Below are 71363 nucleotides of genomic sequence, written 5' to 3'. Positions count from 1 at the left end.
CATGTGTCTGTTACTATGGTGCGGCCTATTTACCACACACCAGGGCTCATCATGATATGGGCATGTGTATGTTACTATGGTGCGGCCTATTTACCACACACCAGGGATCATCATGATATGGGCATGTGTCTGTTACTATGGTGCAGCCTATTTACCACACACCAGGGGTCATCATGATATGGGCATGTGTCTGTTACTATGGTGCGGCCTATTTACCACACACCAGGGGTCATCATGATATGGGCATGTGTCTGTTACTATGGTGCAGCCTATTTACCACACACCAGGGGTCATCATGATATGGGCATGTGTCTGTTACTATGGTGCGGCCTATTTACCACACACCAGGGGTCATCATGATATGGGCATGTGTCTGTTACTATGGTGCAGCCTATTTACCACACACCAGGGGTCATCATGATATGGGCATGTGTCTGTTACTATGGTGAGAGTAGAAACAACTCCAGCTTACCGTGAGTGCTGCAGGGCTAGGATTGCTCGTGATCCGCCAGGTAGGCCAGGCTGTAGTCATGACCTATGACTAAGGACTGCTTTTAATCACCGTCTGAAACGCGTAAGGTGTTTCATGCACTTTTTCCCCTCCTTCTGCTTTTTTATATGTTTTTTCTAAATAAACTTGACTATTTTAAACAATGGATTTTTGGTCTGGCTCCAACCCTCGCTTTGATTACCATTCTCTTACTATGGTGCCAGCCTATTTACCGCATATCAGGGATCATTTGGTATACGTCCAAAGCCAACAAATGCAAATACATGGTGGGATGAAGTGAAAGAATAAGAGGTGACAGAAGTTGGTGACTCCACATCGATGTGACGCCGTCTAAATAACTGGTTATCCAATGAAATATGAGGCTAGAGATTCACGGGAATGCGAAATCCTAAATAAAGGACAGGTTGTGAGGACAATGCAGACACGGCCGTTTATAGGAACAGGCCAATGCTCTTTTCTTATAATTTATGTAAAGTGGGTAAACGTTGTATACATTTCTCTGCACGTTTTGATTTAGAAAACCGTGTGAATGTTCCCAATGCTGGAAATAACTATTAGAAGATTTGGGGGTAACGCAGGTTGTTGTAGTCACTGCTATTATGTTGAATACAGCTGTATTAAGGCTACATTCCCACCATGAGGTTTTGCTCAGTTTTTGATGTTGCTGATTTTTTGCACGGTTTCTGCACCTATTATGTAAATTAGGTTATTTGTGTTTTTGCGCTGTTTTTGATGCGGTGCGTTGCCTCATTTTGGTTTGTAATTCTGTACATAAAGCTGCTCCTTTTTGATAATTCCTGGTATTTGGCTTTAAGAAACGCTTGATACAGTCCTGTGCAGATTACATGCGTTTTTGATGCATTTCTGCAGCATGTGCATTATTTACCTACAGATAACTCTGCACAGAAAACTCGGCATATCCGCAGGAGAAATGAGCACATTGCGGGTTTGAAGCGCACCGCAGACCAGTTTACACGGAGTAAAGAAGCGCAATGGGCAGGACACTTCTATAAATCCATTCACAGCTTAAAACTAAGAAAAGCAATAAGGAATCAACGGGAGAACAAAGCCGAAACCTTACAATAAGCTCGCTCCTTGGTCGCAGCCGAGCGGCTATCCTACGAGTGCCAGGAAGCTGACCCACAAAGGCCAGAGTCAGGTGCGAGTACTGGTGCCAACTCAATGGGTAGAGGTTACAGCAAGTAATCTGATGGGAGCACGGGTTTTGGGGTCCACTTACGAGGATGAAATGCGGAGGAATCCTTTAGACACATCCAGTGATCCTGACATATTGGTGGCAGCAGTCAATTACTTGATGACTTCAAGCACTAAGGACGGGCAGATTCCCTCTGAGGAACACACCAGTCTACAAGACAAACCAGGAGTATATTCTTCTGAAATAGGTGCCAAATCCTCCTGCCCCTTCTGGTTTTTCTTTGGCAAAGACCTGGTAATATGACAACCACCTGGAAGCAGAACAATACAGCTGGTTTGATCCAACTTTGTGATGTCAGAGAAGATTCATTGGGATGGATGAAACCAAAGATATGCTGATTAAGGAGACTAGTGGAGGAGGACGCCAAGCACCAACACAATGTGCGGTCTGATCCGGGGACCTGTTCAGCATCGAGAGCCCGAGCGGTGACTGCGCGTCTCTGGATCATGGTGGCATGGACTCCGGCTTATTCTTCAGCAGATGAGAAAATGCAGATCTTGTTATTATAATAGGACAGAGTCGGTAAAGAGCAGAGTGAAGCGAGCTGAAGAGTGCGAGCAGGAGGACGAGCTGCAGTCAATGACCTGCTGAATGTACAGTTCTCCACCACCGGCCGACAAGTCCAGCAATGCCAGACATGCGAAAAGATGGGGCCTAGACCAGTGTTCCCTCCGGTCCTCACAGCCCCCAAAGATCATGTATTCAGGACTGGATTACACGATGAACAAAGCGATCACTTACAAGCAGCAAACAAGGTCAGACGAGAGTTTACATGGAGGAAAATCCAGCGGGACGACACAGAACCTGAACATCATGTGCCGGTCACAGTGGGATGTGTAGTTCAGCATTCACATCCCAGGAGGTTTATACATGAATTTATAAAATCTTGTACAAACATTGCCCTGGATACTGGATCAAGTATATTTCATTGAATGACACACTATTTTTTTGCAAATGACAAATGTCAACTTGTAACATCTGCGAATCTGGACTTGTTTACCTGCTACTGGGACACTGTTGCCTCGGCGTAAAGCATCCAGCCCAATTATAGGACATTTGGTGCTGCTACCCCCATCGTAAGGCATCTGGCCTCATCCCCAGCGTAAGGCATCTGGCCTCATCCCCAGCGTAAGGCATCTGGCCTCATCCCCAGCGTAAGGCATCTGGCCTCATCCCCAGCGTAAGGCATCTGGCCTCATCCCCAGCGTAAGGCATCTGGCCTCATGCCCAGCGTAAGGCATCTGGCCTCATCCCCAGCGTAAGGCATCTGGCCCCATCCCCAGCGTAAGGCATCTGGCCCCATCCCCAGCGTAAGGCATCTGGCCCCATCCCCAGCGTAAGGCATCTGGCCCCATCCCCAGCGTAAGGCATCTGGCCCCATCCCCAGCGTAAGGCATCTGGCCCCATGCCCAGCGTAAGGCATCTGGCCTCATGCCCAGCGTAAGGCATCTGGCCTCATCCCCAGCGTAAGGCATCTGGCCTCATCCCCAGCGTAAGGCATCTGGCCTCATCCCCAGCGTAAGGCATCTGGCCTCATCCCCAGCGTAAGGCATCTGGCCTCATCCCCAGCGTAAGACATCTGGCCTCATCCCCAGCGTAAGGCATCTGGCCTCATCCCCAGCGTAAGGCATCTGGCCTCATCCCCAGCGTAAGGCATCTGGCCTCATCCCCAGCGTAAGGCATCTGGCCCCATCCCCAGCGTAAGGCATCTGGCCCCATCCCCAGCGTAAGGCATCTGGCCCCATCCCCAGCGTAAGGCATCTGGCCCCATCCCCAGCGTAAGGCATCTGGCCTCATCCCCAGCGTAAGGCATCTGGCCTCATCCCCAGCGTAAGGCATCTGGCCTCATCCCCAGCGTAAGGCATCTGGCCTCATCCCCAGCGTAAGGCATCTGGCCTCATCCCCAGCGTAAGGCATCTGGCCCCATCCCCAGCGTAAGGCATCTGGCCTCATCCCCAGCGTAAGGCATCTGGCCTCATCCCCAGCGTAAGGCATCTGGCCTCATCCCCAGCGTAAGACATCTGGCCTCATCCCCAGCGTAAGGCATCTGGCCTCATCCCCAGCGTAAGGCATCTGGCCTCATCCCCAGCGTAAGGCATCTGGCCTCATCCCCAGCGTAAGACATCTGGCCTCATCCCCAGCGTAAGGCATCTGGCCTCATCCCCAGCGTAAGACATCTGGCCTCATCCCCAGCGTAAGACATCTGGCCTCATCCCCAGCGTAAGACATCTGGCCTCATCCCCAGCGTAAGACATCTGGCCCCACTGCCGCCATTGTAGGACATCCGTCCCTGCTGTAAGACATCGAGTGCTGCTGCTCCCGGTGTAGCACATCTGTCCCTGCTGACCCTGCCATAAGACATCCAGCACCCTGCCCCCTTTGTAGGACATCCGTCACTGCCATAAGACCGACCCCCTGTCCGCATTGTAGGACATCCATCCCTGCTATAAGACATCTGGTGCTGTTGCTTAAGTTGTAAGACATCTGTCCCTGCCGTAAGACATCCAGCCCCCTGCCCGCATTGTAGGACATCCGTCCCTGCTGACCCTGCCGTAAGACATCCAGCCCCCTGCCCGCATTGTAGGACATCCGTCCCTGCTGACCCTGTCGTCAGACATCCAGCCCCCTGCCCGCATTGTAGGACATCCGTCCCTGCTGACCCTGCCGTAAGACATCCAGCCCCCTGCCCGCATTGTAGAACATCCGTCCCTGCTGACCCTGCCGTAAGACTTCCAGCCCCCTGCCCCCCTTTGTTGAACATCCGTACCTGCCATAAGACCAGCCCTCTGCCCGTATTGTAGGACATCCGTCCCGGCGGACCCTGCCATAAGACTTCTGCGCCCTCTGACACCACCATAACACGTCCAGCCTCTCAGTCCCAGCATAAAACATCCGGCCCCGTTTACCCTGCCGTAAAACATCCACCCCTCTGCCCCCATTGTAGGACATCCCTCCCTGCTGACCCTGCTGTAAGACATCCGCCCCCTGCCCCCATTGTAGGACATCCATTCCTTCCATAAGAAATCCAGTCCCCTGCCCCCATTGTAGGACATCCATTCCTGCCATAAGACATCCGGCCCCCTGCCCCCAATGTAAGACATCCGGACCCGGTGCCCCCGTTGTGGGATATCTGCCCCGCCATATGACATCCGGGCCCTCTTACCCCACCGTAAGATATTCAGCCTCTCATTCCTGGCGTAGGACATCCAGCCCTGCTGTAAAACATCCACCCCTCTGCCCCCTGTTGTAGGACATCTGGCCCTGCTGACCCCACCTAAAACATCCAGTCTCTCATCCCCGGACATGGACATAGGACATCCAGCCTCGCTGCTCCAGTTATAGAATATCTGTCCCCACTGTGGAACATACAACCTCTCATCCCCAGTGTAGGACATCCGGCCCCGCTGACCACGCTGTAAGACATCCGCCTCTCATCTCCGGCGTAGCACAGCCTCACTGCTCCCGTTGTAGGATATCCGGCCCTGCCGTAAGTACTAGTTACGTTATCTGTCGAGTCCCTGACGTTGATGTGGAGGTTGCACACCGAGCCTTCATCTTTCCTCATGTGAGCCCCAGGAGAGCGAGTGCCAACACCGCTGGAACTCCACCAGCAGAGGAGGAGACCATAAACCTTATTTTAATGGGGCCAAACATGAGAAATGGGAAGGGGTTGTCCAAACAACTAGTGGACAACCCATTTAAATAAATACTTTTACATATGAAACATTTTCCTAACTACTTTTGTAGTGATGTGGTATGCTTCATCTCGTACAGTCGGTCAGGATTTACAGATGGCAGCTTCCATCTAGCAGTGTCCTAGGATTGTGTGAAGCACAATACAAGCATCCTCCCTGCAGTGTCCACCTACCGAGACGCCTGTTCATGGTCAGCCCCCTCCGCTGAGAGTGCGGTGTGTTCTGTGCGTTCACGATTCCCGGCCATGCGCTACTGCTGCTCGGCCGGGCGCTGCTGCTGCTCGGCCCGGGCCTATATCTTTACATAGGTCATCCTACTGTGGGTCCTCTAGGATGGGTGCACACTGATTGATGGCAGCTGACATCTTTAAAGTCCTGACACCTCAATCCTGCGTGCACTAGATTAAGCTTACTGGATTTGTAAAAAAAGAAGGGAATTTTGTTACTTACCGTAAATTCCTTTTCTTCTAGCTCTTATTGGGAGACCCAGACGATTGGGGTATAGCTACTGCCCTCTGGAGGCCACACAAAGCACTACATTAAAAGTGCAAGGCCCCTCCCCCTCTGGCTATACCCCCCCGTGGTATCATGGGTTCTCCAGTTTTAGTGCCAAAGCAAGAAGGAGGAAGCCAATAACTGGTTTAAACAAATTAACTCCGAATAACATCGGAGAACTGAAAAACCGTTCAACATGAACAACATGTGTACCCGCAAACAACAAAAAAACATCCCGAAGGACAACAGGGCGGGTGCTGGGTCTCCCAATAAGAGCTAGAAGAAAAGGAATTTACGGTAAGTAACAAAATTCCCTTCTTCTTCAGCGCTCTATTGGGAGACCCAGACGATTGGGACGTCCAAAAGCTGTCCCTGGGTGGGTAAATAAATACCTCATGTTAGAGCTGCAAAACAGCCCTCCCCTATGGGGGTGTCACTGCCGCCTGCAGGACTCTTCTACCTAAGCTGGCATCCGCCGAAGCATAGGTATGCACCTGATAATGCTTGGTGAAAGTGTGCAGACTGGACCAGGTAGCTGCCTGGCACACCTGTTGAGCCGAAGCCTGGTGACGTAATGCCCAGGACGCACCCACGGCTCTGGTTGAGTGGGCTTTTAGCCCTGAAGGAACCGGAAGCCCCGCAGAACGGTAGGCTTCGAGAATTGGTTCTTTGATCCATCGAGCCAGGGTGGCTTTAGAAGCCTGCAACCCCTTGCGCGGACCAGCGACAAGGACAAAAAGTGCATCGGAACGGCGTATGGGCGCCGTGCGGGAAATGTAGATTCTGAGTGCTCTCACCAGATCTAGCAAACGTAAGTCCTTTTCATACCGGTGAACCGGATGAGGGCAAAAAGAAGGCAAGGAAATATCCTGATTAAGATGAAAAGAGGATACGACCTTAGGAAGAAACTCCGGAATGGGGCGCAGCACAACCTTGTCCTGGTGGAACACCAGGAAGGGAGCCTTGGATGACAGAGCTGCCAGCTCAGACACTCGCCGAAGCGATGTGATGGCAACAAGAAACGCCACTTTCTGCGACAGCCGAGAAAAGGAAACTTCCTTCAGAGGCTCGAAGGGCGGCTTCTGGAGAGCAACTAGTACCCTGTTCAGATCCCATGGATCTAACGGTCGCTTGTACGGGGGCACAATATGACAGACCCCCTGCAGGAACGTGCGCACCTTAGGAAGACGTGCTAGACGCTTCTGAAAAAACACGGATAGTGCCGAAACTTGCCCTTTAAGGGAGCTGAGCGACAAGCCCTTTTCTAACCCCGATTGCAGGAAAGAAAGAAACTTGGGTAATGCAAATGGCCAGGGAGACACTCCCTGGGCCGAGCACCAGGATAAGAAAATCTTCCACGTTCTGTGGTAGATCTTAGCAGAGTTCGACTTTCTAGCTTGTCTCATTGTGGCAATCACTCCTTGAGATAATCCTGCAGATGCTAGGATCCAGGACTCAATGGCCACACAGTCAGGTTCAGGGCCGCAGAATTCTGATGGAAAAACGGCCCTTGGGACAGTAAGTCTGGTCGGTCTGGCAGTGACCACGGTCGACCGATCGTGAGATGCCACAGATCCGGATACCACGACCTCCTCGGCCAGTTTGGAGCGACGAGTATGATGCGGCTGCACTCGGATCTGATCTTGCGTAGCACTCTGGGCAAGAGCGCCAGAGGCGGAAACACGTAAGGGAGCTGAAACTGCGACCAATCTTGAACCAAGGCGTCTGCCGCCAGAGCTCTTTGATCGCGCGACCTCGCCATGAATGCCGGGACCTTGTTGTTGTGCCGGGATGCCATTAGGTCGACGTCCGGCACTCCCCAGCGGCGACAGATTTCCTGAAACACGTCCGGGTGAAGGGACCATTCCCCTGCGTCCATGCCCTGGCGACTGAGGAAGTCTGCTTCCCAGTTTTCTACGCCTGGGATGTGAACCGCGGATATGGTGGATGCTCTGTCCTCCACCCACATTAGAATGCGCCGGACTTCTTGGAAGGCTTGCCGACTGCGCGTCCCTCCTTGGTGGTTGATGTATGCCACCGCTGTGGAGTTGTCCGATTGGATTCGGATCTGCTTTCCTTCCAGCCACTGCTGGAAGGCCAGTAGGGCAAGATACACTGCTCTGATTTCCAGAACATTGATCTGAAGGGTGGACTCCTGCGGAGTCCACGTCCCCTGAGCCCTGTGGTGGAGAAACACTGCTCCCCACCCCGACAGACTCGCATCTGTCGTAACTACTGCCCAGGATGGGGGCAGGAAGGATCTTCCCTGAGATAATGAGGTGGGAAGGAGCCACCATTGTAGAGAGTCCTTGGCCGTCTGGGAAAGCGAGACTTTCCTGTCCAGGGACGTTGACTTCCCGTCCCATTGGCGGAGAATGTCCCATTGAAGTGGACGCAGATGAAACTGCGCAAAGGGAACTGCTTCCATGGCTGCCACCATCTTCCCTAGGAAATGCATGAGGCGCCGCAAGGGATGCAACTGGCCCTGCAGAAGAGATTGCACCCCTGTCTGTAGTGACCGCTGCTTGTCCAGCGGAAGCTTCACTATCGCTGCTAGAGTATGAAACTCCATGCCAAGATACGTTAGTGACTGAGTCGGTGATAGGATCGACTTTGGAAAGTTGATGATCCACCCGAAAGACTGTAGAGTCTCCAGCGTAGCATTCAGGCTGAGCTGACATGCCTCCTGAGAGGGAGCTTTGACCAATAAGTCGTCTAGGTAAGGGATCACCGAGTGTCCCTGAGAGTGCAAGACTGCTACCACCGCCGCCATGACCTTGGTGAAGACCCGTGGGGCTGTCGCCAGACCAAATGGAAGAGCTACGAACTGAAAATGGTCGTCTCCTATCACAAAACGTAGAAAACGTTGATGTTCTGTAGCAATTGGCACGTGGAGATAAGCATCTTTGATGTCTATTGAGGCAAGGAAGTCTCCTCTGGACATTGAGGCAATGACAGAGCGGAGGGTTTCCATCCGGAACCTCCTGGCGTGCACATGTTTGTTGAGCCGTTTTAGGTCCAGAACAGGACGGAACGAGCCGTCCTTTTTTGGAACCACAAAGAGATTGGAGTAAAACCCTTGCCCTTGTTCCTGAGGAGGGACTGGGATAACCACTCCTTCCGCTTTTAGGGAATCCACCGCCTGCAGCAGAGCATCTGCTCGGTCTGGATGTGGGGAGGTTCTGAAGAACCGAGCTGGAGGACGAGAATTGAACTCGATTCTGTACCCGCGAGACAAAATGTCCGTCACCCACCGGTCTTTGACCTGTGACGTCCAAATGCCGGAAAAGCGGGAGAGCCTGCCCCCGACCGGCGATGCGGAGGGGGGGGGCTGGAAGTCATGAGGTAGCCGCTTTGGAAGCGGTACCTCCATTTGCTTTCTTGGGGCGTGTGTGAGTCCGCCACGAATCTGAGTTTCTTTGCGTCCTCTGAGTCCCTTTGGACGAGGTAAATGGTGTCTTGCCCGAACCTCGAAAGGACTGAAACCTCTGCTGCCACTTTTTCTGCTGAGGTTTGGATGTTCTGGGTTGTGGTAAAGAGGAGTCTTTACCCTTGGATTGCTTAATGATGTCAGCCAATGGCTCGCCAAACAGTCTATCTCTAGACAAAGGCAAACTGGTTAAACATTTTTTGGAACCAGCATCTGCTTTCCAGTCCTTTAACCACAAGGCTCTGCGCAAAACTACCGAATTGGCGGACGCCATTGAGGTGCGACTGGTAGATTCTAGGACCGCATTGATAGCGTAAGGCTACTTTCACACTTGCGTTGAACGGTATCCGTTGCATTGCGTTGTGTAACGGATGCAACGGATGTGTTGCATATAGTGACACAACGGATGCAACGGATGCTGCAAAACAACGCAATTCGTTTTGATTTTTTTTTTTTTTTTTTCCCCGGTTTTACCAGCGGCAGACTATAGTGAACGATCAGCTGATCGTTCCCTGCAGCCGGCCGCTGGGTGATCAGCTGATTGCTCCCAGTAGCCGGCCGCCGGGTGATCAGCTGATCGCTCCCGGCTGCCGGGTGATCAGCTGATCGCTCCCTGCAGCCGGCTGCCGGGTGATCAGCTGATCGCTCCCGGCTGCCGGGTGATCAGCTGATCGCTCCCTGCAGCCGGCTGCCGGGTGATCAGCTGATCGCTCCCGGCCGCCGGGTGATCAGCTGATCGCTCCCGGCCGCCGGGTGATCAGCTGATCGCTCCCTGCAGCCGGCCGCCGGGTGATCAGCTGATCGCTCCCTGTAGCCGGCCGCCGGGTGATCAGCTGATCGCTCCCGGCCGCCGGGTGATCAGCTGATCGCTCCCTGCAGCCGGCCGCCGGGTGATCAGCTGATCGCTCCCTGCAGCCGGCCGCCGGGTGATCAGCTGATCGCTCCCTGCAGCCGGCCGCCGGGTGATCAGCTGATCGCTCCCTGCAGCCGGCCGCCGGGTGATCAGCTGATCGCTCCCTGCAGCCGGCCGCCGGGTGATCAGCTGATCGCTCCCTGCAGCCGGCCGCCGGGTGATCAGCTGATCGCTCCCTGCAGCCGGCCGCCGGGTGATCAGCTGATCGCTGTCACTTGCCGGCGCCCGGGCATGCCGGCGGGCGGGCGCTCAGCTGAGCGCTGTGACTTGCCGGCGGCCGGGCATGCTGGTGGCCGGTCATTCAGCTGAGCGCTGTCGCTTGCCGGCAGCCGGGCGCTCAGCTGAACGTTCGGCCACCGCGAGCCAAAATAAAGTTTGATTTAAAAAAAAAAAAAAAAAAAAAAAAAAGAGCATGCGCAGTGAAATCCAGAGGATTCCGCTGCTCAAAATAACGTTACATGCTGCGTTGCTCCCGCTGGGCGGAAGCAACGGAGCGTCGCCCAGCGGAAGCAACGCAGCTCCTTTTGGTACAATCCGTCACCCATACAAGTCTATGGGAAACAGCGGAATCCGTTAACGGATTCCGCTGTTTCCCAAAAGGGCGGATTGTAACGGAAGGAAAATAACGCAAGTGTGAAAGTACCCTAAGACGCAAACGCCGACATCTGCGTGGTAAGGTGCGCCACTTGCGGCACTGCTGGATGCATGATAGCATCCACTTTTGCTAAGCCAGCTGAAATAGCCTGGAGTGCCCATACGGCTGCGAATGCCGGAGCAAACGACGCGCCTATAGCTTCATAGACAGATTTTAACCAAAGGTCCATCTGTCTGTCATTGGCATCTTTAAGTGAAGCGCCATCCTCCACTGCAACTATGGATCTAGCTGCAAGTTTGGAAATCGGGGGGTCTACCTTTGGACACTGTGTCCAGCGCTTGACCACCTCAGGGGGGAAAGGGAAACGCGTATCTTTAGATCGTTTAGAGAAACGCCTTTCTGGGTGAGCGTCGTGCTTCTGGATTGATTCTCTGAAGTCAGAGTGATCTAACAAAGCACTCAATTTACGCTTGGGATAAAGGAAACGAAACTTTTCCTGCTCCGCAGCCGCCTCTTCTGCTGAAGGGGCTGGGGGAGAAATATCCAACAGCCTATTGATGGCTGAGATAAGGTCGTTTACCATGGCATCCCCATCCGGGGTATCCAGGTTGAGAGGGGTTCCAGGAGTGGATTCCTGATCACTCTCATCAGACACATCACAGGGAGACTGATTGCGCTGAGACCCTGAGCAGTGTGAAGACGTCGAGGGTCTTTCCCAGCGAGCTCGCTTAGGGTGGCTGGGGCCATCATCTGAGTCATAATCCTCGGCCTGTGAAGCCGGGGACCCCCCTGTGGGCTGGATACATTCCAAGTAAGGGGGACCTGAGGACAGAGGCCTCGCCGTGCCCAGAGACTGAGCCCCATGCATAGATTGCAAGGTCTCAAGAATTTTTGCCATAGATACAGACATATTATCTGCAAAAACTGCAAAGTCCGTCCCTGTCACCGGGGCAGAACTTACAAGCGTCTCAGCCTGGGTCGCTACCTCTCCTGACTCCGGCTGGCGAAGCAGCACCGGGTCGGAGCATTGCACACAATGGGGGTCATCGGAACCTGCTGGTAGATTAGCCCCACATGCAGCACACGCAGTATACACAGCCCTTTTTGCCTTGGCCGCCTTGCGTTTTGAGGATGACATGTTGCTGCTTCCACAGAGCGATCTGGGATATGCAGCCAGAAGCGCACCTCACAGTGCAAGTAATACAATAACTATATATCTGTACCCAGTACACTGATACACAGTGAGGCACTAGAGGGACCAGCACAGAAAAATCGCTTACCGCCCGCTTAAAAAGCGGGTGTGTGGTCGCCAGATAGCCCCTAGTCCAGGTCTCCCAGAGCCTTGCGTCCTTCCTCCAGCCAGGCATGCATGTAATGGCTGCCGGCGTCTCGAGAGAGGAAGGGGGGCGGGCCCTGGGCGTTCCTGGCCAAGAGCGGGAAGCCTGCTTCCCTCTGTGCCAAGTGAGAGGGCTGGAGCATGTAAATCAGGCTCCAGCCCTCGTCGCTGCTAGCGAACAGCGTCTCTCCCCTACCCTGAATGACAGGGTGGGGGCGGGAACGAAACGGAGCTGCCGGCGTCCTGGGCCCAAAAAGCCGGGGACTCAATTTATAACCGCCGCCGCCGTAAAAGCGCGGACGGCGGATCCCCGGCGCACCACAAGTCACAGCAGCGCCGCCCGGTCCAGAGGGGGTCGGCGCTGCGTTCCCAAACACAAACAATCCCCCAGTAATCTGTAGGGACACCAACTCCACGTTGCGGTCCCCGGCGCACTACAACACCCAGCCAGCCCGGAGTGTGTCTGTGCCTGCCGGGGACACAGAGTACCTGTATGATGCAGGGCCTGTCCCTGATCGTACTCCTGCTCCGTCTCCATCAGGTTCTAATGGGTCTGTGGATGGAGCCCGGCATCAGAGCTGAGAGGCCGGCAGGATCCCACTTCCACAGAGCCCTACAAGGGGATGTGGAAGGAAAACAGCATGTCAGGCTCCAGCCCTGTACCAGCAATAGGTACCTCAACCTTACAACACCATCCAGGGGTGAGAAGGGAGCATGCTGGGGACACTATATGTGTCCTCTTTTCTTCCATCCGAAATAGTCAGCAGCTACTGCTGACTAAAATCTGTGGAGCTATGCATGGAATGTCTGACCTCCTTCGCACACAAAGCTAAAACTGGAGAACCCGTGATACCACGGGGGGGTATAGCCAGAGGGGGAGGGGCCTTGCACTTTTAATGTAGTGCTTTGTGTGGCCTCCAGAGGGCAGTAGCTATACCCCAATCGTCTGGGTCTCCCAATAGAGCGCTGAAGAAAAATGTATTTAAAAAATATATTTAAATGTGTATTATTTATTTTAGAATAACTCTCAGAGAACCCCTTTAATCGAGGGGTTCATAAGGTGATAGGCCGGATGAAGCATGGCCGATGCTCTAGAAGCACCATTTCCATCTTCTATTGCTCTCCAGGGACAATCTGAGATCAGAATCTGTACAATGTCCCATCACATCTGCACCATTGGACGATCCCAGCAGCTTGAGGCGGGAGCCTCCGGGACGTCACCAATCGCCATCATTCTCACCATTTCTTACTCTATCCGCCTCGTTGCTTGTGGTCCTTCCAGGCGTCTGTGCTGGATAGTTTTGTGCAGTGGCCGCCGCCACAAGGTGAGGACGATCTTCTGCACTCAGCCCTATAGATTTCCACACGGTGGTGAGTGGGCAGATGTGGAGCAGACTGAGGGCCGGCTCGAGGCCTCAGACCACGGGACATGGATATCAGCAGCAATGAACACAAGGCACTGTGGTAAAACACATGTATTTCTGGGGACTCAATACAAGCTTCCACCTTATCTTAGAGGTATAATATACCAAAAAATAAATAACGCTGTTACCTTAAAATCCCGTAATACAGCAACGTCTACAAGACAAGCCCCCACCACGATGGCCCCAGCAGCCACGAGAAATGAAGTGCTGTACGGACCACCGCCTGGTGGAGGCGTTTATTATAGGCTGGGACCAGCAGACTTCTCTATAGCAGCAAGGAAGATCCCAGGAAAGGATGAGTAGTGTGTAGTGCAGAGGCCGGAGCATATGAGGTCGACCTGTAACTGGCCAACGAATGGAGCAGGCCAATGTAACATGACCTACAAACATGGATCCATTCACGGCCAACGACTGGAGTGGGCCAATACAACCAGAGCTATGGCCAGGGAGCCGGCCCCAACCAACGACTGGAGCGGGCCAATGTAACATGAGCTACAAACATGGATCCAGCCACGGCCAACTGTTGGAGTGGGCCAATACAAGAAGATCTATGGCCAAAGAGCTAGCCCCAACAAACTACTACAGCAGGCCAATGTAACATGAGCTACAACACATGGACCCATCCATGACCAATGACTAGACTGGGTCAATACAACAAGATCTTTGGCCAGGGAGCCAGCCCCAACCAGGGACTGGAGCTAGCCGATGTGATATGAGCTACAAAACATGGACATGGCCAATGACAAGAGCGAGCCTATACAACCAAAGCTATGGCCAAGATCTTGGCCCCCGTCAACGACTGGAGCGGGTCAATGTAACATGAGCTACAACACCTTGATCCAGCCACGGCCAACTATTGCAGTGGGCCAATACAACAAGATCTATTGCCAAAGAGCTAGCCCCAACAAACGGCTGGTGCAGGCCAATGTAACATGAGCTACAACACATGGACCCAGCCATGACCAATGACTGGAGTGGTAAAATACAACCAGAGCTATGGCCAGGGAGCCGGCCCCAACCAACAACTGGAGTTAGTCAATGTAACAGCAGCTACAAAACATAGATCACGGCCTATGACTGGAGTGGGCGTATGCAACCAAAGCTATTGCCAAGGACCTGGCCCCGTCAACGACTGGAGCGGGCCAATGTAACATGAGCTACAGGCATGGCCAATGACTGGAGTGGGCAGATACAACAAGACCTATGTCCAAGGAACTGACATCAACTAATGACTGGAGCAGGCTTATGCAAGCAGACCTATGACCAAGGAGCCAGCTCCCACTGATTGGAGTGGGCCAATACAAACCGAGCTATGGCCAAGGACCTGACACCAAGCAACGATTGGAACGGGTTGACAAAACCAGAGCTATAGCCAAGGAGCCAGCCCCCACCAATGACTGGAGAGGGCCAATACAACCATGGCTATAGCCAAGGACCTGGCACCAACCAATGACTGGAGCAGGCAGATACAACTAGAGCTATGGCCAAGGACCTGGACCCTGCCAATGAGTGAAGCAACCAGAACTAAAGCCAAGGACTGGGCACCGGCCAACGACTGGAGCGGATAAATGCAACCAGAACTATGGCCAAAAGCCAGGCACTGGCCACAACTCGATTGGCCAGATACAACCATCGCTGTGGCCAAAGACCTGGCATAAACTACTACTAAAGCAGGTCGATGTAACATGAACTATGGCCAATAACCAGATCCTGCCAAAGACTAAAGCGGGACAATACAACCAAAGCTGCGGCCAAACAGCTGTCCCCAACCAGTGACTGGAACAAGCAGATAAAACAAGGGCTATGGCCAATGACCCAACACTGGCCAAAGATATAACATGAACTATGGTTAAGGACCTGGCCCCGGCCAATGACTGGATCGGACTGATAAAACCTGAGCTACAATAATGGACCTCACAGTGGCCAATGACTGGATTGGCCCGATGCAACATGGGTAATGGCCAAGGACCCATGACATAACATTAGGTATGGATGAGAATATGGACGTTACACTGACTAGAGGTGAAGGGTCCTGGTTCTAGGACACCTCGTCATGGGTCACCTATCAGGATTCTCAGAACATGGGGTCACACGATGATCAGGACATGAGGACAGGCTCTTGGCACTGAGCAGACACTGACGAGCTCTGAAGGATTGGGCCAGCGTACACCATCTTGATAAATGGATGGTGACTGATGCTACGTTCCATGCTGCGCTCCAGCCTCTGCACCCAGACCCCTGCCACACACCGAGGTCCTAGAGGTCACTGCTGATGAAAATGCAGCAAATAGAACATGCAATATCAGAGTGGGCTGAGCATGACCTTAGTGTGTCCCATCCCCCATATACACCCAGCATCGTCTATGGTGCCCCGCGGGCGTCCTGGCTGCAGAGTAACACAATATTGCACTATGATCATCCAGAGCTTCCAATTCATCCAGGCATCATGGAAAGTGACCCCGAGCCTCAGTCCCGGCCCACCCCCAGCTGTACATATAGAACACGCCATCGGCCTCCGCGTGGGGCGCGGTGTCATGTGACGCTGACTTCCAGCACATGGTCGTCCATACTTGGTATAACTAGGATTTGCTGCCCCGCGCTGCTGTTACTGACTTGCCCAGCGTGGAATGGCTGCAGACGCGGCATTGGAAGTCCTTTCTGTTCTGCCGTGCCACTCAGGGGGCCTGGAGATAGGGACGTGCTCTGAGATCGCCCACTAGGGGCTTCACACGGGTCCTCCATAGACACAGAGTCATTCTCGATCCAGCTGTCTGCAGAAACAGAAGATCAGACCATTAATCAAAAGCGGACAAGAGCAGGAAATCCCTGGGCAGGAGCCACGTGCAGTGTCCCAACCTTCAGAGCTGCATTCAGTAAATGCTGCGAAGTGCTGTGTTACAGCAGCGCCCGAGGAGAGGAAGCCCCAACAAGTCTCCTCGTCCAGGCCGAGCATCTACCACCGCACTGCACAGAACGATAGGATGACAGTAAGGACAACTCACCGGCATCCACCTGCTGTGAGTGCGAGTGATGGGGCAGGTACCGGAACAGCTGCACATCGGGGTAGGGCAGGTATCCAGCAAAGAGGGGCATCACCTCCATCCGAACCGTATGGCACGCACCATGCTTCACCGGCATCAGGACCACGCCAGAGCTCCTCCCGCACACCGCCCAGTTACTTCCACCGTCAACCACTGCAAAACACAAGCGTTATTAATACAGAAGCCCCAGCAAGGACCCCCGCCCCTGCAGAATGCCCAAACCCTCCAGACCCCGCCCCTGCAGAATGCCCAAAAGATGCAGACCACCAAAACAGGATCCCCAAAAGATGCAGACCCCTGCCACTGCAGAGGCATCAGAGGATGTCTCCCCCCCTCCTCATGCACCCCGCCACCCCCCGCAGGATATCCTGAAGATCCCTACACCGCCCCAACAGCAGGGACCTCAGAGGATCTCCCTACACTGCAGGACCCAAGAAAGATCCAGACCCCCTCACTGCAAGGACCTCAGAGGATTCCCTGCTATTCCCCTCAGGGGACAATCCCCTCCCCACCCTAATACAATCTTCATGCGCTCTCCCTCCACACAAACGCCTTTGTGAATCCTGATACCACTCACTGTCCTTAATACAGGACCCCCAAACAATGAACACGGCCTGAACCCATGAAGCCCCCCACTGCTGGGACCCCAGACACCATCCTTACCCTGGTAGAAGAGCTGAGTGCTGGTGTACCCCTCGCAGTCCGTCAGCGTCTCCTCCTTGTCGGACTCCACAGGGTCACACAGTCGGGTGATACAAACCTCCAGGGAACACAGGGACCCCATCTTACAGAAGTCTGCCTCTGCTTGGGGGGAGATTTCTGCACGCACAGTGTACAGGGTCTGCTGGGGAGAAGATTGAGTGTTACAGCCAGGAAGTATGTGCCCCCTCCCAGCATGGCCGCCCCAGGATCCACACACTGGGGTCTCTCAGACACTCGCTGAACAGATAGGGAAACTGGGGATGGGTCAAGGGCAGAGAGCGTGATCCCTCCTGTGGTTACAGATCTCCCAGAAGCCCACACTATATACACAACACCTGCCGCTCCGGTCCAGGACCCCACACTGTGTACACAACACCCGCCTCTCCAGGCCAGAAACCCACGCTGTGTACACAATACACGCCTCTCCGGGCCAGACCCTCACACTATGTGTGTGGTGCCCCTGAGGCTTCAGTCGCCACAGGGTACTGCATCTCCCTTAAGATGTAGTACTCATACCAGGTAAGGAGAGGTTAATCGCTGGTGTTAGACATTCACAAACAGTTCGGTACCTTCCCACTGGGGGGGATGGCCATCACGAAGCATGGGACTTTCCCGGTCACTAGGACAATCACCTGGGGGCACCACTTGGGAAAAAGGAAAGGAGCATCTTCATACATAGTCAGTTAGCCCCGGGCACAGCTTGGGATGAGAGACACACCTGAGACATTGGTCCAATCTTCTTCTACCTCCAGCTCTGGGAGCACCATAGGACCCGCGGCTTGGAGCCTACAGCTCAGCCCGGGTTCTCTACAGCTACCGGGGATTCCAGGGTCTGCGGAGAGTGCAGGAAACACCCGCCGCCTGTTCCACATTCCACCTACACCGGGATTCGAGGAACCCTGACCAGAAAGGACTCACAGTGGGAACACCGGCAGTGACCTCGAATTGCTCTTGATTGGCTAGGGCCCAGCACGGCGGTGATCGGTATCTCCCGGGCGAACTGTAACTGTGAGTAAATAAACCTGAAAACCGCAGAGACTGTGTCCACCTGTCCTTGCCAGCGCCGTCGCCCCACGCTTCGGCGCCAGCCATTACTACTCCCCTCGTCATCCTCCCCGGGACCCGCTCCACCTGTGGGGAGCAGAAACATCTTAGCTGCTACAACCGTCCGCCCCGGAGGACAGCGACAGCAGCAGCGGCGGCGGCTAATTCCCTGGCCGCGTACCGCAGATGGCGTCACGAGACAAATCATTTCCACCATCACTATCCCCCCCCCCCCACCTCCTTTTATTGTACACCTCGGGGCCATGAAACCGGGCAAGGGCCACCTGTGACATCCCCAGACCCGACATCACCAAGCCTGGTGACGAGTAAAATTAACACCTTGCCCCGTGGGTGCTACATGTGCACAACACCCGCCTCTCCGGGCCAGAACCCCACACTATATACACAACACCCTCCTCTCTGGGCCAGAACCCCACGCTATATACACAACACCCGCCTCTCTGGGCCAGAACCCCACGCTGTGTGTACACAACACCCGCCTCTCTGGGCCAGAACCCCACGCTGTGTGTACACAGCACCCACTGCTCCAGGCCACTCACATAGAAGTGCTCCAGGTGGAAGAAGTAGGTGAAGGGGTGGAGGTTGTCTGAGGACTCTGCAGGAGGCAACGGAAAGAAGCCGACCGAAAAGCTGCACGGGACAGATGAGGACAGAGCTTGGCGCCACGTCACCTCCCACACGAAGAACAGACACTGCTGACTCTGGAGATCCTGCGGGAAAAGCCACAGAGGATCAGCCACCAAGAGGGCGGTAAACGGGCGGGGGGGAGGAGAGGAAGGGGGTGGCGAGGAGAGGAAGAATAGAAGGGTCACGAAGGAGGAGAGAGCACAGCGAGAGCGCACAGCGAGAGCGCACAGCGAGAGAGCACAGCGAGAGCGAGAGAGCACAGCGAGAGCGAGAGAGCACAGCGAGAGCGAGAGCACAGCGAGAGCGAGAGAGCACAGCGAGAGCGAGAGCACAGCGAGAGCGAGAGAGCACAGCGAGAGAGCACAGCGAGAGCGAGAGCGAGCAGAGAGCGAGCAGAGCGAGAGCGAGAGAGAGCAGAGCGAGAGCGAGAGAGCAGAGCGAGAGAGAGCAGAGCGAGAGCGAGCAGAGCGAGAGCGAGAGAGCAGAGCGAGAGAGCAGAGCGAGAGAGCAGAGCGAGAGAGAGCAGAGCGAGAGCGCAGAGCGAGAGAGAGCAGAGCGAGAGCGCAGAGCGAGAGCGAGAGAGCAGAGCGAGAGAGCAGAGCGAGAGAGCAGAGCGAGAGAGCAGAGCGAGAGAGCAGAGCGAGAGCGAGAGAGCAGAGCGAGAGCGAGAGCGAGCAGAGCGAGAGCGAGCAGAGCGAGCAGAGCACAGCGAGAGCGAGAGAGCACAGCGAGAGCGAGAGAGCACAGCGAGAGCGAGAGAGCACAGCGAGAGCGAGAGAGCACAGCGAGAGCGAGAGAGCACAGCGAGAGCGAGAGAGCACAGCGAGAGCGAGAGAGCACAGCGAGAGCGAGAGAGCACAGCGAGAGCGAGAGAGCACAGCGAGAGCGAGAGAGCACAGCGAGAGCGAGAGAGCACAGCGAGAGCGAGAGAGCACAGCGAGAGCGAGAGAGCACAGCGAGAGCGAGAGAGCACAGCGAGAGCGAGAGAGCACAGCGAGAGCGAGAGAGCACAGCGAGAGCGAGAGAGCACAGCGAGAGCGAGAGAGCACAGCGAGAGCGAGAGAGCACAGCGAGAGAGCACAGCGAGAGCGAGAGAGCACAGCGAGAGAGCACAGCGAGAGAGCACAGCGAGAGCGAGAGAGCACAGCGAGAGAGCACAGCGAGAGACCACAGCGAGAGCGAGAGACCACAGCGAGAGCGAGAGACCACAGCGAGAGCGAGAGAGCACAGCGAGAGAGCGAGAGAGCACAGCGAGAGAGCACAGCGAGAGCGCGAGAGAGCACAGCGAGAGAGCACAGCGAGAGCGAGAGAGAGCAGAGCGAGAGAGAGCAGAGCGAGAGCGAGAGAGAGCAGAGCGAGAGCGAGAGAGAGCAGAGCGAGAGCGAGAGAGAGCAGAGCGAGAGCGAGAGAGAGCAGAGCGAGAGCGAGAGAGAGCAGAGCGAGAGCGAGAGCGAGCAGAGCGAGAGCGAGAGCGAGCAGAGCGAGAGCGAGAGCGAGAGAGAGCAGAGCGAGAGAGAGCGGAGCGAGAGCAGAGCGAGAGAGAGCAGAGCGAGAGAGAGCAGAGCGAGAGAGAGCAGAGCGAGAGAGAGCAGAGCGAGAGAGAGCACAGCGAGAGTGAGAGAGAGCAGAGCGAGAGCGAGAGCGAGCAGAGCGAGAGCGAGAGCGAGCAGAGCGAGAGAGAGCAGAGCGAGAGCGAGAGAGCAGAGCGAGAGCGAGAGAGCAGAGCGAGAGCGAGAGAGCAGAGCGAGAGCGAGAGAGCAGAGCGAGAGAGCAGAGCGAGAGAGCAGAGCGAGAGCGAGAGAGCAGAGCGAGAGCGAGAGAGCAGAGCGAGAGCGAGAGCGCAAAGCGAGAGCGAGAGAGCAGAGCGAGAGCGAGAGAGCAGAGCGAGAGCGAGAGAGCAGAGCGAGAGCGAGAGAGCACAGCGAGAGAGCAGAGCGAGAGCGAGAGAGCAGAGCGAGAGCGAGAGAGCAGAGCGAGAGCGAGAGAGCAGAGCGAGAGCGAGAGAGCAGAGCGAGAGCGAGAGCGCAGAGCGAGAGCGAGAGAGCAGAGCGAGAGCGAGAGAGCAGAGCGAGAGCGAGAGAGCAGAGCGAGAGAGCAGAGCGAGAGCGGCAGAGCGAGAGCGAGCAGAGCGAGAGAGCACAGCGAGAGAGCACAGCGAGAGAGCACAGCGAGAGAGCACAGCGAGAGAGCACAGCGAGAGAGCACAGCGAGAGCGAGAGAGCAGAGCGAGAGCGAGAGAGCAGAGCGAGAGCGAGAGAGCAGAGCGAGAGCGAGAGAGCAGAGCGAGAGCGAGAGAGCAGAGCGAGAGCGAGAGAGCAGAGCGAGAGCGAGAGAGCAGAGCGAGAGCGAGAGAGCAGAGCGAGAGCGAGAGAGCAGAGCGAGAGAGCACAGCGAGAGCGAGAGAGCACAGCGAGAGAGCACAGCGAGAGAGCACAGCGAGAGAGCACAGCGAGAGAGCACAGCGAGAGCGAGAGAGCACAGCGAGAGCGAGAGAGCACAGCGAGAGCGAGAGAGCACAGCGAGAGCGAGAGAGCACAGCGAGAGCGAGAGAGCACAGCGAGAGCGAGAGAGCACAGCGAGAGAGCACAGCGAGAGCGAGAGCGCAGAGCGAGAGCGCAGAGCGAGAGAGAGCAGAGCGAGAGCGAGAGAGCAGAGCGAGAGCGAGAGCGGCAGAGCGAGAGCGAGCGAGAGAGCAGAGCGAGAGAGCAGAGCGAGAGAGCAGAGCGAGAGCGAGAGAGCAGAGCGAGAGCGAGAGAGCAGAGCGAGAGCGAGAGAGCAGAGCGAGAGCGAGAGAGCAGAGCGAGAGCGAGAGAGCAGAGCGAGAGCGAGCAGAGCGAGAGAGCAGAGCGAGAGAGCAGAGCGAGAGAGCAGAGCGAGAGAGCAGAGCGAGAGCGAGAGAGCAGAGCGAGAGAGCACAGCGAGAGAGCACAGCGAGAGAGCAGAGCGAGAGCGAGAGAGCAGAGCGAGAGCGAGAGAGCAGAGCGAGAGCGAGAGAGCAGAGCGAGAGCGAGAGAGCAGAGCGAGAGCGAGAGAGCAGAGCGAGAGCGAGAGAGCAGAGCGAGAGCGAGAGAGCAGAGCGAGAGCGAGAGAGCAGAGCGAGAGCGAGAGAGCAGAGCGAGAGAGCAGAGCGAGAGCGAGAGAGCAGAGCGAGAGCGAGAGAGCAGAGCGAGAGCAAGAGAGCACAGCGAGAGCAAGAGAGCACAGCGAGAGCAAGAGAGCACAGCGAGAGCAAGAGAGCACAGCGAGAGCAAGAGAGCACAGTGAGAGCAAGGGTAAACAGAAAACATGCTGAGAACGCACCTGTCTCTCCACTGTGTGGAGCGGGTGGAACTGCAGGTCTTGGGTGGAGCGGAGGCAACTATCAGACAACTGGAAATTAAAGTCACACGTGTTTTCCAGACAGACCTGGATGTACTTCCTGTGAAGAGAAAGAAGGGAATTTTGTTACTTACCGTAAATTCCTTTTCTTCTAGCTCTTATTGGGAGACCCAGACGATTGGGGTATAGCTACTGCCCTCTGGAGGCCACACAAAGCACTACATTAAAAGTGCAAGGCCCCTCCCCCTCTGGCTATACCCCCCCCGTGGTATCACGGGTTCTCCAGTTTTAGTGCCAAAGCAAGAAGGAGGAAGCCAATAACTGGTTTAAACAAATTAACTCCGAATAACATCGGAGAACTGAAAAACCGTTCAACATGAACAACATGTGTACCCGCAAACAACAAAAAAACATCCCGAAGGACAACAGGGCGGGTGCTGGGTCTCCCAATAAGAGCTAGAAGAAAAGGAATTTACGGTAAGTAACAAAATTCCCTTCTTCTTCAGCGCTCTATTGGGAGACCCAGACGATTGGGACGTCCAAAAGCTGTCCCTGGGTGGGTAAATAAATACCTCATGTTAGAGCTGCAAAACAGCCCTCCCCTACGGGGGTGTCACTGCCGCCTGCAGGACTCTTCTACCTAAGCTGGCATCCGCCGAAGCATAGGTATGCACCTGATAATGCTTGGTGAAAGTGTGCAGACTGGACCAGGTAGCTGCCTGGCACACCTGTTGAGCCGAAGCCTGGTGGCGTAATGCCCAGGACGCACCCACGGCTCTGGTGGAGTGGGCTTTTAGCCCTGAAGGAACCGGAAGCCCCGCAGAACGGTAGGCCTCTAGAATTGGTTCTTTGATCCATCGAGCCAGGGTGGCTTTAGAAGCCTGCAACCCCTTGCGCGGACCAGCGACAAGGACGAAAAGTGCATCGGCACGGCGTATGGGCGCCGTGCGGGAAATGTAGATTCTGAGTGCTCTCACCAGATCTAGCAAACGTAAGGCCTTTTCATACCGGTGAACCGGATGAGGGCAAAAAGAAGGCAAGGAAATATCCTGATTAAGATGAAAAGAGGATACGACCTTAGGAAGAAACTCCGGAATGGGGCGCAGCACAACCTTGTCCTGGTGGAACACCAGGAAGGGAGCCTTAGATGACAGAGCTGCCAGCTCAGACACTCGCCGAAGCGATGTGATCGCAACAAGAAACGCCACTTTCTGCGACAGCCGAGAAAAGGAAACTTCCTTCAGAGGCTCGAAGGGCGGCTTCTGGAGAGCAACTAGTACCCTGTTCAGATCCCATGGATCTAACGGTCGCTTGTACGGGGGCACAATATGACAGACCCCCTGCAGGAACGTGCGCACCTTAGGAAGACGTGCTAGACGCTTCTGAAAAACACGGATAGTGCCGAAACTTGCCCTTTAAGGGAGCTGAGCGACAAGCCCTTTTCTAACCCCGATTGCAGAAAGGAAAGAAACTTGGGCAATGCAAATGGCCAGGGAGACACTCCCTGAGCAGAGCACCAGGACAAGAAAATCTTCCACGTTCTGTGGTAGATCTTAGCCGAATTCGACTTTCTAGCTTGTCTCATTGTGGCAACGACCTCCTGAGATAATCCAGCAGATGCTAGGATCCAGGACTCAATGGCCACACAGTCAGGTTCAGGGCCGCAGAATTCTGATGGAAAAACGGCCCTTGGGACAGTAAGTCTGGTCGGTCTGGCAGTGACCACGGTCGACCGATCGTGAGATGCCACAGATCCGGATACCACGACCTCCTCGGCCAGTCTGGAGCGACGAGTATGACGCGGCTGCACTCGGATCTGATCTTGCGTAGCACTCTGGGCAAGAGCGCCAGAGGCGGAAACACGTATGGGAGCTGAAACTGCGACCAATCTTGAACCAAGGCGTCTGCCGCCAGAGCTCTTTGATCGCGCGACCTCGCCATGAATGCCGGGACCTTGTTGTTGTGCCGAGACGCCATTAGATCGACGTCCGGCACTCCCCAGCGGCGACAGATTTCCTGAAACACGTCCGGGTGAAGGGACCATTCCCCTGCGTCCATGCCCTGGCGACTGAGGAAGTCTGCTTCCCAGTTTTCTACGCCTGGAATGTGAACCGCGGATATGGTGGATGCTCTGTCCTCCACCCACATTAGAATGCGCCGGACTTCTTGGAAGGCTTGCCGACTGCGCGTCCCTCCTTGGTGGTTGATGTATGCCACCGCTGTGGAGTTGTCCGATTGGATTCGGATCTGCTTTCCTTCCAGCCACTGTTGGAAGGCCAGTAGAGCAAGATACACTGCTCTGATCTCCAGAACATTGATCTGAAGGGTGGACTCCTGCGGAGTCCACGTCCCCTGAGCCCTGTGGTGGAGAAATACTGCTCCCCACCCTGACAGACTCGCATCTGTCGTGACTACTGCCCAGGATGGGGGCAGGAAGGATCTTCCCTGAGACAATGAGGTGGGAAGGAGCCACCATTGTAGAGAGTCTTTGGCCGTCTGGGAAAGCGAGACTTTCCTGTCCAGGGACGTTGACTTCCCGTCCCATTGGCGGAGAATGTCCCATTGAAGTGGGCGCAGATGAAACTGCGCAAAGGGAACTGCTTCCATGGCTGCCACCATCTTCCCTAGGAAATGCATGAGGCGCCGCAAGGGATGCAACTGGCCCTGCAGAAGAGATTGCACCCCTGTCTGTAGTGACCGCTGCTTGTCCAGCGGAAGCTTCACTATCGCTGCTAGAGTATGAAACTCCATGCCAAGATACGTTAGTGACTGAGTCGGTGATAGGATCGACTTTGGAAAGTTGATGATCCATCCGAAAGACTGTAGAGTCTCCAGCGTAGCATTCAGGCTGTGCTGACATGCCTCCTGAGAGGGAGCTTTGACCAATAAGTCGTCTAGGTAAGGGATCACCGAGTGTCCCTGAGAATGCAAAACTGCTACCACCGCCGCCATGACCTTGGTGAAGACCCGTGGGGCTGTCGCCAGACCAAATGGAAGAGCTACGAACTGAAAATGGTCGTCTCCTATCACAAAACGTAGAAAACGTTGATGTTCTGTAGCAATTGGCACGTGGAGATAAGCATCTTTGATGTCTATTGAGGCAAGGAAGTCTCCTCTGGACATTGAGGCAATGACAGAGCGGAGGGTTTCCATCCGGAACCTCCTGGCGTGCACATGTTTGTTGAGCCGTTTTAGGTCCAGAACAGGACGGAACGAGCCGTCCTTTTTTGGAACCACAAAGAGATTGGAGTAAAATCCTTGCCCTTGTTCCTGAGGAGGGACTGGGATAATCACTCCTTCCGCTCTTAGGGAGCCCACCGCCTGCAGCAGAGCATCTGCTCGGTCTGGACGTGGGGAGGTTCTGTAGAACCGAGCTGGAGGACGAGAATTGAACTCGATTCTGTACCCGCGAGACAAAATGTCCGTCACCCACCGGTCTTTGACCTGTGACATCCAAATGCCGGAAAAGCGGGAGAGCCTGCCCCCGACCGGCGATGCGGAGGGGGGGGGGCTGGAAGTCATGAGGTAGCCGCTTTGGAAGCGGTACCTCCATTTGCTTTCTTGGGGCGTGTGTGAGTCCGCCACGAATCTGAGTTTCTTTGCGTCCTCTGAGTCCCTTTGGACGAGGTAAACGGTGTCTTGCCCGAACCTCGAAAGGACTGAAACCTCTGCTGCCACTTTTTCTGCTGAGGTTTGGATGTTCTGGGTTGTGGTAAAGAGGAGTCTTTACCCTTGGACTGCTTAATGATGTCAGCCAATGGCTCGCCAAACAGTCTATCTCTAGACAAAGGCAAACTGGTTAAACATTTTTTGGAACCAGCATCTGCTTTCCAGTCCTTTAACCACAAGGCTCTGCGCAAAACTACCGAATTGGCGGACGCCATTGAGGTGCGACTGGTAGATTCTAGGACCGCATTGATAGCGTAAGACGCAAACGCCGACATCTGCGTGGTAAGGTGCGCCACTTGCGGCACTGCTGGATGCATGATAGCATCCACTTTTGCTAAGCCAGCTGAAATAGCCTGGAGTGCCCATACGGCTGCGAATGCCGGAGCAAACGACGCGCCGATAGCTTCATAGACAGATTTTAACCAAAGGTCCATCTGTCTGTCATTGGCATCTTTAAGTGAAGCGCCATCCTCCACTGCAACTATGGATCTAGCTGCAAGTTTGGAAATCGGGGGGTCTACCTTTGGACACTGTGTCCAGCGCTTGACCACCTCAGGGGGGAAAGGGAAACGCGTATCTTTAGATCGTTTAGAGAAACGCCTTTCTGGGTGAGCGTCGTGCTTCTGGATTGATTCTCTGAAGTCAGAGTGATCTAACAAAGCACTCAATTTACGCTTGGGATAAAGGAAACGAAACTTCTCCTGCTCCGCAGCCGCCTCTTCTGCTGAAGGGGCTGGGGGAGAAATATCCAACAGCCTATTGATGGCTGAGATAAGGTCGTTTACCATGGCATCCCCATCCGGGGTATCCAGGTTGAGAGGGGTTCCAGGAGTGGATTCCTGATCACTCTCATCCGACACATCACAGGGAGACTGATGGCGCTGAGACCCTGAGCAGTGTGAAGACGTCGAGGGTCTTTCCCAGCGAGCTCGCTTAGGGTGGCTGGGGCCATCATCTGAGTCATAATCCTCGGCCTGTGAAGCCGGGGACCCCCCTGTGGGCTGGATACATTCCAAGTAAGGGGGACCTGAGGACAGAGGCCTCTCCGTGCCCAGAGACTGAGCCCCATGCATAGATTGCAAGGTTTCAAGGATTTTTGCCATAGATACAGACATATTATCTGCAAAAACTGCAAAGTCCGTCCCTGTCACCGGGGCAGAACTTACAAGCGTCTCAGCCTGGGTCACTACCTCTCCTGACTCCGGCTGGCGAAGCAGCACCGGGTCGGAGCATTGCACACAATGGGGGTCATCGGAGCCTGCTGGTAGATTAGCCCCACATGCAGCACACGCAGTATACACAGCCCTAGCCTTGGCAGCCTTGCGTTTTGAGGATGACATGTTGCTGCTTCCACAGAGCGATCTGGGATATGCAGCCAGAAGCGCACCTCACAGTGCAAGAAATACAATATCTATATATATGTACCCAGTACACTGACACACAGTGAGGCACTAGAGGGACCAGCACAGAAAAATCGCTTACCGCCCGCTTAAAAAGCGGGTGTGTGGTCGCCAGATAGCCCCTAGTCCAGGTCTCCCAGAGCCTTGCGTCCTTCCTCCAGCCAGGCATGCATGTAATGGCTGCCGGCGTCTCGAGAGAGGAAGGGGGGCGGGCCCTGGGCGTTCCTGGCCAAGAGCGGGAAGCCTGCTTCCCTCTGTGCCAAGTGAGAGGGCTGGAGCATGTAAATCAGGCTCCAGCCCTCGTCGCTGCTAACGAACAGCGTCTCTCCCCTACCCTGAATGACAGGGTGGGGGCGGGAACGAAACGGAGCTGCCGGCGTCCTAGGCCCAAAAAGCCGGGGACTCAATTTATAACCGCCGCCGCCGTAAAAGCGCGGACGGCGGATCCCCGGCGCACCACAAGTCACAGCAGCGCCGCCCGGTCCAGAGGGGGTCGGCGCTGCGTTCCCAAACACAAACAATCCCCCAGTAATCTGTAGGGACACCAACTCCACGTTGCGGTCCCCGGCGCACTACAACACCCAGCCAGCCCGGAGTGTGTCTGTGCCTGCCGGGGACACAGAGTACCTGTATGATGCAGGGCCTGTCCCTGATCGTACTCCTGCTCCGTCTCCATCAGGTTCTAATGGGTCTGTGGATGGAGCCCGGCGTCAGAGCTGAGAGGCCGGCAGGATCCCACTTCCACAGAGCCCCCAAGGGGATGTGGAAGGAAAACAGCATGTCAGGCTCCAGCCCTGTACCAGCAATAGGTACCTCAACCTTACAACACCATCCAGGGGTGAGAAGGGAGCATGCTGGGGACACTATATGTGTCCTCTTTTCTTCCATCCGAACTAGTCAGCAGCTACTGCTGACTAAAATCTGTGGAGCTATGCATGGAATGTCTGACCTCCTTCGCACACAAAGCTAAAACTGGAGAACCCGTGATACCACGGGGGGGGTATAGCCAGAGGGGGAGGGGCCTTGCACTTTTAATGTAGTGCTTTGTGTGGCCTCCAGAGGGCAGTAGCTATACCCCAATCGTCTGGGTCTCCCAATAGAGCGCTGAAGAAATAAGAATGTAATAGAGGAGATGTCACCTCCCCCCGTATAATAACAGGTAATAACACTGTGCAGCAAAGAAGCGCAATAGGATCTTACCCGGTAGGGAATTAGACAAAACATTAGGCGCACTCACCTATTGTGGTTGCGATAGTCACAACCCCCTTAAAGCCGTGTAGAGATGGTAACAGCCGCAGCCTCGAAGTGTTGGACGCAGAAATCAGTAGAAGGGGAATATGGGTATACGCCGCGTTATCACCCCAGAATCCGTAATTAATGTAATTCCTTTATTATTCGTACAGGTGGACGCGTTTCAGAGACATCTGTCTCCTTCATCCGGACATCAAAGGAACATCAGGGCATCAAAGGAACAGTAACTGTTCCTTTGATGTCTCGATGAAGGAGACGGATCTGTCTGAAATGCGTCGACCTGTATGAATAATAAAGGAATCACATTAATTACAGATTCCGTGGTGACAGCGCGGCGTGTACCCATATTCCCCTTCTACTGATTTCCCCGTATATCACACAAAGGAGCCGTCACACCCCCATATAATAACACACAGAGGAGCCGTCACCACCTCCCCCATATAACAACACAGAGGAGCCGTCACACCCCCGCCCCCGGTATAATAACACACAGAGGAGCCGTCACCACCTCCCCCATATAACAACACAGAGGAGCAGTCACACCCCCGTATAATAACACACAGAGGAGCCATTACCCCCTCCCCCATATAACACACAGAGGAGCCATCACACCCCCATATAACAACACACAGAGGAGCCATTACCCCCTCCCCCATATAACACACAGAGGAGCCATCACACCCCCATATAACAACACACAGAGGAGCCGTCACCCCCCAATATAATAACATACAGAGGAGCCATCACCTGGTGCCGGAGGACAGCAGCGTGTGCTGAGCTTTCAGAGGAAGGTGGAAGGTCAGGCTGATAACAGTGGAATATATGGTCCAGGGGCAGTCCACCGAAACCTGAGAAGAGAAATTGCTATAGAGCGAAAATGCCGTGCACATGCCTGGACGAGGCCCCCCAGTCACATCCGCCTTCCCCCAGTAAAGGGTGCTTTCCCCCCTCCTCCCGCTCCCCCTGAGGAGGACGACGCTGTCCCCGCCTTCTCCTCCCGCTCCCTCAGGAGGAGGACAACGCTGTCGCCAACCCCTCCTCCCGCTCCCTCAGGAGGAGGATGACGCTGTCCCCAACCCCTCCTCCCGCTCCCTCAGGAGGAGGATGACGCTGTCCCCAACCCCTCCTCCCGCTCCCCCGGAGGAGACCGACGCTGTCCCCAACCCCTCCTCCCGCTCCCCCAGAGGAGACCGACGCTGTCCCCAACCCCTCCTCCCGCTCCCCCAGAGGAGGACGACGCTGTCGCCAACCCCTCCTCCCGCTCCCACAGAGGAGACCGACGCTGTCCCCAACCCCTCCTCCCGCTCCCCCAAAAGACTACGCTTTCCCCCCTCCTCCCGCTCCCTCAGGAGGAAGACGCTGTCCCCAACCCCTCCTCCCGCTCCCTCAGAGGAGGACGACGCTGTCCCCAACCCCTCCTCCCGCTCCCTCAGAGGAGGACGACGCTGTCCCCAACCCCTCCTCCCGCTGCCCCAAAAGACTACGCTTTCCCCCTCCTCCCGCTTCCCCAGAGGAGGACGACGCTGTCGCCAACCCCTCCTCCCGCTCCTACAGAGGAGACCGACGCTGTCCCCAACCCCTCCTCCCGCTCCCCCAAAAGACTACGCTTTCCACCCTCCTCCCGCTCCCTCAGGAGGACGACGACGCTGTCCCCAACCCCTCCTCCCGCTCCCTCAGAGGAGGACGACGCTGTCCCCAACCCCTCCTCCCGCTCCCTCAGAGGAGGACGACGCTGTCCCCAACCTCTCCTCCCGCTCCCTCAAAAGACTACGCTTTCCCCCTCCTCCCGCTTCCTCAGAGGAGGAAGAGCACACCCAGCCATTGCTGCAGTGAAGGATCCGCACCCGCTGCTCTAGGATCCCGCTGCTGTTGTGTGGCTCCTTCCCTTTGCGAGGAATCTCTCCGTTCATTAGCCGTCCAGCCTCGGGGAGGAGACAGACCACATCCAGCTCAAACTCCATGACGTGGTACGGCGGGGCCAGAGGCAGGCAGATGCTGGTCACTTTATCAGACCGCTGTACACCGAGGGCACCGACCGACACTTCCCCTGTAACAAGAGACAGCAGCTGCCAGGAACAGTACCTGAGGAAGGCCAGAGCAGCTGTGCAGCCGGGGATGGCACCCGCGGGGGTAGAAGGGCAGTGGCTGCACTCACCGTGGCTGTTCTGGTAGATTGAGGCGGTGGCGCCCTCCCCCGGGATGATGGGCATGGTATCGGCATTACTCAGCTGGAGGGCGTCTCCTCGCTTCACCCAATAATGTCCAGTTGTTACCGTAAACTTCAACTTCTGAGGGACTCCAGCCAGAAGACAATCTGTGCGACAGAGGAGAGGATGGGAGCGCTGCTCCTGCCGGAGGACGCCGGCGTCTGCAGCCATCATACTCACCACTCAGCGGCTCCACCTTCAGCTGCGGCTCCTGAGAGTAAACATCGTACTGCACTATGGGGTAGACGTGGGGGAGCAGCAGCCGCACCGCGCCAAAGGAGGCCGCCAGCTGCCGCAGGGTGTATGTGCCCGGCTCCTGGGCCTAAATGTGGAGACACAGACATCCGGAGTGAGGACACAGAGGCAAGCATGGCCGCCAGCGGAGGGTGGGGGTACAGAGCATGGCCGCCAGCGGAGGGTGGGGGTACAGAGCACGGCCACCAAGCGGAGGGCAGTACAGGACATACGGGGCACGGCCACCAAGCGGAGGGCAGTACAGGACATACGGGGCACGGCCACCAGCAGAGGGCAGTACAGGACATACGGGGCACGGCCACCAGCAGAGGGCAGTACAGGACATACGGGGCACGGCCACCAGCGGAGGGCAGTACAGGACATACGGGGCACGGCCACCAGCGGAGGGCGGTACAGGACATACGGGGCACGGCCACCAGCGGAGGGCAGTACAGGACATACGGGGCACGGCCACCAGCGGAGGGCAGTACAGGACATACGGGGCACGGCCACCAGCGGAGGGCAGTACAGGACATACGGGGCACGGCCACCAGCAGAGGGCGGTACAGGACATACGGGGCACGGCCACCAGCAGAGGGCGGTACAGGACATACGGGGCACGGCCACCAGCGGAGGGCAGTACAGGACATACGGGGCACGGCCACCAGCGGAGGGCAGTACAGGACATACGGGGCACGGCCACCAGCGGAGGGCAGTACAGGACATACGGGGCACGGCCACCAGCGGAGGGCAGTACAGGACATACGGGGCACGGCCACCAGCGGAGGGCAGTACAGGACATACGGGGCACGGCCACCAGCAGAGGACAGTACAGGACATACGGGGCACGGCCACCAGCGGAGGGCGGTACAGGACATACGGGGCACGGCCACCAGCGGAGGGCAGTACAGGACATACGGGGCACGGCCACCAGCAGAGGGCAGTACAGGACATACGGGGCACGGCCACCAGCAGAGGGCGGTACAGGACATGCGGGGCACGGCCACCAGCAGAGGGCAGTACAGGACATGCGGGGCACGGCCACCAGCGGAGGGCAGTACAGGACATACGGGGCACGGCCACCAGCAGAGGGCAGTACAGGACATACGGGGCACAGCCACCAGCAGAGGGCAGTACAGGACATACGGGGCACAGCCACCAGCAGAGGGCAGTACAGGACATACGGGGCACAGCCACCAGCAGAGGGCGGTACAGGACATACGGGGCACAGCCACCAGCAGAGGGCAGTACAGGACATACGGGGCACGGCCACCAGCAGAGGGCGGTACAGGACATACGGGGCACAGCCACCAGCAGAGGGCGGTACAGGACATACGGGGCACAGCCACCAGCGGAGGGCAGTACAGGACATACGGGGCACGGCCACCAGCAGAGGGCAGTACAGGACATACGGGGCACGGCCACCAGCGGAGGGCAGTACAGGACATACGGGGCACGGCCACCAGCGGAGGGCAGTACAGGACATACGGGGCACGGCCACCAGCAGAGGGCAGTACAGGACATACGGGGCACGGCCACCAGCGGAGGGCAGTACAGGACATACGGGGCACAGCCACCAGCGGAGGGCAGTACAGGACATACGGGGCACAGCCACCAGCGGAGGGCAGTACAGGACATACGGGGCACGGCCACCAGCAGAGGGCAGTACAGGACATACGGGGCACGGCCACCAGCGGAGGGCGGTACAGGACATACGGGGCACGGCCACCAGCAGAGGGCAGTACAGGACATACGGGGCACGGCCACCAGCAGAGGGCAGTACAGAACATACGGGGCACGGCCACCAGCAGAGGGCGGTACAGGACATACGGGGCACAGCCACCAGCAGAGGGCAGTACAGGACATACGGGGCACGGCCACCAGCGGAGGGCAGTACAGGACATACGGGGCACGGCCACCAGCAGAGGGCAGTACAGGACATACGGGGCACGGCCACCAGCAGAGGGCAGTACAGGACATACGGGGCACGGCCACCAGCAGAGGGCAGTACAGGACATACGGGGCACGGCCACCAGCAGAGGGCAGTACAGGACATACGGGGCAAGGCCACCAGCAGAGGGCAGTACAGGACATACGGGGCACGGCCACCAGCAGAGGGCAGTACAGGACATACGGGGCAAGGCCACCAGCAGAGGGCAGTACAGGACATACGGGGCACGGCCACCAGCAGAGGGCAGTACAGGACATACGGGGCAAGGCCACCAGCAGAGGGCAGTACAGGACATTCAGGGCACGGCCACCAGCGGAGGGCGGTACAGGACATACGGGGCACGGCCACCAGCGGAGGGCAGAAAGTACAGGACATACGGGGCACGGCCACCAGCGGAGGGCAGAAAGTACAGGACATACGGGGCACGGCCACCAGCGGAGGGCGGTACAGGACATACGGGGCACGGCCACCAGCGGAGGGCAGAAAGTACAGGATGTCCAATGAACAACTGCCAGGTTAGGGCAGGGATCCGTCCTCTTTTTGGCGGCCTGCCTGCACCGGTGCAGTACCTGGGTGTGGAAGGTGACATGGTTGAGCCCCGGCTGCAGGAGCACGTTGCGGCAGCTCAGGTTGTGGGCGCCATCGTCCAGGCTGAGGCCGGATAGTCTGTCCAGGGGGGATGAGGAGCCGGGGTCCTGCGGCCGCAGTATCATGTGCACGTTCCTGCAGATCACGCCTGTGCTGACCAGGCCGCTCTCGGACGGACTCTTCTCCTGCATCTCTGACAGCTCCAGGACGGCCGGAGGGGATCGGACCCCAAGTGTGCTCTCAGGCGGAAAGTGCACAGTGCCCCCTGCGGGTTTGTGGCGGGTCAGCCACTCGACGGTTTTGCGGTAGCTGTTCTTGTCCTGACTGTAATGGAAATATCCTGAGAGATGCTGCAGGTGAAACGGCTCCGGCATCATGGAGAGGAGCGTCAGCTCTATGGACAAGGACCCCCCGACATGGACAACCGCATTGGGGGGATCAAAGCGGAGAGAAGTCAGCTGAGCGAACGAGCAGAACGGGAGGCTGATTGTGTCACCTGCGGAGAGTGGGAGAGGGGCATGAGCAGGCAGAAAAACCCACCGCCGCCGTGCGACCTTCCCCTGCCTGGACCTGCTGCAGACGCCGTGCGACCTTCCCCTGCCTGGACCTGCTGCAGACGCCGTGCGACCTTCCCCTGCCTGGACCTGCTGCAGACGCCGTGCGACCTTCCCCTGCCTGGACCTGCTGCAGACGCCGTGCGACCTTCCCCTGCCTGGACCTGCTGCAGACGCCGTGCGACCTTCCCCTGCCTGGACCTGCTGCCGACGCCGTGCGACCTTCCCCTGCCTGGACCTGCTGCCGACGCCGTGCGACCTTCCCCTGCCTGGACCTGCTGCCGACGCCGTGCGACCTTCCCCTGCCTGGACCTGCTGCCGACGCCGTGCGACCTTCCCCTGCCTGGACCTGCTGCCGACGCCGTGCGACCTTCCCCTGCCTGGACCTGCTGCAGACGCCGTGCGACCTTCCCCTGCCTGGACCTGCTGCCGCCGCCGTGCGACCTTCCCCTGCCTGGACCTGCTGCCGCCGCCGTGCGACCTTACCCTGCCTGGACCTGCTGCTGACGCCGTGCGACCTTCCCCTGCCTGGACCTGCTGCTGACGCCGTGCGACCTTCCCCTGCCTGGACCTGCTGCTGACGCCGTGCGACCTTCCCCTGCCTGGACCTGCTGCTGACGCCGTGCGACCTTCCCCTGCCTGGACCTGCTGCTGACGCCGTGCGACCTTCCCCTGCCTGGACCTGCTGCTGACGCCGTGCGACCTTCCCCTGCCTGGACCTGCTGCTGACGCCGTGCGACCTTCCGCTGCCTGGACCTGCTGCTGACGTCGTGCGACCTTCCGCTGCCTGGACCTGCTGCTGACGTCGTGCGACCTTCCGCTGCCTGGACCTGCTGCTGACGTCGTGCGACCTTCCGCTGCCTGGACCTGCTGCTGACGTCGTGCGACCTTCCGCTGCCTGGACCTGCTGCTGACGCCGTGCGACCTTCCCCTGCCTGGACCTGCTGCTGACGCCGTGCGACCTTCCGCTGCCTGGACCTGCTGCTGACGCCGTGCGACCTTCCCCTGCCTGGACCTGCTGCTGACGCCGTGCGACCTTCCCCTGCCTGGACCTGCTGCTGACGCCGTGCGACCTTACTCTGCCTGGACTTGCTGCTGACGTCGTGCGACCTTCCGCTGCCTGGACCTGCTGCTGACGTTGTGCGACCTTCCGCTGCCTGGACCTGCTGCTGACGTTGTGCGACCTTCTCCTGCCTGGACCTGCTGCTGACGCCGTGCGACCTTCTCCTGCCTGGACCTGCTGCTGACGCCGTGCGACCTTCTCCTGCCTGGACCTGCTGCTGACGCCGTGCGACCTTCTCCTGCCTGGACCTGCTGCTGACGCCGTGCGACCTTCTCCTGCCTGGACCTGCTGCTGACGCCGTGCGACCTTCTCCTGCCTGGACCTGCTGCTGACGCCGTGCGACCTTCTCCTGCCTGGACCTGCTGCTGACGCCGTGCGACCTTACCCTGCCTGGACCTGCTGCTGACGTCGTGCGACCTTACCCTGCCTGGACCTGCTGGTGACGTCGTGCGACCTTACCCTGCCTGGACCTGCTGCTGACGCCGTGCAGCCTTACCCTGCCTGGACCTACTGCCAACATAGTGAGACCTTCTCCTGCCTGGACCGGCTGCCAACATAGTGAGACCTTCTCCTGCTTGAGCCAGCTGCCAACGCCATGTGACTTTCTCCTGCTGACGCCATGTGACCTTACCCTGCTTGAAGCCTCCTGTATCCTCCATGCCTGCACCGCCACCATCAACTTGTGAGGAGAGGCTGAGAATTTCGTGGCCGTACGTCACGCGCTCATCCTGGGGAAGGTTGTGGTCAGTAGCCAGGAGGCTGCAGGTCTTCAGGTATCTAGGAGTGTTAAGAAAAAAAATGCGGGACGAAAGGAGGGGGCGTGGCAGAACTAAAGGAAGGGGGCGGGGCAGAACCGAAAGAAGGGGGCGTGGGAAATAAATCAAACCAGAAAAGATACGGCTCAGTCTGCCCGAGCTGCTTCTGACATTCTGCCAGCTGCTTCTGGGTGTGGGTGAGGGGTAGGGCCCATCCCTCGACCTGGTACATGCGGAGCGCCCCTTGTAGGTAAGGCTCAGCCTTCTGCGGCAAGGACTTCTTCCTGAAAACAGAAAATAAAGAGCAAATTGTCACAGCCCAAAAAAGGAGGAGACATTTCTAACCCTGAAGTTACATCCCCCCGGATATCCCCCCGGGAAAACCAGAGAACGACAGAGCAGCGGCTGGAGGTGCACGCCAAATGGGGCGCAAACCTTGTTAATTGACTGTAGCCAAATTAAGAGTTAAATATCTGCAGCAAAATATCCGCCCCGACCAAAGGAGGAACAAGACCGCTTTATGTAGGGAACTTCAGAGCCTCATAGCAACATCTCATGGATTCCTTCCAAGGGTGCACACTCTTTACTATTGGTCAAGCTGCAGAGATTGTATATATTACACACACACACACACACACACACACACACACACACACACACACACACACACACACACACACACACACACACACACACACACACACACACACACACACACACACACACACACACACACACACACACACACACACACCATCACTGTCTAAGAAGCTGAATCATCAGAAATCACAGAAAAGGCCCAGAATGGCTCATGATGTGCAGATATGGGTGCGGTACACAGTGCAAGCGCCATTTTCACTACTGTTATTTTGGATATCTTCATAGGGCAAAAAGAGAGTAAGGGGTGGGGAAAGGACAAAGAGGAAGGGAGGGGAAAGGGCAAAGAGAGGATAGGAGGGGTGTTATGATTCAGGGACAGAGGAGCATCAAAAAAAAAAAAAAAATGCGGAATCCCAAAAAGGTAACAGAGTGGTTGGAAACTTAACGGACTGCAGATCTATTCCTGACACACAACTAACAGTAGCCGTGGGACGAGCCTACGATGACCTGGACGCCTCGACAAAGCCAGAGAACTAAGTCTCACAGAAATGTAAGAAAGCTAATCTGCCTCAGAGCAATCCCCAAAGATTGATAGATAGCCCCCCACATGTAAAGACTACGCGGTGATATAGAAAACACAATACAAAGCCAGAAAGGACAGATTTCAGTAAAGGTGAGGCCCAAACTATCTTTGTAGGAAAGGATAGGAAAGAGCAACTGTCTGCAGCCGTAAAAAAACTCTAATATATACCAGCACTTCTGATATGGAAAAATCCTGAGGTCACACAACCTCTCCCCCACTATATCAGCACTCTGATGTTACTGGGATCCAAAAACACTAATACAGATGAGGGACTGAATAATACCATGCATGACAAACACAATACCTTGCAGAATCATGGAGCTAAGTATACAGACACTCCCAGCAGGGAATTATCACATTCCACCAAGAACTCCACACAAATTAGGAATCATGCAGAATATCAAAGCAGAGAAAACAACAAGAAAGTGGAAAAACAAACAGCAGAGGTACAAAGACCACTTATCTGAGAGCAGTTCTGGCAGTGAGCAGAGCTGGTTACAGAATGTCCTTAACACACAGGAGCAATTGACCACCGGTAAGTAACCAGAGAAAACTACTAAGTTATATAGTCCCAATCTGACCCTGATTGCCAGTCCTCCACAGGTGTGGGGCTTTCATTCCACACATCAACTGCACCGACACCACTGACCACAAGAGGGAGCCCCAAACTGGAAGACGTATTCACAACAGTACTCCATTTTCCTGGGAGTGGGACAATTTATCCGCCACTTGATCCCAAATACGATGCATTTTCTCCACTAACGAATCAACACCCGGGCAGGTGGAAGCCTCCATCTGCCCCAAAGAAAACAGAGGATGAAACCCGAAATTGTAAAAGAAAGGAGACATCAAAGTGGCCGAACTAGCCCTATTATTACGAGCAAACTCAGCCAGAGACAAAAAAGAAACCCAGTCGTCCTGATCATCCGACACAAAACATCGCAAAAAGGTTTCCAAAGTCTGATTTGTCCTTTCAGTCTGTCCATTGGTCGGAGGATGAAATGCAGAGAAGGACAACTCAACTCCCAGCCTAGAATAAAAGGTTCTCAAATATCTAGACCCAAACTGGACTCCCCTATTGGACACAATATTCTGAGGAATACCATGCAAACGAACCACCTGACGAAGAAACAAAGGCACCAACTCCGAAGCTGATGGCAACTTAGGCAGTGGCACCAAATGAATCATTTTGGAAAATCTATCACAGATTACCCAAATAACCATCATCCCCTGAGAAACAGGGACATCAGAAAGAAAATCCATAGAGATGGGAGTCCATGGTCTCTTAGGCACCAGCAAAGGCAATAATAGTCCACTAGAAGGAGAACAAGAAGGCTTGGATCTAGAACAGATATCACAGGACTGCACAAAACTCTTCACATCACAAAGCAGAGAAGGCCACCAAAAGGACCTACTCACCAAATAACTATGTCAAAAATGCCAGTATGCCAGTATGACCAGCCAATACCGAACAATGAACTTCCGACATCACTCTACTCCTCCATTGGAACATACAATTTCCCCCTAGGACATCTTTCAGGTTTGTGCTCCTGAAATTCCTCAAGAGCAAGTCTCAAATCGGGTGAAATCGTGGAGAGAATCACTCCCTCATACAGGATGGTCGCAGGCTCAGTCCCATCCAGAGAATCACTCCCTCATGCAGGATGGTCGCAGGCTCAGTCACATCCAGAGAATCAGCAAAGAAACTCCTAGAAAGGGCATCCGCCTTAATATTCTTAGTGCCCGGAATATAAGAGACCACAAAATTAAAGCGCGTGAAAAACAAGGCCCATCTAGCCTGCCTGGGATTCAACCTCCCGGCAGATTGCAGATAGATCAAATTCTTATGATCAGTAAGTACGACATTTTGATAGCCAATAATTCCCGATTCCCAACATCATAATTTCGTTCCGGTGGTGAAAATGTCCAGGGAAAAAAAAAAGCACAGGGTCTAATTTTAGAAGTCACAGGGTCCCTTTGAGACAAGACAGCCCCAGCTCTGATCTCCGAGACATCGATCTCCACCTGAAAAGGATTAGACACATCAGGCTGCCGCAAGACCGGAGCAGAAGTAAACCTCCTTTTAAGCTCCTGAAAAGTTAGAAACCAAAACAAGTGAAGAACTAGGAGTACTAATGCAAAAAAACAAAAACAAAAACTCCTAAAATCAATTTTTATTATACCATAATGTTAAAAATGCTCCAAAAAAGAGAATTTTGTTTACTTACCGTAAATTATTTTTCTTATAGTTCCGACATGGGAGACCCAGACCATGGGTGTATAGCTAGCGACCTCCGGAGGACACACAAAGCACTACACTCAAACGTGTAGCTCCTCCCTCCGGGCTATATACACCCCCTGGATGACAATCTACCCAGTTCAGTGCAAAAGCTGAAGGAGGACATCCACCCATAAGTAGAGATAGAGTAAAACTCGGCAAAACCAGAACTCTGTCTACTAACAACAGCCGTGAAGCACACGGAACAAAAACTGCCAACAGGCAACAGGGAGGGAGCTGGGTCTCCCATGTCGGAACTATAAGAAAAAGAATTTACGGTAAGTAAACAAAATTCTCTTTTTCTTTATCGTTCCTTTATGGGAGACCCAGACCATGGGACGTTCCAAAGCAGTCCATGGGTGGGAAATAAACTAAACTGAGAAGTAGGCAAAACCTAACTTCACAAATGGGCGACAGCCGCCTGAAGGATGAGTCTGCCCAAGCTCGCATCTGCCGAAGCATGAGCATGCACTTGGTAGTGCTTAGAAAAAGTGTGCAGACTGGACCAAGTGGCAGCCTGACACACCTGCTGAGCCGTAGCCTGGTGCCTGAAAGCCCAGGAGGCACCGACAGCTCTGGTCGAGTGCGCCTTAATCCCCGACGGGGGAGGCACCTGAGAAGACTGGTAGGCATCGGATATGGCCGACCTAATCCAACGAGCTAGAGTCGGTTTAGAAGCCGAAAGGCCCTTGCGCTGACCCGTGGTTAGCACGAAAAGTGAGGTGCACCGCCGAAACACGGCGGTGCGAGACACATAGATGCGGAGCGCCCGCACCAAATCCAAGGTGTGCAACGCCTTCTCAAAGCGATGCACAGGGGCCGGACAAAGAGAGGGCAATGAAATGTCCTGGTTAAGGTGGAAGGAAGACACCACCTTAGGAAGAAAGTCCGGAGTCGGACGAAGAACCACCTTGTCTTGGTGAAACACCAAAAAGGGGGATTCCGAAGAAAGCGCAGCCAAATCGGAAACTCTCCTGAGAGAAGTTATGGCTACTAGAAAGACGACTTTCTGTGAAAGTCTGGACAAAGGAACCTCCCTGAGAGGCTCAAAAGGGGGTTTCTGTAAGGCCGTGAGGACCAAATTAAGGTCCCAGGGATCCAAGGGTCGTCGGTAAGGAGGAATGATGTGAGATGCGCCCTGCATGAAGGTGCGCACCTGAGCCAGTCGAGCGATACGCCGCTGGAACAATACCGACAAAGCCGACACCTGTCCCTTAAGGGAATTGAGGGACAGACCCAACTGTAGACCTGACTGTAGAAAAGACAGGATGGTCGGCAAGGCGAACGGCCAAGGAGCATGGCCGGAAGAGCGACACCAGGACAGGAAAATTTTCCAAGTCCTATGATAAATCCTAGCCGAGGAAGACTTCCGAGCCTGAGTCATGGTGGAGATGACCTCAGAGGGAATGCCTGAAGCCGTCAGGATCCAGGACTCAAGAGCCACGCCGTCAATCTGAGAGCCGCAGAATTCTGGCGGAAGAACGGACCTTGAGAGAGAAGGTCTGGGCGGTCCGGGAGATGCCACGGGATCTCTACGGACAGGCGGAGCAAGTCTGGGTACCAGGCTCGCCTGGGCCAGTCCGGAGCAATGAGTATGACTCGACGGCCCTCCATTCGGATCTTGCGCAGAACCCTGGGCAAGAGCGCTAGAGGGGGAAACACATAGGCCAGACTGAACTGAGACCAATCCTGAACCAGTGCGTCTGCTGCGAAGGCTTGAGGATCGTGGGAGCGAGCCACGTAAACCGGAACCTTGTGGTTGTGCCGGGAAGCCATTAGATCTACTTCCGGAGTGCCCCACTTGCGGCAGATTGATCTGAACACTGACGGATGCAGGGCCCACTCGCCGCCGTCCACGGTTTGACGGCTGAGATAATCGGCCTCCCAGTTTTCCACGCCTGGGATGTGGACTGCGGATATGGTGGACTTTGAGTCCTCCGTCCACTGGAGGATTCGTTGAACCTCCAACATCGCCAGACGGCTGTGAGTTCCGCCCTGGTGATTGATGTAGGCAACCGCTGTCGCGTTGTCCGACTGAACCCGAATGTGCTTGCCCGCCAGTAGGTGGTGAAAGTCTAGAAGAGCTAGAAACACAGCTCTGATCTCCAGCACATTGATCGGGAGGGCTGATTCGGACGGAGTCCAAGTGCCCTGTGCTCGGTGATGGAGAAACACCGCTCCCCAACCGGAGAGACTGGCATCCGTGGTGAGAATCACCCAGGACGGAGTCAGGAAGAACCGCCCCTGTGACAGGGAGAGGGGCTGAAGCCACCACTGAAGGGAGTTCCTGGCCTGTGATGACAGAGCCACTAGCCTGTCCAAAGAAGAGATCCGCTTGTCCCAACAGCGGAGAATGTCCAGCTGCAAGGGACGCAGATGGAACTGGGCAAAGGGAACCGCTTCCATTGACGCCACCATCTGACCCAGCACCTGCATGAGGCGTCTGAGGGAATGACGGCGGTGCCTCAGCAGAGAGCGCACCGCCAGACGAAGGGACTGCTGTTTGACTAAGGGCAACTTGACAAGTGCCGGCAGAGTCTCGAATTGCATCCCTAGGTACAAGAGTACCTGGGTCGGGGTCAGAGTCGACTTGGGGAGGTTGACAAGCCACCCGAACTGAATTAGCGTGGCGACAGTGAGAGAGACACTCCGTTGGCAGTCTACACTGGATGAGGCCTTGACTAGAAGGTCGTCCAGGTAAGGAATCACTGCCAATCCCTGGAGGTGCAGGACAGCAACCACTGCTGCCATGACCTTGGTGAACACTCGGGGGGCCGTGGCTAAGCCAAAGGGAAGAGCCACGAACTGGAAATGTTCCTCTCCGATCGCAAAGCGTAGCCAACGCTGGTGTGAAACCGCAATAGGCACATGCAGATAGGCATCTCTGATGTCGATGGATGCGAGAAAATCTCCCTGGGTCATTGAGGCAATGACCGATCTTAGAGATTCCATGCGAAAGTGCCGCACCTGAACATGCTTGTTGAGAAGCTTGAGATCCAGGATGGGCCGGGAGGAACCGTCCTTTTTGGGAACTAGAAAGAGGTTTGAGTAGAAACCTCTGAACCGTTCCCGGGCGGGGACCGGAACAATTACACCGTTGGTCTGCAGGGATGCCACGGCCTGAGCGAAGGCGGCGGCTTTGGAGCAGGGGGGGGTGGACAGAAAAAATCTGTTTGGCGGGCTGGAAGAAAAAGGTATCCTGTAGCCGTGGGTGATGATATCCCGCACCCACTGATCGGAGACGTGTTGCAACCACACGTCGCCAAAGTGGGAGAGCCTGCCCCCGACCAAGGACATTGCTGGCGCGGCCAGATAGTCACGAGGAGGCTGCCTTGGTGGCAGCGGCTCCTCCGGTCTTTTGAGGACGCGGCTTTGCGCGCCAGTTGGATTTACGATCCTTGGCGGTAGTGGACGAGACCGTGGGCTTAGAGGATGACCAGTTAGAGGAACGAAAGGAACAAAACCTCGATTGGTTCCTGCCCTGGGTAGGTTTCTTGGGTTTAGCTTGTGGCAAGGAAGTACTCTTCCCGCCAGTAGCCTCCTTAATTATGTCATCCAGCTGTTCCCCAAACAGCCGTGACCCAGTAAAAGGGAGACTCGCAAGGTACTTCTTAGAGGAAGCGTCCGCTTTCCACTCTCGAAGCCACAAGATCCTGCGGATCGCGAGGGAATTAGCGGAGGCCACTGCCGTGCGGTGAGAAGCTTCCAGGACGGCAGACATGGCGTAGGATGCAAAAGCTGAAGCTCGGGCGGTTAAAGCATCCATCTCAGGAATAGAGTCTCTGGAGAGGGAATGAATCTCCGCCAGAGAGGCAGAGATAGCCTTAAGAGCCCACACCGCCGCAAAAGACGGAGAGAAGGAGGCTCCTGCCGCCTCAAATACAGACTTGGCCAGAAGGTCAACCTGGCGGTCAGTGGGATCCTTAAGAGAAGTGCCGTCGGCCACCGCAACTACTGTGCGGGCTGAGATTCTGGACACTGGAGGGTCTACCTTTGGGGACTGGGCCCAGTCCTTAACCACCTCCGGTGGAAACGGGAAACGGTCATCAGAACTACGTTTCGGAAAACGTTTGTCAGGACAGGCCCTTGGCTTGTTAACAGTGGTCTGAAAGCTGGAGTGGTTAAAAAACATACTCCTAGGCTTCTTAGGAGAGGTAAACTGGTGTACCTCTACCAGAGAGGGTTGATTCTCTGACTCCTGTGGGTTAAGGTTCAGTACGGAGTTAATGGACGCAATCAAGTCACTAACGTCCGCATCGCCCTCAGACAAGTCAATGGGGTACATAGAGGCAGAGTCTGAGCCCACAGTAAATGAATCATCCTCGCCCTGCACCTCGGCTTGTGAATCAGAGCCGTGGGACGAGGAAGGAGGAGGGTCCGTGCGTCTCCGTTTGGGGGGACGGGGTCCAAGGACATGCTCTGAGGGCTCTGCAGAGCTCTGAGCAGCAGAGACACCCTGAGAGGGGGGCTGAGAGGGAGGCTGATGCATAGACAGCAGCGTCTGAGACAGCTGCCCCATGGAATCGGCAAACGACTTGGAAAGAGCCTGTGTAAAGGATGCTACCCAAGCCGGGGGTTCAGCCACCGGGACCGAAGCAGCCGGAGGGACCCCTGCGGAGGCTCCAGGCTGAGACACAACCATATTAGCACAGTTATCACAATGTGGGTACGTGCTAGGCTCTGGCAGAATTAGCTTGCAAGCAGTGCATATAGCATACATGTTTGCAGCCTTGCTCCTAGTGACAGACATGCTGCTGTGGAGGAAGCTCTGCAGCCAAAACACACTCCTGTAGAAAGCCTGAGTGTATAAAAATCCACAACCATAGGTTGTGGCTTACCAGCCCTGTTCTCTGTGTGCCCTCCGAACTTCACCGCTCCCCTGTAAAGTGACAGCTTCCAAAAAGTATGCAGCAGTAGCATCCAGCGCTTCTCAGTGATAAAAACGCTGAGAAAATGGCGGTGGGAGAAGGAGGGGGGCGTGTATAAGCCCAGGAGCGGGAAAAACAGAGGCCAGAGAGACACAGGGGGGTAGACAGAGGAGGGGACATCCCCCCAGAGGGGAGTGCCCTCCGCTCTGCTGGCCGGGCGGTGGGCGTCGCTGTATGCAAAACATACAGAAGAAGCCAAAAACGAAACTAGGCCCAAACTGAAGCCGGGGCCTAGATTTTAAAGTGCGGCCGACGAGCAGGCACCGTCGGCGCGGTTCTCATGGGAAAATCCCAGAACCGGCCGAAATTAACAGTAACGCTAAAGCACATACTGCCCCCATAATAAAAGTACCCGGGACCCCTGAAAAAACGTCTCAATACTTAGCTTTGAGACGCAGGGCCATGTCCCTGAATGGGGGTTAACGCTCCTTCCAGCAGGGACCAGACAGGGCTGTGGATGGAGCCGGCCTCCTGCAAGCAGAGAGGACCGTGGAGGCTCCCACTTCAAACAGAGCCTCGACAGAGGATGCGAAGGAGCTCGGCATGTGAAGGCTCCAGCCTTATTAAAATCAACCTTAACAGCACCCCGCAGAGTGGAGCGTGAAGGGACATGCCGGGAGTCCAGACTGGACCCGCTTTTCTTCCAAATCTTTAAAACATTAAAATAAAATTGAAAAAAATATGAGGAAATAAAAGTGTGTGTGATCCTCCTGGAACACAAAGCGTTGAACTGGGTAGATTGTCATCCAGGGGGTGTATATAGCCCGGAGGGAGGAGCTACACGTTTGAGTGTAGTGCTTTGTGTGTCCTCCGGAGGTCGCTAGCTATACACCCATGGTCTGGGTCTCCCATAAAGGAACGATAAAGAAACAGAGCGCAATAACTCTTATATAATTAAGTAAACTGGTCAAGTGTGGTGGAAGGAAGGACATAAAAAAGGTATGAGCCAAAGTGATGGGGGGAGCTCTAATTTACTCAACACTCAAGATAGAGCTATAGGTAGTATCACTTCAAAGATATAGTTTTATAGATTGAATGCCCTATTATTCTAGGGGGTGTAAAGAGGGGGATAGTCTAACCCTCCCTTTTATCTACCTACCAGCGGAGGTGCACCATAAAGTATTGGGTACCCCCCGCTCCTCGTCGGCTCTCCCTATTCTGTCCCTTTGACCCGCAAGTCGCAGGAACAACCACCACCAAGAATAAAAGGTGCAAATAGTCAGAAGGTCATTATCAAAATGGTTACCTGGATTGGCAACCCTGATACAGCTTATCCTTTATGAAAAAAGGAGAAGGGAAGATGATGCTTATTGATGTATTAGCATCAAACTTGGAAATTGTTGGAGTATATGCTCTGATGATGATACCCCTTTGTGCTTTGATATAGTCAATATGCATTCTCTACATTAAACACTTTTCCCTATATGTGGGATCCTTGGCTGACATTTATGGATCCCGGCCTTTGCTATTACTTATACTTCTTAAAGCCTCCTTCATCTCTTAATTAATGGTATTGGCAGATATGGTATTTCTGGCTGCTATAAGCCAACACATTTATAGCAAGACGGCCGCCACTGGGGAGGAGTAGGAGCTGTCCCTAAGACGGCACACACTCTGGGAGGTTTTTTACTCTAGGACGAGATAATGTCCCGATTTGTCATATTTAAGTGCAATGGGCTGGGAATCCGAGACCCCTCCATATATTTCTTCTGCGCAGTTGCCTGGTGACGTCGCCACAATATCGTCAACCATGACGCTGATGCTTTACCGCGCAGGTGCGGAGGTGCGTCGCTGCTTCCATCTGACCACATGGAGCGGTGAGTGGGACTGGACCGCGCAGATGCGGTGGTCACGTCACTGAGGCTCTGCGGCGCAGGTGCGGAAGTGACGTATGTGTCTACCACCTCACTACTTCGGACGCCATTTCCGTCTGGTTGGGTGGGGGCGTGGAAGTGACGTCTGTGTTGTCACATGACCACTTCAGCCGCACTTCCGATTGATCACGCAGGTATGGAAGTTGCGTTCTCACCACATGCTTTACACTTCCGGCGTTACGCCGCGATACAGGAAGTGGGTTTGAAACATGTAACCGGCATTCAGACATAAAAAGATGCCATTAAGGAAGGGTACGCTGCCTCTCTGCCCGGTGTGTTTGGGGTCATTATACCTGGAGCACTGGCGGGCGGTGCATGCCAGACGTTTTGCCCACTACTAAAGGCTACTGATGTCGGCCTGATACCACGAGGAAAGCCAAATCAACCAAGGTATGACAATAGACAATTCGGTCTATAATAGTGTGTACTGTAGAGAATGTATGTGGATTTTTTGGACGTTATACAATGTCCTTACTTGGGAAACCGATATCTTTTTCTCTTTAGAAAGAAAGTTTATGAAACTGATGATTTGGATATGATGAAATCCTTCTTTCTTCCCCTGATGAACCCCTAAAGACATAAATAGGGGGGAAACGCGTCGGGATTGGGATTTGTTATCAGTGACCCTAACAGATAAGTTCCCTGTTGGGATCACATGCTATTATTATGCTATTATTAATATCATCGGTATATCATTACCTATTTGCACCTGTATAGCTGTACAGGAACATATATATGTACAGCTGTAGTTTGGCTATCATATCTATGGTGATCAAACTCTAGCAAATATGGTTTATGGATTTCCAAGTTTGATGCTAATACATCAATAAGCATCATCTTCCCTTCTCCTTTTTTCATAAAGGATAAGCTGTATCAGGGTTGCCAATCCAGGTAACCATTTTGATAATGACCTTCTGACTATTTGCACCTTTTATTCTTGGTGGTGGTTGTTCCTGCGACTTGCGGGTCAAAGGGACAGAATAGGGAGAGCCGACGAGGAGCGGGGGGTACCCAATAACTTATGGTGCACCTCTGCTGGTAGGTAGATAAAAGGGAGGGTTAGACTATCCCCCTCTTTACACCCCCTAGAATAATAGGGCATTCAATCTATAAAACTATATCTTTGAAGTGATGCTACCTATAGCTCTATCTTGAGTGTTGAGTAAATTAGAGCTCCCCCCATCACTTTGGCTCATACCTTTTTTATGTCCTTCCTTCCACCACACTTGACCAGTTTACTTAATTATATAAGTTATTGCGCTCTGTTTTGGAGCATTTTTAACATTATGGTATAATAAAAATTGATTTTAGGAGTTTTTGTTTTTGGTTTTAAGCTCCTGAAAAGCCAAGACTGCCTCTGAGGACCAATTCACAACATCATCTCCCTTCTAAAGCGGGCTTTACACGCTGCGACATCGCTAGAATCGGCTAGCAATGTCGAGAGCGATTGCACCCATCGTACGTGCGATATTGTGTGATCTCTGCCCTAACGAACATTATCACTACAGCAGCGTCACACGCACATACCTGCTGTGAGACGTCCTTTCTAAAGGGGCGGTTCGTGCGGCGTCACAGCGACGTAACACAGCAGGCGTCCAATAGAAGCGGAGAGGCGGAGATGAGCGGGACGTAACATCCCGCCCAACTCCTTCCTTCCGCATTGCCGGTGGAGGCAGGTAAGGAGATGTTCCTCGCTCCTGCGGTGTCATACATAACGATGTGCGCGGCCGCAGGAACGAGGAACTACATCGTTAATAAACAGAAAATGATTTTTTGTTTCAGGACGACCTCTCCGCGGCAAACGATTTTGGCCGGTTTTACGATCATTTAAAGGTCGCACATAAGTGTCACACACACTACGATATCGTTAATGTCGCCGGATGTGCGTCACAAACACCGTGATCCCGACGATAATTCATTAACGATATCGTAGCGTGTAAAGCCCACTTTAGTCAAATCAGTCAATGGCTTGACAATACTGGAAAAGTTGCCTATGAATTTACGATAGAAATTAGCAAAATCCAAAAACTTCTGAAGGCCTTTCAAAGAAGTAGGCTGCACCCAATCATGAATGGCCTGGAACTTGACCGGATCCATCTCAATCGAAGATGGGGACAAAATAAACCCCAAAAAAAAAAAAAAAGAGATCTTTTGTACGCCAAACAGACATTTCGATCCCTTGACATATAACGCATTGTCCCTGAGAACCTGAAACACTGTCCCAACCTGTGAGAATCCCAGTCATGAGGAAAAACCAAAATATCATCCAAATAGACAATCAAAAACTTGTCCACAAAGTCCCAGAAAATATCCTTCATGAAAGATTGGAAGACGGAAGGGGCATTAGTGAGCCCAAAGGGCAGCACTAGGTACTGAAAATGCCCCTCAGGGGTATTAAACGCCGTCTAACATTCATCACTCTGTTTCATGTGAATGAGAGTATATGTTCCCCAAAGATCGAGCTTAGTAACCCAACTAGCACCCTCCACTCTGGAAAACAGGTCGGAAATCAGAGGCAACGGATACTGATATTTAACCGTGATTTTATTAAGGAGACGATAATCAATGCAGGGCCGCAGTGAGCCATCCTTCTTCGCCACAAAAAAAAAAAAAAAAAAAAAAAAAAAAAACACGGCGCCCAAAAGGTGAAGATGACGGTCTAATGTGACCCTTCTCCAAAGACTCCTTAATGTTAGTCCGCATAGCAACATGTTCAGGACCCGATAAATTGAAAAGCCGTGCGTTAGGAAATTTACAACCAGGCACCAATTCAATAGCGCAATCACAGTCCCTATGCGGAGGTAAGGACGCAGCCTCCGTCTCATTAAACACATCCATGAAATCCGCCAAATAGTCAGGGACCGCCCGTGTCTGAGATGAAATAGACAAAACAGGAGCATCACTGTGCAGACATCGGCACAACTAGCCACAGATAAAGAAGACCAAGAACTGGATAATGGGCAACCAAGGGAATCCTAGCACCAAAATATCAAGCAGATTATGCAAGACCAAAAACATACAAACCGCCTGATGGTCTGGAGCGACCGCATCATCACCGGGGTCCAACACTGGGGCTTATTATCAGCTAAAGGAGTAGCATCAATACCCCTCAAAGGGACAGGAGCATGCAAAGGCACCATAGGAGAACCACAACGCTCAGCAAACCCAAAATCCATCAAGTTCAGGGCCGCTCCTGAATCAATAAAACCCTCAGCCGAAAATGACGACCGGGAACAAATCAAAGAAACCGACAAAAGAAACTTAGACTGCATACTGCCCAAAGTAACCGAACGGGCAAATCGTGTCTCACGCTGAGGGCAGACGGAAAGTCTGGGAAAAGGGCAAAGATAGAGGAAGGAGTGGGGATAGGGCAAAAGGAGACAGAGGAGCCCAGCAGGCAGGGGCCTCACAGAGGACAGAGGAGCCCAGCAGGCAGGGGCCTCACAGAGGAGCCCAGCAAGCAGGGGCCGCACAGGAGACAGAGGAGCCCAGCAGGCAGGGGCCGCACAGGAGACAGAGGAGCCCAGCAGGCAGGGGCCGTACAGAGGACAGAGGAGCCCAGCAGGCAGGGGCCGTACAGAGGACAGAGGAGCCCAGCAGGCAGGGGCCGTACAGAGGACAGAGGAGCCCAGCAGGCAGGGGCCTCACAGAGGACAGAGGAGCCCAGCAGGCAGGGGCCTCACAGAGGACAGAGGAGCCCAGCAGGCAGGGGCCTCACAGAGGACAGAGGAGCCCAGCAGGCAGGGGCCTCACAGAGGACAGAGGAGCCCAGCAGGCAGGGGCCTCACAGAGGACAGAGGAGCCCAGCAGGCAGGGGCCTCACAGAGGACAGAGGAGCCCAGCAGGCAGGGGCCTCACAGAGGACAGAGGAGCCCAGCAGGCAGGGGCCTCACAGAGGACAGAGGAGCCCAGCAGGCAGGGGCCTCACAGAGGACAGAGGAGCCCAGCAGGCAGGGGCCTCACAGAGGACAGAGGAGCCCAGCAGGCAGGGGCCTCACAGAGGACAGAGGAGCCCAGCAGGCAGGGGCCTCACAGAGGACAGAGGAGCCCAGCAGGCAGGGGCCTCACAGAGGACAGAGGAGCCCAGCAGGCAGGGGCCTCACAGAGGACAGAGGAGCCCAGCAGGCAGGGGCCTCACAGAGGACAGAGGAGCCCAGCAGGCAGGGGCCTCACAGAGGACAGAGGAGCCCAGCAGGCAGGGGCCTCACAGAGGACAGAGGAGCCCAGCAGGCAGGGGCCTCACAGAGGACAGAGGAGCCCAGCAGGCAGGGGCCTCACAGAGGACAGAGGAGCCCAGCAGGCAGGGGCCTCACAGAGGACAGAGGAGCCCAGCAGGCAGGGGCCTCACAGAGGACAGAGGAGCCCAGCAGGCAGGGGCCTCACAGAGGACAGAGGAGCCCAGCAGGCAGGGGCCTCACAGAGGAGCCCAGCAGGCAGGGGCCTCACAGAGGAGCCCAGCAGGCAGGGGCCTCACAGAGGAGCCCAGCAGGCAGGGGCCTCACAGAGGAGCCCAGCAGGCAGGGGCCTCACAGAGGAGCCCAGCAGGCAGGGGCCTCACAGAGGAGCCCAGCAGGCAGGGGCCTCACAGAGGAGCCCAGCAGGCAGGGGCCTCACAGAGGAGCCCAGCAGGCAGGGGCCTCACAGAGGAGCCCAGCAGGCAGGGGCCTCACAGAGGAGCCCAGCAGGCAGGGGCCTCACAGAGGAGCCCAGCAGGCAGGGGCCTCACAGAGGAGCCCAGCAGGCAGGGGCCTCACAGAGGAGCCCAGCAGGCAGGGGCCTCACAGAGGAGCCCAGCAGGCAGGGGCCTCACAGAGGAGCCCAGCAGGCAGGGGCCTCACAGAGGAGCCCAGCAGGCAGGGGCCTCACAGAGGAGCCCAGCAGGCAGGGGCCTCACAGAGGAGCCCAGCAGGCAGGGGCCTCACAGAGGAGCCCAGCAGGCAGGGGCCTCACAGAGGAGCCCAGCAGGCAGGGGCCTCACAGAGGAGCCCAGCAGGCAGGGGCCTCACAGAGGAGCCCAGCAGGCAGGGGCCTCACAGAGGAGCCCAGCAGGCAGGGGCCTCACAGAGGAGCCCAGCAGGCAGGGGCCTCACAGAGGAGCCCAGCAGGCAGGGGCCTCACAGAGGAGCCCAGCAGGCAGGGGCTGCACAGGAGACAGGGGAGCCCAGCAGGCAGGCAGTGGCTGTAAAGGAGACAGAGGAGCCCAGCAGGCCAGGTGCGGTGCTTGTTACTTACATATAGAAGTCGGCCAGGTTTTTCCCCACCAGTTTGGCGGACCGGCTTCTCCCGATACTGTTGTACATTTCTATGGTCGCGTGTGCCAGGTCCTGCAGAGAAACACGGAGGACGAGAATGAGTGGGGTGTGGTGGGATGTACTAGATTGGGATTGGGCCACTCGGAGGTCTCACCAGGTAATGTTTCTCGAAGGCCTCCTCTGAGGACAGTGCCTCCTGTAGCTTCTTGTAGGGACTTTGTGCCGTGTTCTCTGTGGAAGAAATATCGGGTAAATACAAGAGCAAAAATGAGGGAAAGAACCGCCACCCCGCACTGCAGACACCTACCCGTCTCCGGTCTCTCTGCTCCTAGCCCAGCGAGTAAATCCACCGTCCTCTGCAAGTCCTCCGAGCATGGGCCGGACTCGGACACCAAACCACAGAGGGATCCCAGAGCCTGCAGCTGAAAGCACAAAGATGTCCTCAGCAGAAGAAGCAGCCTTTATGTGACAGGCAGAAGAAGGGAATTTTGTTACTTACCGTAAATTCCTTTTCTTCTAGCTCCTATTGGGAGACCCAGACGATTGGGTGTATAGCTACTGCCTCCGGAGGCCACACAAAGCATTACACTAAAAAGTGTAAGGCCCCTCCCCTTCTGGCTATACACCCCCAGTGGGATCACTGGCTCACCAGTTTTAGTGCAAAAGCAAGAAGGAGGAAAGCCAAGAACTGGTTTAAACAAATTCACTCCGAGTAACATCGGAGAACTGAAAAACCGTTCAACATGAACAACATGTGTACCCGAGAAAAACCCAAAAATCCCGAAGGACAACAGGGCGGGTGCTGGGTCTCCCAATAGGAGCTAGAAGAAAAGGAATTTACGGTAAGTAACAAAATTCCCTTCTTCTTCGGCGCTCCATTGGGAGACCCAGACGATTGGGACGTCCAAAAGCTGTCCCTGGGTGGGTAAAGAATACCTCATGTTAGAGCTGCGAAGACAGCCCTCCCCTACGGGGAGGCAACTGCCGCCAGCAGGACTCTTCTACCTAGGCTGGCGTCCGCCGAAGCATAGGTATGCACCTGATAATGTTTGGTGAAAGTGTGCAGACTCGACCAGGTAGCTGCCTGGCACACCTGTTGAGCCGTAGCCTGGTGTCGCAATGCCCAGGACGCACCCACGGCTCTGGTAGAATGGGCCTTCAGCCCTGATGGAACCGGAAGCCCAGCAGAACGGTAGGCTTCAAGAATTGGTTCTTTGATCCATCGAGCCAGGGTGGCCTTAGAAGCCTGCGACCCTTTGCGCTTACCAGCGACAAGGACAAAGAGTGCATCCGAACGGCGCAAGGGTGCCGTGCGGGAAATGTAGATTCTGAGTGCTCTCACCAGATCTAACAAATGTAAATCCTTCTCATACCGATGAACTGCATGAGGACAAAACGAAGGCAAAGAGATATCCTGGTTAAGATGAAAAGAGGATACCACCTTCGGGAGAAACTCCTGAATGGGACGCAGCACTACCTTGTCCTGGTGGAAGACCAGGAAAGGAGCCTTGGATGACAGCGCTGCTAGCTCAGACACTCTCCGAAGAGATGTGATTGCTACCAGAAAAGCCACTTTCTGTGATAGTCTAGAAAGTGAAACCTCCCTCAGAGGCTCGAAGGGCGGCTTCTGGAGGGCAACTAGTACCCTGTTCAGATCCCATGGATCTAACGGCCGCTTGTACGGGGGTACGATATGGCAAACCCCCTGTAGGAACGTACGCACTTTAGTAAGTTGTGCCAGACGCTTCTGAAAAAAGACGGATAGCGCCGAGACCTGTCCTTTAAGGGAGCCGAGCGACAAACCTTTTTCTAACCCAGATTGCAGGAAGAAAGAAAGGTAGGCAATGCAAATGGCCAGGGAGACACTCCCTGAGCAGAGGACCAGGATAAGAATATCCTCCACGTTCTGTGGTAGATGTTAGCGGACGTGGGCTTCCTAGCCTGTCTCATGGTGGCAACGACCCCTTGGGATACTCCTGAAGACGCTAGGATCCAGGACTCAATGGCCACACAGTCAGGTTCAGGGCCGCAGAATTCCGATGGAAAAACGGCCCTTGGGACAGTAAGTCTGGTCGATCTGGTAGTGCCCACGGTTGGCCGACCGTGAGATGCCACAGATCCGGATACCACGCCCTCCTTGGCCAGTCTGGAGCGACGAGTATGACGCGGCTGCAGTCGGATCTGATCTTGCGTAGCACTCTGGGCAAGAGTGCCAGAGGTGGAAACACATAAGGGAGCCGGAACTGCGACCAATCTTGCACTAAGGCGTCTGCCGCCAGAGCTCTGTGATCGCGAGACCGTGCCATGAAGGTTGGGACCTTGTGGTTGTGCCGGGACGCCATTAGGTCGACGTCCGGCCTTCCCCAACGGTGACAGATTTCCTGAAACACGTCCGGGTGAAGGGACCATTCCCCTGCGTCCATGCCCTGGCGACTGAGGAAGTCTGCTTCCTAGTTTTCTACGCCGGGGATGTGAACTGCGGATATGGTGGAGGCCGTGGCTTCCACCCACATCAGAATCCGCCGGACTTCCTGGAAGGCTTGCCGACTGCGTGTCCCCCCTTGGTGGTTGATGTATGCCACCGCTGTGGAGGTGTCCGATTGAATTCGGATCTGCCTTCCTTCCAGCCACTGCTGGAAGGCTAGTAGGGCAAGATACACTGCTCTGATTACCAGAACATTGATCTGAAGGGTGGACTCCTGCTGAGTCCACGTACCCTGAGCCCTGTGGTGGAGGAAAACTGCTCCCCACCCTGACAGACTCGCGTCTGTCGTGACCACCGCCCAAGACGGTGGTAGGAAGGATCTTCCCTGTGATAATGAGGTGGGAAGAAGCCACCATTGCAGAGAGTCTTTGGCCGTCTGGGAAAGGGAGACTTTCCTGATCAGGGATGTTGACTTCCCGTCCCATTGGCGGAGAATGTCCCATTGAAGTGGACGCAGATGAAACTGCGCAAACGGAACCGCTTCCATTGCCGCCACCATCTTCCCGAGGAAGTGCATGAGGCGTCTTAAGGAGTGCGACTGACCTAGAAGGAGAGTCTGCACCCCTGTCTGTAGTGACCGCTGCTTGTCCAGCGGAAGCTTCACTATCGCTGAGAGGGTATGAAACTCCATGCCAAGATACGTTAGTGATTGGGTCGTGACAGGTTTGACTTTGAGAAGTTGATGATCCACCCGAACGTCTGGAGAGTCTCCAGCGCAACATTCAGTCTGAGTTGGCATGCCTCCTGAGAGGGTGCCTTGACCAGTAGATCGTCCAAGTAAGGGATCACAGAGTGTCCCTGTGAGCGCAAGACTGCTACCACTGCCGCCATGATCTTGGTGAACACCCGTGGGGCTGTCGCCAGACCAAATGGCAGAGCTACGAACTGAAGATGGTCGTCTCCTATCACAAAACGTAGACGAAACATTGGTGCTCTGTAGCAATCGGCACGTGGAGATAAGCATCTTTGATGTCTATTGATGCTAGGAAATTTCCTTGAGACATTGAGGCAATGACGGAGCGGAGGGTATCATCCGGAACCGCCTGGCCTCCACGTGCTTGTTGAGCAGTTTTAGGTCCAGAACGGAACGGAAAGAGCCATCCTTTTTTGGCACCACAACCAGATTGGAGGAAAACCGTGTCTTGTTCCTGAAGAGGAACAGGGATTACCACTCCTTCTGCCTGCAGAAGAGCATCGGCTCGGTGGGGAGGTGGGGACGTTCTGAAGAATCGAGTCGGAGGACGAGAACAGAACTCTGTCCTGTGCACGTGGGCACACTGTCCCTCACCCACCGGTCTGGGACCTGTGGCAGCTAAATGTCGCCAAAGGCGAGCGAGTCTGCCATCAACCGCGGATGCGGAGAGATGAGAGAGCTGAGAGTCATGAGGAGACCGCCTTGGTAGCGGTTCCTCTGGCTGCCTTCCTTGGGCGTGATTGAGCCCGGCCGGAAGCTGAGCCCCTCTGAGGCTTTTCAGCCCTTTTGGACGAGGACAATTGGGACCTGCCCGAGCCTGGGAAGGACCGAAACCTCGACTGTCCTTCCAGGACAGCATTAATAGGGTAAGTCGCAATGCAGACATTGCGAGGTTACGGACGCCCCTGCGGCACAGAAGTACATGTGCTCAAGACCAGCTGCGCAAGAACAGCTGAAAAGCTTAGGGTGCCCATACGGCTGTGAATGCCGGAGCAACCGACCCGCCGATAGCCTCATAGACAGATTTCAACCAGAGTCCCTCTGTCTGTCAATGGCATCTTGAAGTGAAGTCCCATCTCCACTGCAACTATGGCTCTAGCTGCAAGCCTGGAGATTGGAGAATCCACCTTTGGACCCTGGGTCCAGCGCTTTACCACGTCAGGGGGGAAGGGATAACGTGTATCATTAATACGTTTGGAGAAAACGCTTATCTGGGAAGCGTGGTGTTCCTGGACTGCTTCTCTGAAGTCAGCGTGGCCAGAACAATACTCAATATACGTTTGAGCTACTGAAATGGGACTTCTCCTGCTGTTTGAGCTGAGGGAGAAAGATCCAACATTCCATTGATGGACGCTATAGGATCATCCCTTATGGCGTCACCATCCGGTGTATCCGGATTGAGAGCGGTGTCAGGATCAAAGTCCTGATGAGCTACGTCTGCCTCATCATACAGAGAGTCCTCCTGGGACCCCCCCGGAGCACCGATTTTATTCCAGATGAGGGTGGCCAGGGAGCAATGATCCAGATTGCCCATGGCCTGTCCGGACTGCAAGTCTCTATCCCAATGCAACTCCGTCCCTGTCCTTGGACAGGGTTGAGAGGTGGTTCCTTTGGCCACGTCAAGTAGAGACCCCGGCTGACCAAGTGCTACAGGGGAGCATTGCACACAATGGAGTTCAGTGCCGTGGAACAGTATCTGCAGTAGAAACAGCAACGAAAGCCTGTGTTGCTATATGTTGCTGCCGACTAGCCATCTAGGAGTATAGAGCCAAGAATGGCGACCGTACAGTGCAATGTATAGCATACAAGCATAAAGTACAATTGAACACTGCAACACCTGCAATACAAGCAGCATAGAAAAAAACCTGTGCCTCAGCACCCTTGCTTTTCTGCTGCTGTAGTCTAGCCATTCTATGGGGAATATAGCCAAGACTAGCGACCGTACAGTGGAGTGTATAGCATACAAGCATAATACACATGAACACTTCAGTACGTGCAATACAAGCAGCATAGAAAGCCTGTGCCTTAGCACCCCTGCTTTCCTGCTGCTGATGTGTCGCCATCTAAGAGGGCATATAGCCAAAAATAGCGACCTATGCAGTGTAAGCATAAAATACAAAGGACAAATGCGGTATTTAGTGTCAGCACTTCAGGTGCCGCTTACCGCCCGCCTATAAGCGGGTGTGTGGTCGCCCTAGTCCTGTGCCTGGTTGCCCAGAGTCCGTTCTCTCAGCTCGGACTGCAGTAATGGCTGCCGGCGTCCTTCTCCAGCTCGTGTGAGTAGGGGCGGGCCGTGGGCGTGCCCCAAGTCAGAGCGGGAAACCAGCGTCCCACAGTGTCCAGTGAGAGGGCTGGAGCATGTAAATAAGGCTCCAGCCCTCGGCGCTGCTGATTGTACAGCGTCTCTCCCCTACCCTGATTGACAGGGTGGGGGCGGGAACGAAGCGGAGCTAGGCCGCAAAAGCCGGGGACTGGATTTATAAGCGCCGCCGCCGTAAAAGCGCGGTCGGCGCTAAGTCCCCGGCGCACTACAAGTCCCAGCCGCGCCGCCGCTCCCGGAGCGTCCGGCGCGGTATTCCCAATACATAAAGTCACTCAGCTAGGCTGCAGTGACTGTAACCCTTTACTGTCCCCGGCGCACTAGCACACCCAGCAAGTCTGGAGTGTGCTGTGCCTGTGTGTACGGGGACACAGAGTACCTGAATGGTGCAGGGCCATGTCCCTGAACGGTACCCAGCTCCGTATCCAGCAGGTTCAATGGGTCTGTGGATGGAGCCCGGCCTCAGGGCTTTGGGGCCGGTAAGATCCCACTTCCTCAGAGCCCCTCAGGGGGATGGGGAAGGAAAACAGCATGTGGGCTCCAGCCTCCGTACCAGCAATAGGTACCTCAACCTTACAAACCACAAGCGGGGTGAGAAGGGAGCATGCTGGGGGCCCTATATGGGCCCTCTTTTCTTCCATCCGATATAGTCAGCAGCTACTGCTGACTAAACAGTGGAGCTATGCGTGGATGTCTGACCTCCTTCGCACAAAGCAGAAAAACTGGTGAGCCAGTGATCCCACTGGGGGTGTATAGCCAGAAGGGGAGGGGCCTTACACTTTTTAGTGTAATGCTTTGTGTGGCCTCCGGAGGCAGTAGCTATACACCCAATCGTCTGGGTCTCCCAATGGAGCGCCGAAGAAATACAGTAGTACCCGAGTGACCAACACGCCGGACCTGCTCTTGGCCACGAGCCCTTACAGCGAGCCACACCAACCTTCTCAGTGGCATAACTCCACAGCCCCACAGTGTGCGAGATATTGGCGTCGATCTGAGCTCTTTCACAACAGCCCTCGATCCTCTGCAGAACTTCCAGACAGCTCAGGAACACCCAACAGTCCAAAGCCCCAGGGGGCACGGCCACCTGCGGGGTCACACATGTAAGCATTGGTCATAGCCATAGCCATAACCATACCATCATGGTGGTCTGTGTGCAGCCTGGAAGCACAGCCACTCACCTCCAGCAGCCGCAGCTCCTGCACACAGTTATGGAGGAGCTCCAGCGCCCGGCCAGCAACCTCCCAGGGCCGCTGCAGGAAGAGGAGCAGGGTGCACTGGCGAGAGAACAGGTAGCTCCGCAGCTCCAGCAGGTTGGCCCGACTGCGCTGGATCAAATCTCTTTTCTCCATGTCTATGGGCTTCCTTAGAGCGAGCCCGTCCCAGCTCAGCACCGGCTGACAAAAAGAACTCAGCCAGTTCGCCCCGTCTGGTGAGAAACATCACTGGGATGAGTGCCAGGATCAATGGGACACTACCCACAGTACCAGTGTAGAGTGATGGGGGCGCCACTGAGCAGATGCAGGGTCTGCAGGGACCCTCTGAAGATATACAGGTAAGGCAGGTTACTCACCACCAGCTCCAAAGTTCAGCACATACTGGGAGAAGAGGGCGTCCAGCTCGTCATACTGGACCAGAGCATCCTCAAACTGCTGCAGCATCTCAAAGACGAAGGCTAACTCCTCCTGTAACCAAAGACCGTGCCGTGAGAAGCAACACCGTGACGTGTCACCACTCACTCATCCACTCCAGCCAAAAGACAAGAAACACCTCGAGTGGTGGACGGGGATCTCCGGGGGTCGTGCCCCATACAGATCACAGAGCCCTCACACAACCGGAATATCAGGCGAGACCATGCCGACCTTACACCGACCTGCACCATAAAATAGTCACAGAAACTCCAGCCGGGCTCCGTCCTCTTCTCTCGGAGGGTTCTCATCTCGTCTTCAAAGTGTCCAAGGTTACGGGTGAAGGAAGTGAGGAGCAGCGTACGCAGCTTGGCCAGAAAGAGGGACCAGGACTCCTGGGAGCGGGACGTGTCCTTCAGGGGGTCCACAAGCACCATGCACCTACGGGGGAGAGAGGGAAGACCGTGACACGCCAGCCGCAGAAGGCAGCCAAGGCCCATGCCAGAAGCTCCCGCACCCTCACCTGTCACTCTGCTTGTTGCAGAAGTCGCTGCGGATCTTGTCGGCGATGGACGTTCGCGGTAAGATGTTGGTTTTGTTCTTTTTCTTGGCTTCGCTCTCCACAACTACGATCAGCCAGTCGCTTGTGCCGTGAGCACGCAGCGCATTCTGCCACTTAGTGATGTCATCCTTGGTGGTGGCTTTATACACCTCGGTGTCCTGAGAGGAGTCAAAAGGTCACAGGTCAGAAAAAGTGTCACAGGAGGCCTGGGCTGCGCTGACCACCGGGTGTGGGTGTAGCCCACCGACTACTAAGCCCGTCACCCCAAAGTCACAGCAATGACATCCAGACTCAGGACACCTCTGTACAGACAAGAGACTGGTCTGAGCGATGCACCAACAACAGGGGGGGCCGCCCCGACCGACCGCAGGGGGGGGGGGGGGGGGGGGGACTGTCCCAACTGACCAACCGCAGGAGGGGCCGCCCCGACCGCCCCACACACACAGCTCCCACCCCACACACACACACACACCTCAGCCGACCCACACATGCCTCTCTGTAGATGTTGGTCGCAGGAAAGAGTCCTCTCTCCTCGGTTACAGAAACTATAAGAAGCTCTGTATATAACAAGACGTCACCAGACTCCGACGTCAGATACCAGACCTCCTCTCCGACCTCACGCTCCACCGTGTGGGAATCTCCCAGCCTGAGATCAGTGACCCCTCCCCACTACGTCTGCAGGATCCCGCACCCACCCCCGCCTGTGGGAAACACTGGACCCCTCTCTGCATTTACAGCATCTCATATACACACATCCCAAACCTTCTCCAGACATACAGGAATACACCATCTCCGGCACGCACAGCTCCCGGGGCACCCGCCGCCCTCGCCGGCACACACAGCAACCGGGGCACCCGCCGCCCTCGCCGGCACACACAGCAACCGGGGCACCCGCCGCCCTCGCCGGCACACACAGCTCCCGGGGAACCCGCCGCCCTCGCCGGCACACACAGCTCTCGGGGCGCAGCACAAGGGCAGGAGCTTCAGAGAGGAGTGACAATGATGCTCCGATACATTAACCCTCGATAGTCCAGTCTTCTGTCTGGTGGGTCCTCGGCTATTCTTGGGTATACAGTACTGGCTGTGGCTCATACCCGGGAACACATCACTGAGACAGTGGCAGAACTATGGGGCAGACACAGAGCTCAGTAATTGTTTTGGGGGCTGCTGGAGCCTCCCGTCACCCTACAGGACACGGCTGCATTACAGGACTATGCATCATTATATTGCCTATTGTACATAAGAGTCGTCCCAGAGCGGGGGAAGGGAAATCCTGAGTGGGCACCGTCATATCTACTGCACAGCAGGACTACGGTCAGCGGAGCGTTACATGGCGGCAGTCTGCGGTCTCCTCATTACTGGGACGCCCCCCCAGTCACCCGCGCCCCCCAGTCACCCGCGCCCCCCAGTCACCCGCGCCCCCCAGTCACCTGCCCTCGCCCGGTCACCTGCCCTCGCCCGGTCAGCAGAGAATACTGACACAGCACTCGGTCCAGTAGATGTGCAGGAACGGGAAGGTCAGCAGCGCCTTGTTCCCTTCTTTAGGCAGAAGCTCCTCCTTAAACTGGACAAAGTTGGACTCCAGGTGGATCATCTTGGGAGCGCGGCCATAAGCCCTGGAGAGGAGAAGAAAGGATCAGCCGGCGTTCACACGGCCCGTACTCCGATCCAGCAGAATACAATTCCACTTGGGGAAAAAAGATTCTATAAACAACTTTTTTTGCTGTTAAATAATTGATTTCTGCCGCATCCGTTTTTTTTTTAATATTGTACTCTATGGAGGACGGATGCAGTAATGGATCACTATTCATCTTCCATTTGAAATAGATCCTGTAAGAACAAAAATGGATCCATTACAAATGTAAAGATACCGGATAACTACATAGCAATCAGGTAACGGATCCGCTCTCCAGAGACGCCAGCGATAAGAAGCAGATCCGGCACCAATCAGTGATTTACCAACGGACAATAACAAAGTTGTGTTTGCAGAACTTCTCTGCCCCACGGATCTCTGCAGGATCCGATCTACCGGAAGATTACTGCGCATGTGAACGCCTGCCCCCAAACTGTGCGGCCCCGCCCCACAACCTGCACAGCCCCTAGCCAGGCACCCGCCCCAACACTGCGCGGCCCCACCCCCAACACCGCACAGCCCCGCCCCCCAACCTGCACAGCCCCTAGCCAGGCACCCGCCCCAACACTGCGCGGCCCCGCCCCCCAACCTGCGCAGCCCCTGGCCAGGCACCCGCCCCAACACCGCGCGGCCCTGCCCCCAACACCGCACAGCCCCGCCCCCAACACCGCACAGCCCCGCCCCCAACACCGCACAGCCCCTAGCCAGGCACCCGCCCCAACACTGTGCGGCCCCGCCCCCCAACACCGCGCGGCCCCGCCCCCCAACCTGCGCAGCCCCTAGCCAGGCACCCGCCCCAACACTGTGCAGCCCCACCCCCAACACTGCGCGGCCCCACCCCCAACACTGCGCGGCCCCAGGCCGGGCGCCGGCCCCCAACCTGCGCAGCCCCGCCCCCACACTTCATGGCCCCAGACAATTGACCAAGATACAAACAGCTCTAGCGGCAAACTATAATGATGATGGTGACCAACAAGTGAATCCAAAGATCTCAGCAGAGAGGAGCAGAAAGAGCCTGAACTGCCCGGGGAAGGCGGCACGGGGAGGGCGGAGAGGACGTCACGGGGAAAGCGGGGCGGGGTGCCAATATAAAGTGATCTCCAGGGTGCAGATTTCACACAGTGAGGGATGGGGTCTCCGCACCCCCCCCGTTTGCTCCCGGCTCCTGATCGCAGCGCACAGTAGGAATCGCCACTCAGTACCAGCATTAATCATAACAGGTGAAACCCGAGATCACAACATTAATGTCTGTCATCTCACGGCACAACGTGGTCCTGATGGAGAGCCGCGTCCTGCGGCAGAGGGGTGACGCCCTTCTCCTGCCCCCTCTTCAACGGAGCCTTTTACGTTGCGGTGATGGACACAGGTGACGAGTTCGGCTGCCGGACACGTAGTGAGCGATACACGTCCATGTGTGTGAAATCTGCACACTGGCATCCACTGTACAGCGGGGAAAACGTCATAAAGTGCTTCTGCCCCCCCCCCCCCCCCCGCCAGACTGCCCTGCGCTAACGGCCCCCTTGCCAGACTGCCCCGCGCTGCGCTAACGGCCCCCCGCCAGACTGCCCCGCGCTGCGCTAACGGTCCCCCACCAGACTGTCCCGCGCTGCGCTAACAGTCCCCCGCCAGACTGTCCCGCCCTGCGCTAACGGTCCCCCACCAGACTGTCCCGCCCTGTGCTAAAAAGGTCCCCCACCAGACTGTCCCGCCCTGCGCTAACGGTCCCCCACCAGACTGTCCCGCCCTGTGCTAAAAAGGTCCCCCACCAGACTGTCCCGCCCTATCAGCCCGCCACCAGATTGCCCAGAGCCAGACTGCCCCGCGCTGCTCTAACGGCCCCCCACCAGACTGCCCCACGCTGCGCTAACGGCCCCCGCGCCAGACTGCCCCGCGCTGCGCCAACGGCCCCCTCGCCAGACTGCCCAGAGCCAGACTGCCCCACGCTGCTCTAACGGCCCCCCACCAGACTGTCCCGCCCTGCGCTAACGGTCCCCCACCAGCCTGCCCCACGCTGCGCTAACGGCCCCCTCGCCAGACTGCACCGCGCCAGACTGCCCCACGCTGCGCTAACGGCCCCCGCGCCAGACTGCCCCGCGCCAGACTGCCCCGCGCTGCGCTAACGGCCCCCTCGCCAGACTGCACCGCGCCAGACTGCCCCACGCTGCGCTAACGGCCCCCGCGCCAGACTGCCCCGCGCCAGACTGCCCCGCGCTGCGCTAACGGCCCCCTCGCCAGACTGCCCCGCGCCAGACTGCCCCGCGCTGCGCTAACGGCCCCCTCGCCAGACTGCCCCGCGCTAACGGCCCCCTCGCCAGATTGCCCCGTGCTGCGCTAACGGCCCCCTCGCCAGATTGCCCCGCACTGCGCTAACGGCCCCCTCGCCAGATTGCCCCGCGCTGACGGTCCCCCACCAGACTGCCCCGCACTGCGCTAACGGCCCCCCACAAGACTGCCCCGCGCCAGACTGACCCGCCCTGCGCTAAAAGGTCCCCCACCAGACTGTCCCGCCCTGCGTTAACGGCCCCCCGCCGGACTGCCCAGAGCCAGACTGCCCCGCACTGCTCTAACGGCCCCCCACCAGATTGCCCAGAGCCAGACTGCCCCGCCCTGCGCTAACGGCACCCCGCCAGACTGCCCAGAGCCAGACTGTCCCGCCCTGCGCTAACTGCACCCCGCCAGACTGCCCAGAGCCAGACTGCCCCGCGCTAACGGCACCCCGCCAGACTGCCCAGAGCCAGACTGTCCCGCCCTGCGCTAACTGCACCCCGCCAGACTGCCCAGAGCCAGACTGTCCCGCCCTGCGCTAACTGCACCCCGCCAGACTGCCCAGAGCCAGACTGCCCCGCGCTAACGGCACCCCGCCAGACTGCCCAGAGCCAGACTGCCCCGCGCTGCGCTAACGGCACCCGCGCCAGACTGCCCCGTCCTATCAGCCCCCCACCAGACTGCCCGCGCTGATGGCTCCCAAGGGGGGTGGGGGGGGGGGGGGCAGGTCTGTGCAGGGTTTCCTATAGAAAAGGCCAAAGTCGCTGTGAAAATGTTTTCCTGTCTGCCCAATAAGTGAGTGCACCCTTACCTCCGCCACTCCATGGCGTCCCGCGGCAGCTGCTGGGTGAGGGTGGAATAAACGGCAGTGAACAGACTCTGGTCTCCAGCACCTGAGGGGGCAACAGACACAAGTCATAACCGCGACACCACAATATTCATATACACACACACAAAGAGGAACTAGGGGGGAAAGACACCCCAGAAGGAAAGTGATGTGGTGGCGTAAGTCTACACACCCTTACACCAATACTTTGGTGAGATCCCCTGTGAATTTCTGGCAGGTTTAGTCTTTGTGGGTTGGGGTCTATCACCTCTAGAATCACTGATCTGTCCCCCTCCTTTCCTGCTCTGAGATTGCGGGGGTCTCCTGTGTACAGCGCCCTCCTCAGGTCACCACAGATTCCCTTGTGACTTGGGCTCGGCTGTTCCAGAACCCCCATCTTCTCCTGGTGCAGCCGTTTCTCGCTGATGCGGAGGGCTGCGCTCGCGGTCTCGCTGATGCGGAGGGCTGCGCTCGCGGTCTCGCTGATGCGGAGGGCTGCGCTCGCGGTCTCGCTGATGCGGAGGGCTGCGCTCGCGGTCTCGCTGATGCGGAGGGCTGCGCTCGCGGTCATTGGGCTGATTGATGAAATCCCTCTTCATCTCCACCTTTGTCGCAGGGGTCGGAAAGTTTTCATGTAGAGTCACTGCTATCTGTTCTGCCCACTGTTCCCTCCCCCTTGGCTAAAGCTCCGATCCAGCTAGAACCAAAGCCCAGTGTTGACCCCAGCATGCCTCACTGTGGGTGGGTGGGGGGGGGGGATCTGCTGGGAAAGCGCTGTAGGGACTTTGATCTTCTGAATTATGGATGATCGTTCCCGCTGAGCAGTCCCTGTACGTTTTCGGCTTTGACTGACATGGGGGAAGTTTTGGTAACTCGTAGCCGGCTCAGATATTTTGTAAGTAACTCCATCTTGCCCCCTCCCTCACAGTCAGGAGATTGCGGTCACAGGACACCCCTAGGACTGGACAGAAGCCCTACAGCTCCTTTCATGTTGTTGTCAGACTTCTGGTCTCCAGGACCAATTTGCTTTTTCTCGAGTAGTCAGTGTTGTGCCCCTCCGTGATGACGTCTTCAGCGTTCCCGGCAGATGTGGCACCTGCAGCAGGGTCCTGGACCCTCTCCTGACGGGTCACTTTCCACATGGAGATCCTCTGCTGTGTTGTCAGCTGCCTCCTGGAGCAGCGACATTCCCTCCACGATTTACCACAATGGCTATAAATGATGGGAGGGGGGGCTGTGACATGGGGGGGGCACAACCACAGCCCCCAGGGGTGCTCACACTAATGCAATCACATTATGTTACTTCTTTATCATTATCCTCAGGTATTTTCACTTTTTTCTGACTGGAATTGTCCAGATTAAAAGGCGTAAGAAGCCCTGAAATGGAGAACATGAGAAAACCTGGCACGTCACCGGGGGCGTGTAGACTTATATCCACTAATTAGATTATAGAAGCAATACAGATGTGTATATAGGGGTACAAAGTGTATACAGGCTGCATATACAAGCGGTACAGCTGTATATAGGGGTACACAGAGTATACAGGCAGTATGTACAGATACAGTGCCTTGTGAAAGTATTCACCCCCCTTGAATTTTTCAACCTTTTCCCACATTTCAGGCGTCAAACAAAGATAAAATGTGAATGTTCTGGAGAAGAATCAACAACAAGTGACACAATTGTGAAGAGGAAGGAAATTTATTGCTTATTTTACACTTTTACAAAAAATAAACAACTGAATATTGTGGCGTGCAATATTATTCACCCCCTTTACTGTCAGTGCAGAAACTCCCTCCAGAAGTTGATTGAGGATCTCTGAATGATGCAATGTTGTCCTAAATGACTGATGATGATAAATATAAGCCCCTGTGTGTAATCAAGTCTCCGTATAATGCCCCTGCTCTGTGATAGTCTCATGTTCTGTGTAAAGCGCAGAGAGCATCATGAAGACCAAGGAACACAACAGGCAGGTCCAGGATACTGTTGTGGAGAAGTTTAAAGCCAGATTTGGTTACAAAAAGATTTCCAAAACTTTAAACATCCCAAGGAGCCCTGTGCAAGCGATCATATAGAAATGGAAGGAGCATCATACCACTGCAAATCTACCAAGACCCGGCCTCCATCCAAACTATCATCTCACACAAGGAGAAGACTGATCAGAGATGCAGCCAAGAGGCCCATGATCACTCTGGATGATCTGCAGAGATCTACAGCTGAGGAGGGAGAGTCTGTCCATAGCACAACAATCAGTCACTGCACAAATCTGGCCTTTATGGAAGAGTGGCAAGAAGAAAGCTATTTCTCACAGATATCCATAAAAAGTGTTGTGTAAAGTTTGCCACAAGCCACCTGGAGACCCCAAACATGTGGAAGAAGGGGCTCTGCTCAGAGGAAACCAAAATCACACTATCTGGGCACAATGCCAAACGATAAAAGCAACACAGCTCATCACCCTGAACACACCATCCCCACTGTCAAACATGGTGGTGGCAGCATCATGGTTTGGGCCTGCTTTTCTTCAGCAGGGACAGGAAAGATGGTTAAAATTGATGGGAAGATGGATGGAGCCAAATACAGGACCATTCTTGAAGAAAACCTGTTGGAGTCTGCAAAAGACCTGAGACTGGGATAGAGATTTGTCTTCCAACAAGACAATGATCCCAAACACAAAGCAAAATCTACAATGGAAGGGTTCACAAATAACCGTATCCAGGTGTTAGAATGGCCAAGTCACAGTCCAGACCTGAACCCAATCGAGAATCTGTGGAAAGAGCTGAAAACTGCTGTTCACAAACGCCTCCATCCAACCTCACTCAGCTCCAGCTGTTTACACAGGAAGAATGGGCGAGAATTTCACCTCTCCATGTGCAAAACTGATAGACACATCCCCCAAGAGACTGCAGCTGTAATCGCAGCAAAAGGGGGCGCTACAAAGGATTCACTTACAGGGGATGAATAATATTGCACGCCACAATTTACAGTTATTTATTATAAAAGAGTAAAATAAGCAATAAATTTCCTTCCTCTTCACAATTGTGTCACTTGGGGGTGAATACTTTCACAAGGCACTGTACATAGGGGCAGTACAGCTGTATATAGGGATGCACAGTGTATACAGGCACCATGTACAGATATATATAGGGCAGTACAACTGCATATAGGGGTGCACAGTGTATACAGGCAGTACAGCTGTATATAGGGGTACAGTGTATACAGGCAGTACAGCTGTATATAGGGGTACACAGTGTATACAGGCAGCATGTACAGCTGTATATAGGGTACACAGTGTATACAGGCAGCATGTACAGCTGTATATAGGGGTACACAGTGTATACAGGGCAGTACAGCTGTATATAGGGGTACACAGTGTATACAGGGCACTACAGCTGTATATAGGGGTACACAGTGTATACAGGGCACTACAGCTGTATATAGGGGTACACAGTGTATACAGGCAGTACAGCTGTATATAGGGGTACACAGTGTATACAGGCAGCATATACTGTTGTATATAGGGGTATACAGGCAGTACAGCTGTATATAGGGTACACAGTGTATACAAACAGCATATACTGTTGTATATAGGGGTACACAGTGTATACAGGCAGTACAGCTGTATATAGGGGTACACAGTGTATACAGGCAGTACAGCTGTATATAGGGGTACACAGTGTATACGGGACAGTACAGCTGTATATAGGGTACACAGTGTATACAGGCAGCATATACTGTTGTATATAGGGGTACACAGTGTATACAGGGCAGTACAGCTGTATATAGGGGTACACAGTGTATACAGGGCAGTACAGCTGTATATAGGGGTACACAGGGCAGTACAGCTGTATATAGGGGTACACAGTGTATACAGGGCAGTACAGCTGTATATAGGGGTACACAGTGTATACAGGACAGTACAGCTGTATATAGGGGTACACAGTGTATACAGGACAGTACAGCTGTATATAGGGGTACACAGTGTATACAGGGCAGTACAGCTGTATATAGGGGTACACAGTGTATACAGGCAGTACAGCTGTATATAGGGGTACACAGTGTATACAGGACAGTACAGCTGTATATAGGGGTGCACAGTGTATACAGGCAGTACAGCTGTATATAGGGGTACACAGTGTATACAGGCAGTACAGCTGTATATAGGGGTGCACAGTGTATACAGGCAGTACAGCTGTATATAGGGGTACACAGTGTATACAGGGCAGTACAGCTGTATATAGGGGTACACAGTGTATACAGGCAGCATATACTGTTGTATATAGGGGTACACAGTGTATACAGGACAGTACAGCTGTATATAGGGTACACAGTGTATACAGGCAGCATGTACAGCTGTATATAGGGGTACACAGTGTATACAGGACAGTACAGCTGTATATAGGGGTACACAGTGTATACAGGCAGCATATACTGTTGTATATAGGGGTACACAGTGTATACAGGACAGTACAGCTGTATATAGGGTACACAGTGTATACAGGCAGCATGTACAGCTGTATATAGGGTACACAGTGTATACAGGCAGCATGTACAGCTGTATATAGGGGTATACAGGCAGTACAGCTGTATACAGGGTACACAGTGTATACAGGCAGCATATACTGCTGTATATAGGGGTATACAGTGTATACAGGCAGCATATACTGTTGTATATAGGGGTACACAGTGTATACAGGACAGTACAGCTGTATATAGGGGTATACAGGACAGTACAGCTGTATATAGGGTACACAGTGTATACAGGCAGCATGTACAGCTGTATATAGGGGTATACAGTGTATACAGGCAGCATATACTGTTGTATATAGGGGTACACAGTGTATACAGGACAGTACAGCTGTATATAGGGGTATACAGGACAGTACAGCTGTATATAGGGGTACACAGTGTATACAGGACAGTACAGCTGTATATAGGGTACACAGTGTATACAGGCAGCATATACTGCTGTATATAGGGGTACACAGTGTATACAGGACAGTACAGCTGTATATAGGGTACACAGTGTATACAGGCAGCATATACTGCTGTATATAGGGTACACAGTGTATACAGGCAGCATATACTGCTGTATATAGGGTACACAGTGTATACAGGCAGCATATACTGCTGTATATAGGGGTACACAGTGCATACAGGACAGTACAGCTGTATATAGGGTACACAGTGTATACAGGCAGCATATACTGCTGTATATAGGGGTATACAGGCAGTACAGCTGTATATAGGGGTACACTGTGTATACAGGCAGCATATACTGTTGTATATAGGGGTATACAGGCAGTACAGCTGTATATAGGGCTACACTGTGTATACAGGCAGCATATACTGTTGTATATAGGGGTATACAGGCAGTACAGCTGTATATAGGGGTGCACAGTGTATACAGGGGTATTCAGGCAGTACAGCTGTATACGGGCACACGCTATACGCAGGGCGCACAGTACGGGGGACACGTCCGCAGGCCGCGGGCTCTCACAGGTGACTATGGGCTTGTTCTCCATGGTGTACACCACCCCTGGTTCTTCGTTTCCGGTGTCCCCAGGCTCCGCCCCTTCCATGGGCTCCGGTCACCGCTCCATTCCGGGCTCCGCAGTCGCCGCTCGGTCACTTCCGGCTTCCTCCTCACCGCGGACAATTATTTCCGGAACATGCTGAGCGTTAGGATTGGTTGGCCGTTGACAGAAGGGCGTGACTTATTCTCTGCCGCTCATTGGTCAGTTAGCGCGATGGAGACGTATATATGGAGTCTTCAGAGGCGATTGGCTCTGTTGGGATCACGTGATGCACGCTGTGCCGCGGTCTCTACGTTCCACTAAGTAGCTGTGCTGTGCTAAGTTACAGTGACGTCAGACGTACGGGTTGTCATAGAGACGGGTATGGAACGTGCAGGACAGCTGTTTTAGATGTGAATGAACAGTAGCTTTGCGTGATGTCCGCACTGCGCATGTCAGGGGCAAATTCAGTCAGGAGGGTGAGGGGTGTATGTGAGGGATATGGGGGGTCCTGACAGGAGGATGGGAGGTGTGATGGTGGGATATGGGGGGTCCTGACAGGAGGATGGGAGGTGGGATATGTGGGGTCCTGACAGGAGGATGGGAGGTGTGATGGTGGGATATGGGGGGTCCTGACAGGAGCCTGAGGGGTGTATGTGGGGGATATGGGGGGTCCTGACAGGAGGATGGGAGGTGGGATATGGGGGGTCCTGACAGGAGGATGGGGGGTGTGATGGTGGGATATGAGGGGGTGCTGACAGGAGGATGGGAGGTGGGATATGGGGGGTCCTGACAGGAGGATGGGAGGTGTGATGGTGGGATATGGGGGGTCCTGACAGGAGGATGGGAGGTGGGATATGGGGGGTCCTGACAGGAGGATGGGAGGTGTGATGGTGGGATATGAGGGGTCCTGACAGGAGGATGGGAGGTGTGATGGTGGGATATGGGGGGTCCTGACAGGAGGATGGGAGGTGTGATGGTGGGATATGGGGGGTCCTGACAGGAGGATGGGAGGTGGGATATGGGGGGTCCTGACAGGAGGATGGGAGGTGTGATGGTGGGATATGAGGGGGTCCTGACAGGAGGATGGGAGGTGGGATATGGGGGGTCCTGACAGGAGGATGGGAGGTGTGATGGTGGGATATGAGGGGGTCCTGACAGGAGGATGGGAGGTGGGATATGGGGGGTCCTGACAGGAGGATGGGAGGTGTGATGGTGGGATATGGGGGGTCCTGACAGGAGGATGGGTGGTGGGATATGGGGGGTCCTGACAGGAGGATGGGAGGTGTGATGGCGGGATATGAGGGGGTCCTGACAGGAGGATGGGAGGTGGGATATGGGGGGTCCTGATGGGAGGTGTGATGGTGGGATATGGGGGGTCCTGACAGGAGGATGGGAGGTGTGATGGTGGGATATGGGGGGTCCTGACAGGAGGATGGGAGGTGTGATGGTGGGATATGGGGGGTCCTGACAGGAGGATGGGAGGTGGGATATGGGGGGTCCTGACAGGAGGATGGGAGGTGTGATGGTGGGCTATGGGGGGTCCTGACAGGAGGATGGGAGGTGGGATATGTGGGGTCCTGACAGGAGGATGGGAGGTGTGATGGTGGGATATGGGGGGTCCTGACAGGAGGATGGGAGGTGGGATATGTGGGGTCCTGACAGGAGGATGGGAGGTGTGATGGTGGGATATGGGGGGTCCTGACAGGAGGATGGGAGGTGGGATATGGGGGTCCTGATGGGAGGTGGGATATGGGGGGTCCTGACAGGAGGATGGGAGGTGTGATGGTGGGATATGGGGGATCCTGACAGGAGGATGGGAGGTGTGATGGTGGGATATGGGAGGTCCTGACAGGAGGATGGGGGGTGTGATGGTGGGATATGGGGG

At 55.2% G+C, this 71363-nt stretch overlaps 1 protein-coding gene across 3 annotated transcripts; it reads right to left on the bottom strand.

Moving 5' to 3' along the window:
• Positions 1–13651: 13651 nt before the first annotated feature.
• Positions 13652–69635, bottom strand: TRAPPC10 (trafficking protein particle complex subunit 10). 3 transcript variants are annotated; one of them, XM_075334822.1, is made up of 23 exons: positions 69460–69635; positions 63951–64032; positions 60722–60857; positions 59203–59399; positions 58925–59120; positions 58625–58736; positions 58233–58480; positions 57992–58138; positions 51863–51977; positions 51710–51786; positions 51536–51627; positions 36184–36324; positions 35917–36062; positions 33650–34164; positions 31076–31217; positions 30844–31002; positions 30533–30735; positions 29436–29536; positions 22351–22468; positions 18963–19133; positions 17320–17500; positions 16618–16809; positions 13652–16386 (listed from the first exon to the last, which is right to left on the bottom strand). In XM_075334822.1, the coding sequence occupies exons 1-23, from the start codon at positions 69539–69541 to the stop codon at positions 16148–16150; spliced, it is 3792 nt and encodes a 1263-aa protein (XP_075190937.1). In that variant the 5' UTR covers positions 69542–69635; the 3' UTR covers positions 13652–16147. The 3 variants fall into 3 exon arrangements, with proteins under 3 accessions (XP_075190937.1, XP_075190938.1, XP_075190939.1); XM_075334823.1 differs by having other exon boundaries at positions 17320–17497; XM_075334824.1 differs by lacking the exons at positions 63951–64032; positions 69460–69635 and having other exon boundaries at positions 60690–60772.
• Positions 69636–71363: the final 1728 nt, after the last annotated feature.

This window comes from Anomaloglossus baeobatrachus, chromosome 2 (genome assembly GCF_048569485.1).
Source record: "Anomaloglossus baeobatrachus isolate aAnoBae1 chromosome 2, aAnoBae1.hap1, whole genome shotgun sequence".
In the NCBI taxonomy this organism is placed as follows: domain Eukaryota; kingdom Metazoa; phylum Chordata; class Amphibia; order Anura; family Aromobatidae; genus Anomaloglossus; species Anomaloglossus baeobatrachus.
This window is presented reverse-complemented; position numbering and strand designations above follow the sequence as displayed.

Bases quoted from the DNA above. Each gene is read 5' to 3' on its own strand.
- TRAPPC10 (XM_075334822.1), bottom strand. From the start codon at position 69,541: ATGGAAGGGGCGGAGCCTGGGGACACCGGAAACGAAGAACCAGGGGTG. The intron at 59,400-60,721 runs GTCAGTATTCTC...GACTCCTCTCAG, and splicing joins TCTACTGGACCGAGTGCTGT to GACACCGAGGTGTATAAAGC. The intron at 59,121-59,202 runs GTGAGGGTGCGG...TCTCCCCCGTAG, and splicing joins TGCAACAAGCAGAGTGACAG to GTGCATGGTGCTTGTGGACC.